The sequence below is a fragment of the Amborella trichopoda genome, chromosome 7 (genome assembly GCF_054954075.1).
Source record: "Amborella trichopoda isolate Santa Cruz 75 chromosome 7, AtrichopodaSantaCruz75HAP2 v2.0, whole genome shotgun sequence".
Lineage (NCBI taxonomy): Eukaryota > Viridiplantae > Streptophyta > Magnoliopsida > Amborellales > Amborellaceae > Amborella > Amborella trichopoda.
This window is the reverse complement of record NC_142342.1, coordinates 5594759-5666847: the sequence shown is the minus strand read 5'-3', so window position 1 is coordinate 5666847 and position 72089 is coordinate 5594759. Positions and strand designations below refer to the sequence as shown.

Here is a 72089-nt window from a genome sequence, read left to right as displayed (position 1 = left end):
TTCAGGATTCCTTAGAATACTGAGTATCCAGAACTAGTTTTAGAAAAGAAGTTTATATAAGGTTGTCAAGTTATATTGTAGAATTAAGATGCACCTTAAAATCCATCCAAAACGGTTGTTTTGGTGTTAGAAACCATCTATTTGATCATCTCAACATTGAGATGTACGGATATAAAAAACATTATAATAATTATAAGAAAGACTTTGTCTGAAAAAGTTCATCTTGCAACACATTAGCTGTTCATTTTCAAGATTTTTATCCGTTTAGAGATCTACTTTATTTGAACTATTTTTAAAGTTTAAAATTTTATAAATAAATATGCAAATAGATTTTCACGCCATCCTAAAAATATTTGATACTAAAATTGTATCTGAAGACAAAAATTTGAAAGTGCACCCTTACTTTTCGTTGTTTAAAATTGCAACCTTATGCAAATCACACCCATTGTTAAACTCTAAATATAAAATGAGACTTACTCAAATTTTTGAAGCGCTTCACTCAGTTCCCTCATAAACTCAATACAAATAATCTTCCAAAACCGAAAAATAAATAAAGCTCCTGACTTTTGTTTTCGTAACTCCTAAAGAGAAACCCTAATTGTAATGGAACTGTTCAAACAAATCACAAATTCTAAGTTCGTCCCAAAAAACTCAAATTTCAAAGTAAACTCAAGGAAAAGACAATCCTAGATTTGAAAATATAGCGATTTATGTATATTATTCTTTACAATATTTTGTTTTATTTTTGTATACATTTCATAAGAAGGCTTTTCTTCCTGCAAGTTTATTCGTAATAGTCTACACACGGCTTTGTAACTGTATGTACAAATTTTTTAATAAGTGAAATACAAAAATTATCCTCACATGGTATTAGAGCCCTATCTTATTTCATTAAATATGTTTGGTTTTTCTCTATTTTACTGGCTCATGAGCTAGGTGCAAATATCAAGTCCCTTATTTCTTTCGCTATCTAATATTTAGATCTTAGTTATGTTTGGTTTTTCTCTATTTTACTGGCGCATGAACTAGGTGCAAATATCAAGTCCCTTATTTCTTTCGCTATCTAATTTTTAGATCTTAGTTATGTTTGGTTTTTCTCTATTTTACTGGCGCATGAACTAGGTGCAAATATCAAGTCCCTTATTTCTTTCGCTATCTAATTTTTAGATCTTAGTTATGTTTGGTTTTTTTCTATTTTACTGGCGCATGAACTAGGTGCAAATATCAAGTCCCTTATTTCTTTCGCTATCTAATTTTTAGATCCTAGTTGTTTTTATTGCGTTTCCATTTTTTTACTCATCTGCATTCTTTTGATTTGTACATGTCTCTCTCTAGTTTTAGATCAATCATCTACCAAACCAAATCACATTTCTCTCTCTAGTTTTTGACCCCATTCCCATTCTTTCCATTATCACATACTTTTTACATATGTGAAGACAAATCACATATGTGGGTGTTTCATTTGACTTTTTTCTTTTTTATTTTGGGTCATTGGATTGCATCTAATCTAATGGTTGTGGTGTTGTAGGAACTTTAGTTATTTTAAAAGGATTAAAACTCTTTTGTTTAGAAAGAGAAATAGTGAGAAAAAGATTGAGAGATTGGGCTGCATAGGGTTTTCTCTTGAGGGCTGTTGTATGCTCTGTTTTAGAGAGAGAAAGTGAGCAAAAGCATGAGCCCATTGTAGGTTTGCTATGTGCCCTATTTTAGTGAGAGAAAGTGTCAAAGAGAATCCATTTTTGGATGTTCTTAGTGTCATGTTTTATGATCCTGTTTAGAGTGAGAAATGCCCAATGGAAATTGATCTTTTGAGTTCGATTTCACCTTGTAATCTTTCCAAATAAGTAGGTAAAGCCTCACGCCATTCTCCCATGGATGTAGGTCACGATTTGTAACAGAACCACGTTAAATTGTTGTGCTACGTAAGTACATGTTGCTCGATTTTTCATTCCATGTTCTTGCTTTGATATTGTGTATCATTGCTTGTTTATATTGATATGAATGTACAATAGCAATGAACGTTATAAACCATTGATGATTTTTCACTAATCGATCCCAACAATACTTGCATTTTGTCATTTTTTTGAAACTTATCGTGATCATGTTTCTCACTTCCCCTTGTTTGGCTTCGATGCTTGCTTGTTGATAGGGGTGTTACTGTTATTACTTCCATGTCACATTATTAGGATACTATGATTGTCCTCTAGATTTCAAAGAATCCAGAATTCTATAAACACACCAAGCATATTGAAGATATTTATCACTTTATATGACATGAATTTTTTGTAGGCACAATCTAGCTTCCATATGTTGACTCCTCTGAGTAGCAGATTGACTTATACAATAAAATACTGCAACTCAATTCTCTTCATATGAGCTGCTTCATGTACCATTTACCTCATTCCAAATTTTTAGTATGAACTTATCACAGTGGTCTCATGTAAGTCATACTAAAAAGAAAAAAAAAAAAAAAAAAAAAATATATATATATATATATAATGATGGGATTAGCCCATTGGCTTATATGAGCATATGAGCCTAACATCTCATATTGAATCTGGAGCGATCTGACAGCCATAACTTCATTTCGTATTTTAACTTTAATTTCTTTCAATAAATCTAAATAACTTGAAATTTTAGGCATGTATTATTCAAAAATAGGAGAATCCAATAAAAATATCAAAAAATAATTTGCAATAAATAAAATGATCAAAATACCCCTGAAATATTTTGGAAGTATTTTGGTCAATTTATTTTTTTCGAATTATGTTTTAAATATTTTTATTAGGTGTGCCTTGATGAGAAGAATGGACGCCTAAAATTTAAAGTTATTTAGATTTGTAGAAACACAATGAAAATTAAAGAAATGAGGTTGTGACCGTTAGATCGGTCCAAATTCAATCTAAGCAGTTGGGCTCATATGTTCATATGAGCTAGTGGGCTAATCCCAGCATTTTCCTATATATATATATATATGAAAACATTACGCGATGCCTATAGGCCATAATGAACAGTTATTTCGCCTATGCTCATCACCGTCTAAAGTTTAACGCACGGTCATAATTGTCTAGTAGTATTTCAATATTCATTTTTTTAAAAAACTTAGAATAATATGAAATTTGGAGTGTGTGCTTATAAAAACTATGAGAATCTAATAAAAATATATAAAAAAATAATTCGTAAAATATAAATAGATCAAAATACCCCTATAAATTTTCAGGGGTATTTTGATCAATATATATTTTTCAAAATATTTTTTTATATTTTTATTAGGTGCGCCTCACTAAGATGTACATGCACTCCAAATTTTAGATAATTTCGATTTATAGAAAAAAACATGAAAATTGAAATACTACCGGACAATCGTGACTGTGCGATGAACTTTTGATAGTGATGGGCATAAGCGAAATCATCGTTCATTTTTGCCTATAGGCAATGGTAAGGCTTTTCCATATATATACGAAAATGAATAGTGATTTCACCTACTCTCATCACCGTCCAAAGTTCATTGCACGGTCACTATTGTCCGGTAGTGTTTTATTTTTATTTTTTTTCTATAAATTAGTGAGGTGTATCTAATAAAAATAAAAATAAAATAATACAATAAAAATAAATTGACTAAAATAACCCTAAAAATTTTTGGGGCTATTTTGGTCAATTTATTTCATGTAAAATATTCTTTTAATATTTTTCGTAGATTCGCCTTTTTTTTATGAACATAAGCTCCATGTTTTAGGTCGTTCTGATTTGTAAACAAAACAAAAAAATGAAACACTAATGGACAGTTGTGACCGTGCGATGAACTTTGGACGGTGATGAGAGTAGGATAAATCACTGTTCATTTTCGCCTACAGTCCCTATACCTTTTTGCGACTCTTCCTGGCCTTTTCTGTAGTTCGGGTCACGACGAATTTTAGTTTCACTTCCTTATTATCTTAAATGGCAAATTTTAGAACAATACCTAAAATTACAGTTCACCACTGTAAACCTGTGGCTCTGATACCATTTCATTCCCGATTTGGCCAGCGGTAACCCCGGACCTGGCTCAGGCAGCCAACAGAAGGTATCTATCAAAACCAACAGGGTGCCAACACATAGGTAACCCTACACTAGTGGGCGGAGAGTCTTGCTTTGGCCAACCACACCCAAAGGTCACAAGCGAGAGTTCCCACAAGTGCTATGCCTGATCTGCTCAGGGCAATGGCTCCGATACCATGCTTTACCTAGATCTATTTTTACTATTTTAACAACAATTGTTATAAAATATTTTAAGACCTATTCTGACAACGATTAGTGAATTCTAATTTAAGGGTACACAAATTTCATCAGAAGATATATAACTAAGCAACCAACGCATAAAAAGGGTGATATATCAACTACAAACCAATTCACATAAGTAGTATCTCTAATTTTAATACAAAATATAAGCTTAACTTGCTTAATAAAAGAAACACTTATATATGGCACTTGCAAAAACTTGAAAATAATTTCCACTCTTCTAGACAGGAACTCGGTAGAGACTCCCAATTACAGTCACACATATACAATTACAGGTCCGGTGTGGTTAGATACACCACCCGATATACAGTAAATATTATTATAGAAAAGGGCAAGAAGTGCAGAGTACTAGAGAAAGATTGTAAGGAGAAAACAGAGAGATACTGCAGAGAAACCAGAGAGATACTACAGAGATTGTAGAGAAAACAAAGAGATACTGCAGAAGATTGCAAAGAGAAAACGGAGAGATACTGCAGAGAGAAAACATAAAGATACTGCAGAGAAAAAACAGAGACAGAACAGAGAGATGTTGTAGAGAGGACAAAAGAGAACACTTGGTATTCCACCTTCTGCCTCAATTGATCTCCTCTTCCCTCTTTTATAGATGGCAGACATGAAAATTTTCTTTTAAGTCCGCTGTCTTGTCAAGGCCAAAAGGTATCAATAAAAGATGTCAGTGGGAAGAGTAAAGAGTGTCGGCAAGAAGAGACAAACAGTAAAAGGTGTCGGCAAGAAGTGTCGGCAGGAAGAGACAAACAGTAAAAGGTGTTTGCAGGACGAGACAAAAATATCGGCAGGAAGAGACAAAAATATAAACAGTGGAGAGCATGATGCTGAAAAGACCAAACGTTGCTGGTGATGCGGTGGTCTGTCCTTGATTCAACTTTAGCATAGCCTGAATTCGCAGTCTTCATTTTCCTAGGCATAGTCTTCTTCATTCTGGGTTGATGTAGACATGGCCTCCTCTTCATCATCAAACATTTGAAGTAATTTCTTTTTGAGGCCTTCTTTTGTAGCTGTGGGATGTTGTTGACGCATTTTGTTTTTGTAGTCGGACATATTGATCCCTGCTTCTAGAGGCGTGATTGGCACCCTTTTCATTTTGATATTTTTCGGATCGAGGGCTTTATTTTCGTAGACGTCCCATCATTTTATATATACTTGTCTTCCTAATTCGAGAATGTATTCCCAATTATTTGTGTAGTCGTTTGATATTTGATAGGACCATTTCATGATCCAGGGTATTTGATATGGGGCCATAAAGTACATATTTAAGTCTATCCTTGTATCATTATTATTGTATTCAATGAATTTTCTTTGTGAGGCTTGAATATTTGGGGGTAATATTTCAGTTCCTGATCCCCATAACTGGAACAAGTTTTTGAACCAATTAGGGAATTCCCCTATAACCGGTATTTTTATTTGTATAAACCAAGTATGAGAATTATTATTATTTTGGAAGGCAAAAACTTTATGCCAAGCTTCCATGTATTCAGCATATCAAAAATATTTATTATTGAACCCCTCTGTTTGGAGTCTTCGGGGTTTTGATGGGTCCATACCCCATTCTTTGTATGATATTATTTTTCGTATCTGGAATTTTGAATATATTATTATATTAGTATTTTTTCTATAAAAAATGGACCATTGTGATTGATCCTGTTTCCAGGAGTATGGCTTCATACCATTCTCGGGTTTTATCATTATTGGATGGGTGTAGATGATTATTTAAATAAATCTTTGCTATTTCGTATGGATCGATATTTTTATGAATGTCTTCTATTATTATAGCTTATATAAAAGAGGTTTCTATATACCTGGTTTTCTCTCATCTTGAGGTATTGGTTATTAGTATTGGCTCGGGTGAGAGTATTATTTCTTGGGTCTGTTTCCTAATTAACTGATTTGGGGTTGTTGGTGAGATTGTCAGGGTTTTTCCCGATACCGAGACTATTTCCATCTTTCCTTTCCCATTGTTTGGTAATAATATTCTCCTGTCCCCCCTGCAAAAATTCACGAGTTAAAAAGTCGGGAAGATAGTTAGTTTTTCCTTTAATATGCTCTATTTCAAAGACGAAGGAAGTTAGTATCCCTTGCCAACGTGCAAAAATCTGTTTAGATACAAGGTTTTTGACATCTTTTTGCAGAATATCTTTTGCGGCTTTATAATCAGTTCGTATAAGGAATTTTTGGTTGAACAAATCGCTTTTAAATTTTGTTACACAGTGGACAATGGTCAAGAGTTCTTTTTTAACTGTAGAGTAATTTTGCTGTGTGGTTCCAAGCTCGAGAGGTAAAACGAACCAGTTGCTCATTATTTGAAATTCTTTGTTTTAATATTCCTCCTAATCCTATCTCTGAAGCATCGTATTCAATTATTTTGAAAGCAATAAGATTTGAGAGTGTGAGACAGGGCAATTCTTTGGCTTTTACTTTTATTTTTTTGACAGCCAAGGTATGCTCATTTGTCCATTTTGGTGGATTCTTTTTCAACCTCTGAAATAATGGTTTTGCATCAATAGCAAGGTCTTTATAAAAGTCAGCAATATAATTAAGACATCCCATAAATCTTTGAAGCTTAATTTTATTTAAAATAATATCTAAGAATTGATCAGAAAATTCGATTGCCCAATCAATTGGGATTATACTACCTTGAAAGACATTATGTCCCAGAAATCTTATCTTTGTTTGACAGAGTCTAATTTTTCTTGCTGAGACTACTAGCCCTGCTGCTTTTATTGCTTTGATAAAGATATTTAGATGTTTAAAATGTTGTTTAATACTTTATGAGAATACCAGGACATCATCAATATAAACAATCATAAATTTTGTATAAGGGTTAAAAATATCAATCATAATATTTTGAAATTTTGGAGGAGCATTTTTGAGTCCAAAGCGCATTACATTCCATTATATTGTCCAAAAGGGACATTAAAAGCAGTTTTGTATTTATCTTTCTCATCAATCTGAATCTGCCAATATCCAGATTTTAAGTCGATTTAGGAAAAAATGCAAGCATTGACAAGTCTATCTAGTAGGTCTTTTTTGTTTGGAAAAGGGTACCTTACCCATCTTAAAGCCTTATTTAGTGGTTTATAATTTATTACCAGGCGATGGCCCCCTCTCTCTTTTTTAGAAGCTTTTTCTACATAGAATGCTGAGCAACTCCAAGGGGAAGAACTTTTTCAGATAAGCTTTTTCTGTAATAAATCATTAATTTCTTTTTTGTAAATTTCTAATAACTGAGGGTTCATTTGTATTGGCCTAGCTTTAGTGGGTATATCCTTTTCATGAAAGTTTGCCTCATAAGGTAGTTTTACCATATGCTTTTTTCTATCCCAAAAGGCATTTGGTAATTCCGCACAAATTTCTTTTTCTATTTTGCTTTTAATATTTTCTATTAGGCTTTTGATTTCTGGGGACAAAAGCTTTTCTTCTATTATTTTATATTTTATCTCTTCTTTGAGATGGTATAAGAATCTCTCTTTATTAGAGTTTGTTTCTTTGACATTATTTACTTCTCGGATTTGAGGTTTCTCGATGAACTCAAATTTTACACAATGTCCTTCTATGTTAGCTTCTATTCCAGAGCTATCTATCTTTATTGGATATAACATGTTTAGAAATGGAGTCCTTAGTATTACAGACTTACTTAATCCTTTAACCATGATAAAAGGGAATTCAAAACAATTCCCATTATTGCAGACTACAGTATTTGAGAGTTTATAATTTATGATGAGTCTACTACCATATGCTGTATTCCGGATTTGAGTTGTTTTGCTAAAATATTTAATTGGAACTAATCTTTCATTTTTACAGTTTAGGTCAGCCTCTGAGACTATTAATGCTAGAGTTTGCAAACTGTATTCTTTATGGACTATTATTCTAACTAAAGTAAACTATTTTTGAGACACTACTTTATTGAGCAGGTTAACATAATTACCAGTTTGTATTGTCCTAGAGGATTCTGGTTCTTCATCCTTAAGAGGTAAAGGCTTGTTATAATATTTATCTACAATATCGTTAAATTCCAATTCATCATCAGTATTATCAAGACTATTTTCTTGAGGGTTAGAGGCTGGTTTTATGATTTGTATTCTATTTTTTAGGTTTATTAATTCATTTCGTACTTCATTTATTTCTTGCCTTAATTCTGAAATAGATGGTCCTCTTTGAACATTATTTTTATCCTCAACTCTTTTAAGGATCTTAGCAAAATTATAGACTTCTTGAGTACGGACAAGAGGGGGAGGCTTCCTATTTACTTTTGCTATATTGATATATTGTATTAAGGCTTCCTTTTTGGCTTCCGGGTCAGTTATTTTGTCTATTATTTCAATGATCAGATTTTCTTCTTTAGATAGTGTAATACAGAAACAATTAGTATCATTTTCTTTTGAATCTGTGCTACTGAGAATTAAATTTTCTTCTATTTCTCCAACAAGTTGTTATGTGTAGGAATCAGATGAATTATCAGAAGATTCTTCATCTACTTGCAATATGTGAAACAACTGGCTTTTAATATTTTTTTCTATCTGTAAGGCATTTATTTTCTTCTTTATTTGACATTTGTTCTTATAATGCCCTACCTTTCTACAATTATAACAGACATGTATCTTTCCGTTTCTCTTTGTTTTTTTAAAACTATTTTTGAGAGAGAACTTTTTTGCAAACTTTTCCTTGGTAGTTCTTATGGTATTTGGCCTGTATTTTTTATTCTTGTAGGTTTTCCTATCTGTATCTTTAACTGTAGGCAGAGTATTATATCCAAACTGTTCACAGAAATCTCCTAACTCTTTTCTGCTTGTCAGAGCGCAAGGCCTTCTGCAAAAATTTCTGCTGATAGTTCCCCTAATGTGTGTAAAGAATATGGAATTACTCCTCGATGCTTATTTTTTAATCTAGTTTTGACCTTCTCGGCAAAAAGATGAGGTAAGCCAGCAATAAATTTCTCTTTTCAATGGTCTGCTTTGCTAACTTCTCTAGAGAAAAGCCTAGAGAAGAATACATCTTTATACCACTTATAATGGGACAATGTCAGGCATCTAAGATTAGAACGAAGGTCTTCAGATCTGGCATCAAGTAATGCAGTACTCCCTACAAAGTGGAGAGTAATAGTGTATATTAGAGTGTTGATTGCATCACTTTCATTATTGACTATGTCTTGTCCAAATTCGTTTTTTACTGTCCACTATCTTGTAGCGGCCATCCTCTTTGCCATCCAGTAAAACCACAAATGATGGCTTTGGCTATTTCTTGATCATGATTTCCACTAATTTTGCATGCTGTTGTATACAAAGTCATATGTTTCATTGCATCGAGTATTTGATTATCAGATATTCCATCAATATTCCACTTTACTATTGTTCTGCCTGAATATGACACGGTACTAGTAATTAGATCTTCTTCAAACTGGATGTCCACAGGAGTTCGTCTTGGGTAATACATCTTGGTTTGGGAAGTTGGCTTTACTTTTCTTCCATAGTCTATTCTTCCTATTTCAAGCTCTTCTGTTTTAAAAGCCTCTTCTATTTGTCTTATTTCACTATTGGTTAGGGTTTCTTCTTGTAATACCATGGCCTCTTGCTCTGTGGCTATTCCTTTACCCTTTATACTCAGCTTGGCTAGTTTTTTAACTAATTCATCAATCAGCTCTTTATTATCCACTTTTTTCTATATTCCTTGAAGACTAAAATGTTCTTTAGAAAGTTCAGGAAGAGGTTTAAATAATAAGGCCTTCTTCTTATTTATTTCGATCTTCTTATCTTGTGGTATACTTTGGGGTTTTCCAATTATATTCTCTATTCTTGTTGTTTGTTTTTCAATAGTCTGTAGGCAAATATTAGTATAGTTATTTTGTTCAATTATATGAGGTATAACTTCTATTTTATGGGTATAATTTTCAGTTTCTTTTGGAATCATTTTGTAAGGAGAGGCTTTGGTCTCAGGTTTTTCTTTTAATGCTCCTTTTAACTGGAGACCTTTCTCAGGAGGGTGAATACTTTGTATTTCTTCTCCTTCATTGGTGTAAAAGGTCTGGTACTGGTTTTCTATAGAATTAAGACCAAAGTCTGGGATAGGTATATTTTTCTCTTTCAGGGTGGTTTTTAACTAGTCAAAAAATCCTATATTATGCTTATTTCTCTTTATGAATTTATTGAATCTTTTATAAAGGGCATCCAATAATTCTTGAGGAAATTCGGCTAGTTACCAATCTCGTATTTCTCTATTTTTTTCTGATGGAAAATCATTCTTGATTCCTTCTATATCTAGTCTGAACTTTTCCTCCTTTTGAAGAGTGAGGATACTAAAGTCCAAATCAGAAGGTGTAGGTTCATTATCAGATGAGCTAGATTCGTATACTCTGTATACTGGTCTAGGGATATTACTATTTGTTCTCGTTAATCCTTCTATTATAGGTTTCTGTGTTATGGAAGAGGTAGAGTGCCTTGAGGGTACAGAATGTCTAGATGGTGCTCGTAAGGGTTATTCTGAAAGATTTATTCTAGTACGTCTATTTGAATTGAATTGTATTTCTATATCTCCATCCGGATACTCAATAATTGGTTTGTTTTTCTATTAATTGGGACTCTGGACTGTTGGTTTTCACAGTGTAAAGACCAATTTTCTGGAAGGGTTATTTGAGACCAGCTTATGGACTTAGGTATTACTGTATTTGATTTCTCCACAGTGGTTTGAAAAAACATTGTTTGTCCTTTAGTGTCCATTTGAAGGGCATTTGGACATAAAGTGTTCAGTACTTTTTAACATATTCTATATACTAAAGAAATATTTTGTGATCCAGGGTTCATATCAAACCCTTGGTTTTATATTTAAGGTAAGGACTTTTAAGAGGTTAGGGTCTGCTAAGGAGACCGAAAAGTTCAGGAAGCAGTTAAAATATATAGGTCCATTGCAGAGACTAGATTATATTATTCCTAAAAAGGAGTTTTAGAATTTATTGGCGGTCATCCCTTAGGCACAATAGAACAAAATTATTTAACCTTAGTCTAGTCAGAGGGTTTTATGGCAATTTGGATAACACCTATATGTAAGTATTTATATTCTTTAGTTTTATGACTTCGGATCATTCTATTGGATAATAATTGGAAACTTTCTTGCTCATTATTAATTGATATACTATGTTCTACTGTTTTTATAGCAAAACTTGATCTAAATTCAAAGGTTCCCTTTTTATAAATATCCGTAATAGGTACCTTAGGAATATTCTAATTTTGTATCTATTTTTCGATATTGTCTGTGGTTATTTCTTCCTTATTTTTTACCCGTAGTGTACTATTCGACGAGGAAGCTGTTCTATTGGACATCCTAATAAAATTTGCCTTTTAAGATAATGGGTGAATACTGAGTCAATCGAAAACAGTCTCTGTACCTTTTCGAGGTTCTTCCTGGCCTTTTCGGTAGTTTGGGTCACGACGACTTTTAGTTTCACTTCCTTATTATCTTTATGGTAAATTTTATTAAGTTTTTAACCTTTAGAACAGTACCTAGAATTACAATTCACCACTGTAAACCTGTGGCTCTGATACCATTCTTTACCCAGATATATTTTAACTATTTTAACAACAATTATTATAATCTATTTTAAGACCTATTCTGACAACGATTAGTGTATTCTAATTTAAGGGTACACAAATTTTATCAGAAGATATATAACTAAGCAACCAATGCTTAAAGAGGATGATAGATCAACTACAAACCAATTCACATAAGTAGCATCTCTAATTTTAATACAAAATATAAGCTTAACTTGCATTAGAAAAGAAACACTTACATATGGCACTTGCAAAAACTTGAAAATAACTTCCACTCTTGTGGACAGGAACTCGGTAGAGATTCCCAATTACAATCACACATATACAATTACAGGTCTGGTGTGGTTAGATACACCACCCGATATACAGTAAAGATTATTATAGAAAAGGGCAAGAAGTGCAGAGTACCAGAGAAACAGTGATGGTTACACAGGTTGTAAGGAGAAAACAGAGAGATACTGCAGAGAAAACAAAGAGATACTACAGAGAGAAAACAGAGAGATACTGCAAAGATTGCAAAGAGAAAACGGAGAGATACTGCAGAGATTGCAGATAGAAAACAGAGAGATAGTGCAGAGAGAAAACAGAGAGATACTGTAGAGATTGCAGAGAGAAAACAGAGAGATACTGCTGAGATTGCAAAGAGAAAATGGAGAGAGAACAGAGAGATGTTGCTGAGAGGAGGAAAGAGAACACTTGGTATTCCACCCTCTGCCTCAATTGATCTCCTCTTCCCTCTTTTATAGATGGCGGACATGAAAATTTTCTTTTAAGTCCGCTGTCTTGTCAAGGCCAAAAGGTATCAATAAAAGATGTCCGTGGGAACAGTAAAGAGTGTCGGCAACAAGAGACAAATAGTAAAAGGTGTCGGTAAGAAGAGACAAACAGTAAAAGGTGTCGGCAGGAAGAGACAAACAGTAGAAGGTGTCAACAGGAAGAGACAAAAATATTGGCAGGAAGAGACAAAACTATAAACAGTGGAAAGCAGGATGTTAAAAAGACCAAACGTTGCTGGAGATGCGGTGGTTTGTCCTTGATTCAACTTTGGGATAGCCTGAATTCACAGTCTTCATTTTCCTGGGCATAGTCTTCTTCATTCTGGGTTGATGTAGACGTGGCCTCCTCTTCATCATCAAACATTTGAAGTAATTTCTTTTTGAGGTATTCTTTTGTAGCTGTGGGATGTTGTTGACGCATTTTGTTTATGTAGTCTGACGTATTGATCCCTGCTTCATGAGGCATGATTGGCACCCTTTTCATTTTGATATTTTCCGGATCGAGGGCTTTATTTTCGTAGACGTCCTACCATTTTATATATGCTCGTGTTACTAATTCGGGAATGTATTCCCAATTATTTGTATAGTCGTATGATATTTGATAGGACCATTTCATGATCCAGGGTATTTGATATATGGCCATAAAGTACATATGTAAATCTATCCTTGTATCATTATTATTGTAGTCAATGAATTTTCTTTGTGAGGCTTGAATAGTTGGGGGTAATATTTCAGTTCATGATCCCCATAACTGAAACCAGTTTTCGAATCAATTAGGGAATTCCCTTATTACAGGTATTTTTATTCGTACAAACCAAGTATGAGAATTATTATTATTGTGGAAGGTAAAAGCTTTATGCCAAGCTTCCATATATTCAGCATATCAAAAATATTTATTATTCAACCCCTCTGTTTGCAATCTTCGGGGTTTTGATGGGTCCATACCGCATTCTTTGTATGATATTATTTTTCGTATCTGGAATTTTGAATATGCTATTATATTAGTATTTTTTCTATAAAAATAGACCATTGTGATTGATCCTGTTTCCAGGAGTATGGCTTAATACCATTATCGGGTTTTATCATTATCGGATGGGTGTAGATGATTATTTAAATAAATATTTTCTATTTCGTATGGATCGATATTTTTATGAATATCTTCTATTATTATAGCTGATATAAAAGAGGTTTCTATATACCTGGTTTTCTCTCCTCTTGAGGTATTAGATATTGGTATTGGCTTTGACGGTGATGATGGTAGGCGAAATCACTGTTTTTTTTTCTCCTATAGGCATTAGGAAGACTTTTTCATATATATATATATATATATATATATATAATTTTATTTTTATTTTTATTTTTCTTTTATTTTATTTTATTTTTATGGATAAAAGATGTTACAATCACTGATAATTTATGAAATCTAACAACTTGGGATATGTCATAATATTTAAATAATTCCATTTTAAACTTTGTACTTGATCAATGAGACTCATCTAGATGTCCAATTTCACATTCAATAAGCAAGGTTGATTCTGACATAATTGTAGCAAATATAAATAGTTATATTTTATGAATTTACCAAAAATAATTGAGAGGAAATCTCATCTCCACCATCACATTGACAATTTCAATGCCCATAAGTAGACGCATTAAAGTTAGGGAAAGTCTTCAATTTGTAAAATATCCCATGGGAACTTGAGTGTTTAATGCACGTCAATCCCCTTAAATGCATCGGATAAGGGCGGTGGGTCGTTGCTGAACCATTGTTGCGTGTGAGGAGTCCTCTTAAATCGGTTTCAAAGAATTTGAGGCCCCACGTGTTAGAACCATAGTATCGGGAGCGTCCAACTAAGGTGGCGCTCCCACTTTGGAATCCAGTTTCGGTGTTTCGTAGCTGGGATCTTGTCCAAAACTCGTTCTCAATTTTTTGGGGGTTTGTTAATAATTTTTCGAAATCTTAATCCTAATCACAACAGAGCTCGTTCCCGCTACTGCACGGATCTCGCTCCCACTGTCCAACGGAATGCATTCCCGAACAAATTAGATCCCCGCTCCCAAAATTTTAGGATCGCGATCCTTATGTTCCCAGAACTCCATCCTTAGGGACAATCCCACCACGAACAAAAACAGAGCCACCCACCATTAAAACATTAAGGTTATCAGCTAAAAAACGGGTAGAAATTAGGCCTCCAGAACTCAAAGCAGATATTCTAGCCCTAATTTCAAATGGATAATGTTTGGATACTCCATTAAAATCATTAATTTACTTTTCCAATCCTTTACAAAGGCTTTTCATTTGAATTCCTATAGAAAACTAGTCAGTCCAATTCTTGAATTTGTCAAGGCCAACTTTTATAACGTACTTGAAATCCCCTTATATATCTAGGTTTTCATGGTTTGCCTGTAAAATTAGCAGCTTCCCATTTGATTTCTCTGCGTCTTGCTTGAGCTTTTCTAAAAAATAGAGGAGCTTGAGCTCTTCTCCTCCTCTATCAAGGATATCACCAAGCTTTACAACCATGGAGGTGCCTTCAATCCAGTGATAGTTTTCAACAAAGAATTTAGCCATTTTTAGAGCTTATTTTTCCTTTTGGAGATCGCCATGGAGGTCTCCATCTGTTAGCAAGCAAGGTTGAGATGGGTATGTAGATTTTTGTTGTTGCTATGCTTTCTGAGGAGAGAGAAAATATCCACTCGCTGTGAAGTCGATGAATGTGTTCACGAAGTTAGAGAGGAAGAGGGCGCATCTTGGCAGATGAGTCCATTGGATCAGGGGTACGGAGGTTGAAGAGGTGGTGAATGTGAAAAGGTGGTGAATGTCTGGTCGAGAGAGTGAGAGAGAGAGAGAGAGAGAGAGAGAGAGGACACGTGGAGATTGGCTCCAAGTTGAGTGGAATGCGACACAACCTTGAATGGAGCTCGATCCATTCCAAATAAAAACACATTTTTCTCAGATGGGGGTGCGACTTAACTTTAAATGGGATCTCATTCCTGTTGTCTATGGGAAAACGATCCTAATGAACATGGGAACATGATCCCATTTTACATGAAATGCTGTTATATAAGTACCTCGATCCCAATGTATTTGGAACGTGCTCCACTTTTATACGGGATCTCGATCCGCAACTTTTACCCTCATTAGAACTCGGTCCCTGAGCGTTAGAACCATAGGCAGCTCTTGATCCGACTCTCCCGCTCCCGCTCCTGGAACTGGAGCCGTTCCTGCTCTCGATAACTTCCTGGTATTTACATACTGTTCCATGGTAACTATTTTTCATAAACTTATTTTCGAATTTTCACAATGGAAATTTCATATGACACAAAATATTAGTAATTGAATCCATTGTGCTCACTGCAAACTATAAGCTTGATTTTTAGAATGCTGATTCAGATGCGATTGATTATAACTGAGGTGCTTGATATATTGGAGAATCGCATGAAGGTGACTTTTCATCTCTAGAACAACCTTTATTCTGAGCTTTAAAATGTAATGCCTTTGATTCTAAGCTGAAAGATAGCATTTTACTACACCGCATTGATTCAGGTTCCAATTCTTCGTTAACAAGTTTCATAATAAAGGCCAAAGTATTTCGCATGTTCATCATCATCATTATCAGAGCTTTTTTCCAAATATTTGGAGTCGGTTACATGAATACTGATATGCCATCCTCTCAACAAATTCAGAATTCGTGGAAAGTTTTGCCAAAACATTTCACATACTATGCTCAGTAAAGATGACTTGACTTCAGAGAATCGCCTTTCTGTTTTTAATGGAGAGTTCAGATATAGATTAGTGAAAGGGGCTCTGCTTGGCTCATCCATGATTTTGCTATTTCACTGCAAAAACATGGGCAACAATACGTATTCACGCTGTATGTTTCGCACTATAGCAATACCAAAAATGGTGAGAATAGCTTCCCTAATCGATGCATATGATTATCAGAACGCGTATAACATGCTCTTGTGGGATCTATAAAGCAGTTATTGCCTCGATCGAAAGAGGAATTTTTTCGATCGCCGAATTCAGGATCCAACTAAAAATTAGTACAATTTTTTTTTAAAAAAAGTACTTTCTTTTTGGTAAATCAGTGGAGAACATGGGCCCCTGCCCATTTTTTCAAATAAATTAGGAGTTTGCTTTCTTAAGGTGTCAGTGGGTGGAGTCGGGGAGATTGAAACCCACAATGTGGTAACTAGGCATGGGGCGCTACCACTACGACTCAACCCCTTTTTCGATCTTTGAATTCCGGATCCAACTAAAAATTAGCTGTCAATTGTTTTTAAAAAAGTAGTCAATTTTAAAAAATTTAGATTTTGAGTTATTAAAAATTTAAATTTGACTGTCCAAGGCTCAGGCAGTCAATGTTCAGGCATAAGAACCCTCCCAGATTTGGATTTACCGAAGGGAGTGAATAGAGGAATGCTCTGTAGGAGAATATAATCTTCTGACCATTCATACTGTACATTGGAAAAAAGCATCTCGGCTGGGAGGGGAAAAAGGAAGTGCAAAATGAGTTGTATACTGGTAGGAAGAGCCATGGCATTTATGGAGGTGACCACCATTTTAAATGCTCCACATGGATGAGATTGCATGGATCTATCAATACAGAATGGGTGGTGACATCCAGCATTTTTATATGTTCCCTAGAAAGAGGCAACGAACATTGAGCTATTAAGACATTGGCCCCTAGAAAAATACCGAAGAGAGAGAAACCGATAGAAGATAGTAGGCCAAAACCACTTAAGTTTCTTAGCCGTGAGAGGGTTATGGCCACCCATATTTAAGTATGGGTATGGTTTGGGTAAGGTTGCAACTTTGAATAGTCAAAGGAAGGTGTACCTCGAAATTTTATCATAAGATGCAATTTTGGTGTCGAAATTTCTTAGAATGACATGAGAATCTATTATGATATTTAATTATAAAATATGAAACTCCAAAAATAGTTCAAATCAAGCAAATCTGTAAAAGAAAAAATTTATATAAGGTTGCAACCTTAAAATGTAGAAATAAAGATGCACATAAAAAATCCATCGAAAAATATTGTTTTAATCCATCGGAAAATACTGCAACCTTAAAATGTAGAAATAAAGGTTGTACTTCTGTAATCTCTCTCTTTTAGGGTTTTGTCTCTCTGTAATCCGTCCATCTCTCTAGTTTTAGGGTTTTTTCTCCGTCTAAAATCCGTCCAGCTTGGTTAGGGTTTGATTTGTGTGCAACTTCTACCATTCAGGTCTTCTATGAGTCGATCAGTGTTCTTTCTCTCTAACCCTAGGTTCTTGCTTGTACCCCTTGCTCAGAATCTGCTGCATTTCTTTTAAAGCTCTTCGATTTTATAAGTCCTCCAATCCTCTCTCTCTTTAAAACCTGCATCTTATGTTTCTCTGGTTTTCATATGGCAATAATCATATGGCAATATGGCAATAACTGCTGCACTGGCCATTGATGTTGAAATTGTCCATGCCATTGGATATTCTTACATCTTTGACGATTGTATCTATATATATTTATGAGGCCATGTTTAAGATAAAAGGGCGAGAGGTATGGACATGAAGTAGTAAAGAGATTGTGAATATCTAATGGAGACTTTGTGTGTATGGTAGTCGATAGTAATTTTGTGGAGGATTCGAGTTTTAGAATAAGTTTAGTGATTGTGGGCTCCTTTTCACCTCCTTCTAATGATGTTTTTGGTTTGGGAGACTGGGCTAGACGGAGATGGGGTTTGTTTTACTTGCCTGAAGTATGTCCTTTGTCCTCTAATAAGGTGGTATTCTTCCTTAAATCTGCTGAAGAGGTTAAATTTGTGCTTTCTCTTTCTAGATTTGTCAGAGTGCGTAGTAAATTATTGTCTTTGGATCTTTGGAGTCCTTCTATTCATGGATCTCTGACTGAAAGGGAAAGGGTTTGGGTTTTTTTTCGAGTCATTCCATTATATGCTCGTAAGTTGCTTTGTTTTCCAAAAATTGGCAAATGTATGTGGTTCGTATTATGATATTGATTGGAAACTTTTGAAGGTGGGCCCTATTGATTATGTGCATGTCAATATGTGGCGTTTGATTAAGGATGCCTTTCTGTTCAAGATTCATTTGCAAGTGGGCCTGGAGAGTTTTTTAATTGATGTTGCTATTGAGGGGAGTAAATTTTTAGATGTTAAGTCAGCAGTGTCCCCTAAGGATGATAGGTCTTTAGATGATGTTGATTGGACAGTGGTTAGCCGAAAGAAGAATAAGAAGCATTTCCATGGTGTGGGGTCGCCGTTTTAGAAGCTCAGAGGGAATTTCAGATCCCGCTTTTTAGGGTTGAAGAACACACGTGGCGATTTTTCGGATTCCAATTTTTTGAATTTCAAAAAGAGTTGGGCTCAGGTGGGCCACTTTCCTAGTGATGCGTTTGACTATCTTTTACTTACTAAATCTTTTGTTAGTAAGGGCAAGAGGCCTATTATTGCTGTCGATACTCCCTCTAGTACACCCTAGCAGGCCCCTTCAAAAATCCATACGAAGTCGGCGGATCATCATTTTATTGGTAAGGTCCGCGTTTCTATGCCATGTGTCGTTCTGGTGGCATTGATAGAGGAAGATCTTCATTTACCGAGGACTGATAGTGACGATGAGGCGACTTTAGGGGATTCTTCTAATTTCCTTTTGAGTAAAATTTCCTATTCTATTTTTTTGCCTTCATCATCTCTTGAGCTTGGTTTTAGCTGGAGTTATCTTCCAATGTCGGTTAAACAGTTTTTGCTGGTGGTGCTTTTTTGGTGGTGTGCTGTTTCTAGGATGAGGTTCCTTCCCTTTCGTCGAGCTGCTAGAACGAAGAAGAGTTTGCAAACTGTGGCTAGGGAGCCCATTGATCCCTTGGCTCTGATTTTTCTTGACGTGGTGCAGGATGAACAAATGGGTGATATTCTTATTGAGGAAGAGGTTCCTGGTGTTGAAGCTGATGCTCCTGTTCTGTTGGAGGTGAATAACTTGGCTATGGTGGAGGTTGATGAGGAGCAGCAGCTTAATGCGATTCCCCTATTTGCAGATGGGGAAAATGATGCAATGATGGAAAATGTTGCGATGATGGAAGGGAATGTCGCTTCTTATTCACTTGCAATGGTTGATCATGCGTATGATTCTGATGGACTGTCTCATGGTTCCTGTGAGGATGCAATGGAGGTTGGAGATGGGTGTATCAATGATGATGAGGCGATTACTGCGATGGTGGGGCATATTGGTTTCTCTTATGATGTCCTGTTAGTGGTGGTTGTGAAAACTATTAAGGATCAGATGGAGTTAGCTACAGTGGCCTGTAGTACTCCTGTGAAAATGCCCTGCCTGTTAAGCCTACGAAAAAGACCAAGGTGCAAGCAAAGTCAGTGAAGGAGAATCGTCTTGTCAGGTGGTCTTCTCGGTTGGCAGCAATGAGGCCCAAGCCGAAGCCAGTGGGGGGAATCAGTTTCAATGATGATGCTGTGGTGGAGATCAGTAGTGATTCTGCAGGGCACGAGTGACAACCATGGAGTGGTTTTTGAAGATGGTCGTGATGTTGGTTCTTTCTTCGAGGGGCGAGGTGGTTCTTCTCACCCTTAATGTTGATTCTCTCATTGAATGTTAGAGGTCTGGGTGTGACTAGAAGTAGGAATAATTTCGATATTTTAATTCAGAAGTATAGACCAGAAGTAGTTATTTTGTAAGAAACTAAATCTTCTTGTCCTAATTATGTTGTAGTTAAGCATATTGGGGTCATGGGGCTGTAAGTTTTTAGGGTGTTGATGTTATAGGGGGTATTTGAGTCTTGTGGGATTCTCTTGCTCTTGTTTATGTGGAGGTTGTTAGGGGAGACAGGTTTTTGGCCCTTATTTTTCAGGGGTCTGCTTTTGGGTGTTCTTGGGGACTTATAAATGTCTATGGTCTTGTTTTATCTGCTTTCAAAGAAGCCTTTTTAAATGTTGTGGGTAATGTTTTACTTTCTCATAATCTGCCTTTTTGTTTGGGCGGATTTTAATTTCATTCGTTGGCCTGATGAAACTTCTTCAAATATTTCCATCAATCCTACGATGAGACTTTTTAATTCTTTTATTGAGAGGTTCTGGTTACTTGATTTGTCTATGGCGGGGGCTAATTATACATGGTCCAATAATAGTGTATCTAATTTGGTTGTCTAAATTAGATCAGTTTTTAGTCTCTCAAGAGTGGATGGAGGCCTTTCCATTAGCTTTGGTAAAAGCCTTGCCCAGGCTTTCATCTGATCACATCACTTTATGGCTTAATTCGAAGGTAGTCACTTTATGGCTTAATTAGGATGGATTTGGGGTGGTTAGCTGAATCTAGTGTGGTTGATTTAATTAAGTCTACTTGGTTAAATTCAATCACTGTTGGTTTAGTGGATTTTCGGATTCATAAAAAACTTATTTTGGTTAAGCATAGACTGTTATCTTGGAAAGCTGAGAATTGGATGTCTCTTAAATCCAAAATCGATCAGACTCTTAGTGATATCCAGAGTTGGGAGCAGGAAGTTCAACTGGCAGGCCTTATGACTGAGAGCGATTTGGCCGTTCTTAGTAGGTTGTTGTCATCTTTGGATGAATTTTATTGTTTCGAAGAAATCTATTGGAAGCAAAGGTCTAGAGTTAAATGACTTAAAGAAGGGGATCGTAATACTAAGTTTTTTCATACAATTGCTACGGAGACAAAATGATATTTCGGGCCTAGAGATTCCTGGGGTTGATAGTGATGACAATAATGCTTTGAAAACTAGTATTATTTCTCACTTTCAAAAGGCATTCTCTTCTGAAATACCTTTTAAACCCACCATGGAGCGCATTCCTTTGGCTTCTATTTCCTCAGAGGTTGCGGATAGTCTTGAAGTAGAAGTGTCAATGGAAGAATTACAGCAAGATGTGTTTAAACTTCCAGGTTGGTCGGTGGTAAGAATAGATTTGTTGGAGATGGTTAGGGAGTTCATGGTGACTACAGATCTCTTTAAAGGGTCAATGCTAGCTCTATAGCTTTGATCCCAAAGAGATATGTCATTTCCTCTCTTTCAGACATTAGGCCCATTAGCCTCCTTACCAGTCTATACAAGATTATTGCCAAAATTTTAGCGGAAAGACTTAAAACTGTTCGTCCTTTTTTAGTCTCAGATACTCAATCTGCTTTTATTCAAAATAGGATGATCCAAGATAGTGTGCTGACTGCTCATGAATGTATTCATTTGAGGTCCCTAAGTTGGGACCGGGAGTTGTGATGAAGTTGGATATGGAGAAAGCCTATGATAGGGTAGAGTGGAGTATTTTGTTAGAGTTTCTAAAAAATATGGGTTTTGGTTCTAAATGGAGGAGTTGGATTTTTGGCTACCTCTCGACGACTCATTTTTCAATTCTAAATAATGGAAGCCCAAAAGGTTTTTTTAGGGCTTCTAGGGGTCCTAGACAGGGTGACCCTCTTTCCCCTTTGGTTTTCACTCTATATGTGGAATGTTTTAGCAAGATGGTTGACAATATTATTGATAATGGTTACTTTACTAGCTTTGAGGTTGCTCAGAATGACATTCGAATTTCCTTTCTTCAATATATTGATGATACTTTACTTTTTTGTGATGCGAATAGTGCTCAGGTTAATAATATTAAGTTATTTTTGATTTGTTGTGAGGTGCTCATGGGTTTGAAGGTTAATTTTGAAAAAACAACATTGATTGGGGTGAACTGTGCTGATGATTTTTTTCATGTTCTTGCTGCAAATTTTGGTTGTAGGGTGGATGTTTTTCCCTTAAAATATTTGGGCTTGCCTCTTTCAATTGGGAATCTGCCTGTTGCGGTCTGGGATAATGTGATCCAATGAGTTTAATTTAAGTTGGACCTCTTGAAGCTTAAGTATCTTTCTCTTGGGGGAAGGGTAACTTTGTTGTGTTCCTGTTTAGCAAACCTTCCGATATATTAGATGTCGTTGATGCATATGCCTAGGGGTGTGATTAGACGGATTGAACTTATGATGCGCAACTTTTTGTGGGGCTCTTTTAGTGAAGAAAAAAAGAATCATCTTATTAGGTGGGATAAGGTATGCACACCAAAGTGTGAAGGGGGTCTTGGATTGTGACGTTTGCCACTTATGAATGATGCACTGTTATGCAAATGGTGGTGGTGAAGTATTTATTCTAAAGATCAGCTATGGTGTAAAGTGCAGGTGTCTAAATATGGAGTCGATAATGTTGGGATGTGGATCAATAAGGGAAGTGGAAGAGAAAATATTCCATCTCTGTGGAGAGATATTTATGTGTTAAAACAAGTGGTTGATCGCAATGTCAGATGGTTGCTTAGGTCTGGGGCTTCGATTTCATTATGGAACTATAAGTGGTTGGGGGATATGCTGTTAAAATATGTTTTTCTTGTTATTTATGAGAAGGTTACTACTCACAATGTTTCTACAGCAGAACTAGCGGAAGTAAGAGGAGATAATGTTAGTTGGAATATCTCTTTCCCTTATGATAGAATCCCTAGCTATCTTTATCAACTGTTTATCAATTTGTCAGAGGATCTCAATCTGGTGGTAATCCGTTGTCATCTTGAGGATGTATTAGTTTGGGAGTTCGATAATGATGGCCATTTTTCTATTAGATCTATTTACAGACTTCTCTTTTTTGATAGAGTAAGATGGAGATTACCAAAGATTTCTCAGATTTGGAAATGGATGGTCCCTCATAAAGAGCAAGTCTTTTTATGGTTAGCAGTGCAAGATAAAATCCTTATAGTGGATAATCTCATTAAGAAGGGGAAGATAATTACGAACATATGCTTAATTTGTAAGGCGGATGGAGAAACGGGTGCGCATCTTTTTATACATTGTTCGTTTGTTCCGAAAATTTGGTGGTGTAAATGTTGTGGATTTGATTGTCCAAATGGATGTGCCTCTTCCCAAGTGTGGGGGATATATTTGGAAAGTTTTATGGGGAGCTATTCTAGGGGAAGTATGGCTGGAGAGGAATCAGAGAACATTTAAAAGAAAGGTGAAAAGTTTGAAAAAGTGATTAGTAACATCAAGTTATCTCTCTGGTATTGGATCTCCAGTACTAAAGAAGGGAGGGGTATTTCTAAAACTGATTGTAATAATCCGTAAAAAATAAAAAATAAAATAAAAAATTAAAAAAATAAAACTAAAAATAAAAATAATATCAATCAATAATAATAATAATAATAATAATAATAATAATAATAATAATAATAATAATAATAATAATAATAATAATAATAATAATAATAATAATAATAATAATAATAATAATAATAATAATAATAATAATAATAATAATAATAATAATAATAATAATATATTAAATATATATATCCAGAAATAATTTTGAGTAAAGTTCTTCGTGATAATAATACACCGTAGAGACCATTCATTTAGCCTTTCTTAAAATACTTTAAAAGCCAAAATATTATTAAATATGTGAACAAACCATTTCTATTTGGGTGGACCTTGGGTCCACCATCTTTTCCTTTCTTAAGTTTTCGAAAGGATAAGTTTAACCTTTTACGTGCCTTAATATGTGCGCCATGCCATTCTCCATTGACACCTCTTTTGATAAGGTGTTATAAAAAAAAAAAAGACAATTCTCCCTGATATCCCTTATATACGTACGAGTTTCGAGGATAACAGGAAAGCACGCTTTGATGTTTTTCTTAGAGTAGTCCTTCTCCGACCGTCCCTTTTTAACAACCTAGTATTGAGGTCTTCCTTCGCTTATATAATTTTTACTTCTACCATGTAGTTGGCAATTTCAAGGGGCTTGACCATCCGACAAGAGTTAGTTCCTCCAAAGAAACTAAAAAGGCGAGAGCAGTAACTGTACAAAGTAAAGCTTAGGGACTCTAAACCTTGAATCTCTTAGTCCATTTTGAAGGTCCAGACCTATATATGGTTCCGATGAATCAAATCTGATGAGCAACAATAAGTGACATCATCTTCCTGAAAAATAGTCTGTTTGAATAAATAGTGATATTTCCATCCAGGATCTTTTATTTTATAAGTTTTATGTGCAAATGATTGCCTTATTATTTGAAAACTGATATTTTTGCATTTGATTATTGCATTGTCTATGAAATGTTTATTTGTGAATTGACATTTCATAAATTGTGATAATTCCTTATTCTTGGTTTTCTATAAGAGTTTTGCTATACATATTAGATTGGCAATTTTGCTAGAATGTCTTTACGAACTGCTACCTTTCTGAATTTGAGCCAATAATATTTGACTGGTTATTTTTGAAATGTTATTGAAAGTGATTGTTATTAATGGTTTCAGTGAAATTCGTATTAATAATTTAAGTGATATGTTGAGTACATGATATTGCTGCTTTCGAATGTTTAAATAAATTTAGAAATACTTTAAGTATGCAAGTGGACTCATTCGGTTCGTCGGTGAGGTATAAGTCGACCTATCCGGTACACCTGTAGGGATTAAGTGGACTCATCCGGTACGCTAGTGAGGTATAAGTGGACCCGCAGGGATTAAGTGGACCTATCTAGGATGCCGATAGGGATTAAGTGGACCCATCAAGACGATGATGGGGTATATAGGTGACCTACTTGGGACGTCAGTAGGGTATTTTGTGAAATCCTTTGAATTATGCATTGCCGTTAAAATGTTATATACATTTCAATTATTCGGATTATACTTAATTATGCATTTTTTAAAGTGAAACTGTTGATGCATTTCTGTTGATAGATCTCCTTTTTGAAAATATTGATATCTTTCAACCATGATTATTTTGATGATTATGATGATCACTTACTGAGAGCCAAACTCATCAAACTATGGTAAACATTTTTTTCAGGATAACTGTGGTTTCATATTGAGTGCTTGTGAGAATCAACTTTGTAAGATATTATAGTTGTGCTTAAAGTTTCTTTTGTTACTTTGTAAGAATTCACCATTGTAAATTTGTCCTGTCAAGAGATGTATATATGTTTAGACCTTTATTTTAATATTAGTTATGAACAAAGTTTATATAGATTTGAAAAAAAGAAAAGAAAAAACAAAAAGGGGGGTTTTGATTTTGATTCAATGCATGGTAGATATCTAAAATTGCTTTGTTTGACTGTCACATCTCAGGAATATCAGTATTTTAAATTCTTTGGGTAAGACAATTATGGTATCAGAGCAATAGGTTTAAGATTCTTAGGAAATTTGAAAAGAATGTACTTAAAATCACATTTATTTGTGTACAGACCGGGACGAAGTCAAGATCCAGAATAGCTGAAGCTAATATGAAAGGAATTCACAAAGCCTTGGAAAATATGGTTGCTCTAATGCAACATCAGATGGAAAACAACAATCCACCCAAGCAGTCAGTTACGGGAAATGGTTGGAGTAATATCGAACAATTTAAAAAATTGAACCCACCTTCTTTTAAGGGTGCTGTAAACCCACTGGAAGCCGAGGGATGGATTATGCAATTGGAGCAAATATTCGAGGTAATGGAATGTCCTGATGACAGGAAGGTGGCCTCAACAGTTTTGATGTTAAAAGGTGAAGCACAACATTGGTGGCGAACGGTAAAAGGAGTATTGGTCAAAGAAAATAAACCTTTGACTTGAGAAGTATTTCTACAGGCATTTAATGAAAAATATTTCCCAGATTTTATTCGAAACCAAAAAGAAATGGAATTTTTGGAATTAATCTAAGGAAACCGGACAGTAGCACAGTACGAGGCCAAGTTTACTGAATTGGTCAGGTTTGCACCACATATGATTAACAATGAGGCAAGAAGGTGAAAATTTTGAAAGGGGTCTCAGACCAGCTATTAGAAGCAAAATATCAGTCTTAAAATTGAGAACTTATGCTGAAATAGTGGATCGACGCCAAATTGTTGAAAAAGATTGCGAAGATTACCAAAAGATAAAAAATCAGAAAAGTCAAGTTAGACCAACACCATCTAATTGACAACAGTTGAAAGAGCAAACAAAATGCCAAGGTCGTGGGAAAAAGTATGGATCGAGCTCTTGTTATTAGAATATTGGAGCCTGTTTTAAATGTGGAAAATTGGGGCACCAGACTAGAGAATGTCCTAGCTTACAGATGCAACAACTTCCAAAGCAGGGAGAGATAGCTCAAAAGCCTCAGATGAACGGAAGAGCATTTGCGATCACCCAGCAAGACGCTCAGGCCTCAAATCAGTGATTCAAATTGCTCTTATTATCTTCCAAAAAGTAGCTCATGTTTTGATTGATCCTGGATCTACTCATTCATTTGTGTCACCACACTTTGCATGCCACTTAAAGGTAGAACCAGAACAATTAGAATACATCCTAGAGGTAGCCACACCGATAGGAAATTCAATTGACACCAATATAGCGTACAAATCCTGTGTAATAAAGATAAAAGAAAAGGAACTGTTGGTTGATTTAATACTCCTAGAAATTCAAGATTTTGATGTAATCTTAGGCATGAATTGACTTTCTGCATCGCATGCAAGTATTGATTGTTACAAGAAAATGGTTAGTTTTAGTATTCCGGAGCAACCAGTATTTTACTTCAATGGTATTAAAGAAGACTCCCCATCATATTTACTCTCCTGTATGCGAGCTAATCTCCTCCTTCGAAAAGGGTGTCAAGGCTTTCTTGCCTAAATCAAAGAAGATAGGAAGGAAGAGATAAATTTGGATAACACTCCGGTTATCCGAGAATTTCTCGACGTTGTCCTTGAAGCATTGCTACTATTACCGCCTGACAGAGAAATTGAATTCTCTATTGAATTATTGTCAGGGGTAGCCCCAATTTCTAAGGCACCTTACAGAATGACACTTGCAGAATTTAAGGAACTTAAACAACAATTGGAAGAATTATTAGATAAAGGTTTTATCAGGCCCAGTGTGCCGCCTTGGGGTGCTCCGGTATTGTTTGTTAAAAAGAAAGACGGGACCATGAGATTGTGTATCGATTATAGACAGTTGAACCAAGTGACATTGAAAAATAAGTATCCATTATTTAGAATTGATGATTTATTTGATCAATTACAAGGATCACAAATGTTTGCAAAAATTGATCTTGGATTTGGATACCATCAGCTTAAAATTAAAAGTGAAGATGTTCCCAAGACAGCTTTCAGAACAAGGTATGACTATTATGAATTTTTAGTCATGTCTTTTGGATTAACCAATGCACCGGCTGCATTTATGGATTTGATGAATCGAGTCTGTAAGCCCTTTTTAGATAAATTTATTGTGGTATTCATCGATGATATTTTAATTTATTCCAAGAATCAGAAGGAACATGAGTAGCATGTAAGAATGGTATTGCAAATATTAAGAGAAAAGAAATTGTATGCCAAACTTAGTAAATGTGAATTTTGGCTTGAACAAGTGACATTTTTAGGACATATCATATCAAAAGAAGGTCTATCAGTTGATCCTTCAAAGATTGAAGCTGTTGTTAATTGGAAACAACCAAGTAATGTGACTGAAGTTCGAAGCTTTTTGGGATTGGCAGGATATTATAGAAAATTTGTAGAAGAATTTTCTTGAATCGCAACCCCATTGACTCGATTGACACAGAAAAATGTCAAATTTGAGTGGATAAGTGAATGTGAGGAGAGTTTTCAAGGATTAAAAGTTCGATTAACTTCAACACCTATTTTAACTATTCCTGAGGGGAGTGGGGGATTTATGATTTATAATGATGCTTCACATAAAGGCTTGGGCTGTGCATTAATGCAATATGGGAAGGTAGTGGTATATGCATCTAGACAGTCAAAAGAACATGGGAAAAAATATCCAATTCATGACTTGGAGCTGGCTGCATTAGTATTCGCTTTGAAAATGTGGAGGCATTATCTATATGGTGAGCAATTCGAAATATACACAGATCATAAAAGCTTGAAATACCTCTTCTCTCAGAAGGATTTAAATATGCGGCAGATAAGATGGATGGATTTCTTAAAAGATTATGATTGTACAATATTCAGGAAGCTAATGTTGTGGCCGACGCTCTAAGTAGAAAATCTGTGGGAGTCTTAGTTCATCTAATGATCCAAGAAATGAGATTGTTAGAGGAAATAGTGGATTGACATTCGTCTCCATCCATTAATGGTGTGGTAAGTACGATTGCCAATATTAAGGCAGAACCCCAATTAATCCAACAGATTTGATCGACATAAAAGAAATACCCTCAACTTATAATAATTGTAGAAGAGGTGAAGCTGGGAAAGAGAGACGGATTCTCTATATGTAGTGAGGCTTTGCTAAGATTCAAAGGTCGGGTTTGTGTCCCGAATGATGAGAGTGTGAAGAAAGCTATCTTGGAAGAAGCACATCACTCTCGTTATACAATACATCTCGAAAGTATTAAAATGTATTAGGACCTGAAGAAAACCTTTTGGTGGAATCATATGAAAAAAGAGGTAGCAATATTTGTGTCTAAGTGCCTAACATACCAGCAAGTAAAAGCTAAGCATCAAAGGCCCGCTGGGTTGTTGCAGCTTTTACCCGTGCCAGAGTGGAAGTGGGAGCACATCTCTATGGGTTTTGTCACTGGCTTGCCTAGAACAAAATCAGGGCATAATAGCATTTGGGTCATTGTGGACCGGCTGACCAAAGCTGCCCACTTGCAGCCGATTCGCACGACGTACACTTTGGATTGACTGCCCCAATTGTATATTAAAGAAATAGTACGGTGGCATGGAGTTTCGGTCAGTATTGTATCGGACTGGGATACTTGGTTTACTTTTAAATTTTGGGCTATGCTACAGTCAGCCATGGGGATGAGACTCACTTTTAGCACTGCCTTACACCCTCAAACTGATGGACAATCGGAGAGGACCATCAAAACCTTGGAGGATATGTTGAGGGCCTGTGTCATTAACTTTACAGGAAGCTGGGATGACCATTTACCCCTGATTGAGTTTGCTTATAATAATAGCTTCCAAGCCAGTATTCAGATGGCACCATATGAAGCCCTGTATGGAAGGAAATGTAGGTCACCCATCTATTAGGACGATGTTGGTGAAAGAAAGCTTTTTGGGCCAGAAATTGTCTAGATAACCACAGATAAGATAACATTAATTCGAGAAAGGCTCAGGACAGCTCAAAGTCAGCAAAAGAGTTATACTGATAACCGACAGAGAGATCTTGAATTTGAGGAAGGTGATCGAGTTTTCTGAAAGATTTCACCAATGAAAGGCATTATGAGATTCGACAAGAAAAGAAAGCTGAGCCCACGCTACATCGGACCATTTGAAATCATGGAAAGAATTAGAGGTGTTGCTTATAGACTTGCCTTACCACCCGAATTGATAAATGTCCATAATGTCCTCCATATATCATCACTACGAAAATATCAGCCTGACCCATCCCATATCTTGAAATATGAACCTTTACTGATCATGAAGGACCTATCCTTTATTGAGCAACCAATTTTGATACTGGATAGGAGGGTACAATTGTTGCGCAATAAGAAGATTCCTTTGGTCCGTATATTATGGCAGTACCATTCAAGCGAGGAGTCTACTTGGGAACGAGAAGACGATATCAGATAAAAGTATCCCATTCTTTTTCAGCTATCAGGTACACAAATTTAAAGGACTAAATTTTTTTAAGGGGGGAAAAAAATAATAATCTGTAAAAAAAAATAAAAAAAAATAAAAATAAATTAAAAAAATAATAATAATATCAATCAATAATAATAATAATAAGAATAATAATAATAAGAATAATAATAATAATAATAATAATAATAATAATAATAATAGTAATAATAATAATAATAATAATAATAATAATAATAAAAAAATAATATTAAAATAATAATAATAATAGTAATAATAATAATAATAATAATAATAATAATAATAATAATAATAATAATAATAATAATAATAATAATAATAATAATAATATATTGAATATATATATCCAGAAATAATTTTTCGTTAAAGTTCTTTGTGATAATAATACACCATAGAGACTATTCTTTTAGCCTTTCTTAAAATATTTCAAAAGCCAAAATATTATTCAATATGCGAACAAACCATTTCTATTTGGGGGGACCTTGGGTCCACCATCTTTTCCTTTCTTAACTTTTCGAAAGGATAAGTTGACACCTCTTTTGATGAGGTGTTATAAAAGAAAAAAAAAAGTTCTCCCTCATATCCCTTATACGTATGAGTTATGAGGATAACAGGAAAGCACACTTTGATGTTTCTCTTGGAGTTGTCCTTCTTCGACCATCCCTTTTTAATAGCCTAGTAATGAGGTCTTCCTTCGCTTATATAATTTTCACTTCTACCATTTAGTCGACAATTTCATGGGGCTTGACCATCCGACAAGGGCTAGTTCCTCCAAAGAAAATAAAAATGCGAGAGCAGTAACCGTACAAAGTAAAGCTTAGGGACTCTAAACCTTGAATCTCTTAGTCCATTTTGAAGGTCCAGACCTATATATGGTTCCGATGAATCAAATCTGATGAGCAACAGTAAGTGACATCATCTTCCTAAAAAATAGTCTGTTTGAATAAATAGTGATATTTTCGTCCAGGATCTTTATTTTATAAGTTTTATGTGCAAATGATTGCCTTATTATTTGAAAACTGATATTTTTACATTTGATTATAGCATTGTCTGTGAAATGTTTATTTGCGAATTGATATCCCATAAATTGTGATAATTCCATATTCTTGGATTTCTATAAGAGTTTTTCTATACATACTAGATTGGCATTTATGCTATAATGTCTTTACGAACTACTACCTTTCTAAATTTGACCTCAAAATATTTGACTGGTTATTCTTGAAATCTTATTGAAAGTGACTGTTATTAATGGTTTCAGTGAAATTCATATTAATAATTTCAGTGATATGTTGAGTACATGATATTGCTGCTTTCGAATGTTTAAAGAGATTTAGAAATACTTTAAATATGAAAGTGGACTGATCCGATTCGCCGGTGTGGTATAAGTAGACCTATCCGGTACGCCAGTAGGGATTAAGTGGATTCATTCGGTACGCCGATGATGTATAAGTGGACCTACAGGGATTAAGTGGACCTATCTGGGACACCGGTAGGGATTAAGTGGACCCATCAGGACGCTGATGGGGTATATAGGACCTACTTGGGATGCCAGTAGGGTATTTTGTGAAATCCTTTGAATTATACATTGTCGTTAAAATGTTATATGCATTTCAATTATTCGGATTATACTTAATTATGTATTTTTGAAATTGAAACTGTTGATGCATTTATGTTAATAGATCTCCTTTTTGAAAATATTGATATCTTTCAACCGTGATAATTTTTAGGATTATGATGATCACTTACTGACTAGCCAAACTCATCAAACTATGGTAAATATTTTTTTCAGGATAACTGCGGTTTCATATTGAGTGTTCATCAGGATCAACTTTGGAAGATATTGTAGTTGTGCTTAAACTTTCTTTTGTTACTTTGTAAGAATTCGCCATTGTAAATTTGTCCTGTCAAGAGATGTATGTATGTTTAGACCTTTATGTTAATATTAGTTATGAACAGAGTTTATATAGATTTGAAAAACAGAAAAAAAAAAACAAAAAGGGGGGTTTTGATTTTGATTTAATGCATGGTAGATATCTAAAATTGCTTTGTTTGACTATCACATCTTAGGAATATCAGTATTTTAAATTCTTGGGGTGTGACACTAATGTTCTGATTAATCTTTCGAATCGATTTCAGTTGGATATGCCTCGAAATAGATATTGTGCTAGATGGAAGCCACCTTATCAGGGAGTCTTAAAGTTGAATTTTGATGGCAGTTCTCTAGAGAATCCAGGCTTAACGGGTTTTGGGGGTGTGATTCATGATTGGCAAGATAATGTGTTACTTGCTTATGCAGGTCCATATGGCTCAACTATTGCTAACAATGCTGAATTATTGGGACTCCTACAGGGATTGAAAATTTTGTTGGCAAGGTTATCTGGTTATGGCTTTATTATTGAAGGAGATTCGATGAATGTTATTAATTGGCACAAGAAAGAACAACGTTTCCATTGGCAAGTTAAATTGATAGGCCTGCAGATTTTTTATTTGCTGGTGGGGCTATCTTTATTCTTTGCACATATGTATAGGGAGGCAAATTCAATGGCTGATTCGTTGCCCAAGAGAGGAGTACTTCTAGACTCTGTGGAGGTTGCTGATTCTGTTGTTTCTTTGATGTAATTGTGAGCTTCTTATAAATAAAGTCTATAAAAAAAAAGAGTAATCCAATGAATTGGGTGGATTACAAAAATGACGGATGACTGGACTAGCCTTCTTTTATATCTCTGCAGACAAGATGACAACGCTTGGCTCTGATATGAAAGTCTCCGTGACTTAAAGAACCCTAGTTTTCTTTTTTCCTTTGAGTAATTGCACTGGCAACTGGGAAAATAAACTACAAGCTAGTTTTACATGGCTTATGCTTCAACATGGGTATATCCACCCTCCAAGTCTAATATGGATGGTACAAAATTTGAAGGGCTTATACACCCTTATTTCGTTACCGATAAATTCACCTTTCACAACCAGTGATGCCATACTCAAATAGGAATCGTGCTCGGGCTTGAGTGGCTAGTTGATCACGATTGAAATACTACACTATAAACTTGATTCGAATGCTTCAACTCCCCCAAATAAGAACCGTGCTTGGGCTTATACGCCATTATTCATTACCGATAAATGCACCCTTCATGACTAGTGATGCCATACTCAAGTAGGAATCGTGCTCGGGCTCGAGTGGCTAGTTGATCACGATTGTAATACCACATTATAAACTTGATTACCATGCTTCATCTCCCCAGAATAAGAACCTTGCTCGGGCTTATACGCCATTTTTCGTTGCCGATAAATGCACACTTCACAACCAGTGATGCCATATTCGAATAAGAATCGTGCTCGGGCTTGAGCGGTTTGTTGATCACGATTGAAATACTATATTATAAATTAGATTCGAACGCTTCAACTACCCCAAGAAAAAAAAGTAGTGCCAATCTCAAATACTTGCCCAGACACCCCCTTTGAAAGTCTTCCTAGTAGAATCACATTGTAATTTTCTCGTAGTCCCTAGGGTGCTTACACAAGTTTTCGGGAGCACTGTAGATCAATAGTGTAATTTTGTACAATACATTAGAGCTAGGCTGCTAGCAGTGATCTTATAAATAGTAGATGACAAAAGTGTGGGAACTGCCTTCTCTTGTGATTATCACGTTTTTCACAATATGTTGCCCCTATTGGGGACAACATTGAATTCTATGATAAAGAGCAGCACCATCTAAATAATATAAGGGAAAGTATGTAATGAGATCATTACATTTGGTACAAGGTGGTCAAAATTAATCTTGACTATTGGATGCGAAATTGGGTGGCTAAATTTGTTTTATTGACCGAGATCAAAGTTCAAAAGAATTTTTTTCGAATTTTGTGACACACCCAAGCCATCAGATTTCACATCGGATGTTGCAAATAATTGTGACCTCATTGTACCAAAGGTAAATGGACTCGTTGTATATAATCCCATAATATAATACGGTTTGAGATTTAATAGTTATGGACTTTATGATGGTGTGGTCCATAGCCAAATTCTAGAGGCTCGAAAACTTTAATCTCTATAATTGCAATCGTAGTAACGTTGAAATTGTTTTTCGTTATTTATGAATCCGTTGGAGATCAACTTCTCCCTTGGGCACAACTGAGGTTCAGGGATTTGTTTATGAATCACTCGAAAAGGAATTTTAATTAAAAAATAATCGATTTTGAGTTCTTAAGAAGGTGGATCTGAAAATTTCGACAATTCTATTTTAATCCTAGGAAACGATTCAATGAGGTATACAAGATGCATATTCAAATTCCTTTTTCTTTAGAAGTTGGTCGATTTGTTGAGTATCCAATATGTATATTTAGTTCGATAAATCCAAGATGTATCCTCGACTCCATCCTTTAAGAGAGTTTTGCATCTCCAGTGAGGTACATAATATGAATAGCAACATGATCCTCCTCACAACTATGAGCAGTTTTGTAGTATAAATCTATGTCCTCTAAGAAGTTCTCCAACACCTTGGGGATGCCTAGCCCTCGAACACCTTAGGCTCTATTACGGAATGCCCTCTTGACATGAGCTATGTCTTCTTAAAGGGTGGTAAAGAGATTTATGAAGAGTCTTAATATTTTTGGATTTCTTTTTTCTTTAGGAAACTTGCCAATATCAATCTGAATCCTACATAATATGGGATTTTCTTGTGCGGTGATTTTGGATATCACCGTATCTAACAATCTCCACCTTGATATTTCAAAATCACCTGCTCATCATGCCAACATCCATTAGATAGCTTCATAAATTCTTCATCTTTTGCCACATAAATTTCTTTTGCCACTACTAAAAAAATAATGTTTGCCATAAAATTTCAACCTTACATTCGAAATCTTTACTACTATACCGACAACCCTAAACCAGGCTTTGATACCACTTGTCGTTCTGATGTAGGGCAAAAATGGCAATAAAAGAAGTAGACCAAAAAAGTGATATGTGCATAGTATTTAAAAATGGGATGGTTTCTATAAGGTTTCAACCTTAAACAATCCTGTTAAGGCGCACCTCCAAATTTTATCATAACATGTAATTTTGGTGTAAAAAAACTTACGATTATCTGAAAATCTATTTTCATATCTAATTATAAAATTTAAAATTCCAAAAGTGATTAAAATCAAGCAAATCTATAAACGTATGAAAATCTTGAAAATGGACGGTCTAGATATTGTGTTGCAAGATATAATATTTTCGAGATTCAAATTTTCTTTTTCATATTCATCATCTCGATGCCGAGACGATTAATTAGAGAGTTTTTCAACATTAAATAACCTATTTCGATGGACTTTTGATGTGCATCTTTAATTCTACATTTTAAAGCTACAACCTTATATAAACTTTTTCCTTTAAAAATTGATAAGTAATTTACGACTTTTGGTAATTATAGTGGAAAGCTGGGTAATTTTCTCTAATAATATTTGAATTATTAAAAATACGTTTTGGTCATAGATCCACCTGCTTGCAGCTTCCAAAATAGTTATTATCAGATGTTGGAACATGAAATAACATGAACTGTGAAAAATTATTCCAATGAGCTACTTCCAAAGTAATAAGATTTGATCGGTGAAATTTCGAATTGTGGTGGTGGAAATTTTTGTTGAGGAAAATTTTGAATTGTGGTGGATTTATGAATAGAGGACCTCATATGAACAACTGCATTGGAGAGCATGCTCAAACCTAGCTCAATTAAATGCATGTATTGAACAACCTCACACGCATTAATTTAAAGTTTGGGATTGTATATAATGAGACCATTTACTTTTAGTACATGGAGGTCACAATTATTTACAACCATCCAATGTGAAATCTGATAGCTTGGGTGTATCATAAAGTTCGAAAAAATATCTTTTGAAATTTGAGCTTGATCAATGAAATAAAAAGATACGTTTGTAAGACTAAAAGAGAAAGAGAGATTGGAAAGAGAGAAGTAGAGAGAGGAACTTGGGTATGTGGAACAAGCTTATAAAAAAAGAGTGAGGGAGAACACATGTGAAAAAAATGAGCAATGTCCCCTCACTATGATGTTCTTTGTGTTATATACACATCAATTACAAGAGGCAATCCAAATAAACTATTATATCGATGTCTACATGCTAAAAGAAAAAATGAGGGAGGACACATGTTCAAAAAAATTAGTCCCCTCACTGTAATGTTGATTGTGTTATATACTCGTTAATTACCAGAGGCAATCCAAATAAACTATTATATCGATGTATAAAGACTAAATGGCGTACATGTCAAGATGGGAAGTACAATCTTTCAATGGTGTGATAACTATACAGCAGAAGTCAACTATTTGCCAAATTTGAGATGCTGAAATGCACCACAGTAGAATCACCCACACAAATCACAGGAACAAAGCCTAAAAATTTCGGAACCAATGCCAATACGACAATCTGGCCTTGTTGACTTGGGGCAGTTGAGACATATTTTGTATTTCATGTCTTAATGTTCTTATTGTTGTACTCATCTTTCTCATTTTCATAATTATATTGTTCAAGAACATCTTTTGAACCTATAAAACCTTGTTTTTGATACTTATTTTGGGTTGTGGTTGACTGTCTAGAGGCTATTTGAATTTTGAAGGACAATGAAGTATATCATACAACATCTGCTTGAATTGTTATACGCATCTTTTTCAATTTGGGGCATTTTCATCACCTCTCACCGTTACTAAATCTCTCTTTGGAACGCATTGTCCAACAGCCAAAATCCAAGGCTTCTCTCTCTCTCCCGAATTTATTGGGAAAAGAGGGAGAATAGAGAAAGGGGGAGGGAGAATTTCATTCATCAAATGACGCACAAAAAATACAATAGGCATTCTGTATGCACATCAATTTTTTTTATCAAAACTCGTGTGTATATTACATCAATTTTTTTAATCAAAACTCGTGTGTATATTAGCTATGCATATTTAAATACAAAGTAGTTAGGTTTACTTTATATTTTATCCCAAAGAAAGGTAAAATTAAATATTATAAATATTTTTTTTTGCTATAGGTCTCTCTAGTTAATCAAGCATAAATACCTAGAACTTCTTCAACATTCCAACAACTAATCAAACACGGAAACCTAAAACTTCCTAATATTCCAGCACATTGTCAAACACGGGTACATAAACTTCTTTAACATTCCAGTAGGTTATCAAATATAGACATGGAGAACTTTTTTACCATAACTTGCTTCCTAGCAAAGATGAACTTCTAATTTCTAGAGAACGTTTCCCTTCTAGCAATCAAACACGCTCTAAATGGAACAATTTCATGGTTTACAAGCCTATTAAAAAAATTACCTTTGCTCATTACAATAATGAAAAACTTTCTATGTATTTGGAACGAAAACAATGACAAGAGGCACCGCAAGACAAGTTCTACTAATATAATTTTTTTTAAAAGGAAAGGAAAGAAAAGAAAATAAAGTGTAGAAAAATCAATCCCATAAGAAACATTTGCTAACCAATAAGGAATAAAAAATAAAACGAGCAATGTAATGCTCACTAATTGCTTCTCATATTATACCTAAGTTTTGAGGTCCTTTCCATTATTATAGAATAGATATGAAGAATATTATAAGAGAACAACCTAATTTATGGCACTAAGGGCCCCTATTACGGTTGTGAATTATGGTCATGGACAAATGGGAGGAAACCTCTTTTCCGTGCAGAACTCCAAACTTTTTCTAGGTCAAGCATTGTGTCCCCACATTCATGTGTCTCCCATCCTTCCAAAGCATGCAAAATTCCACCAACTCGCCATGCACTCATCACCCTCCTTCGAAGCCAATTCTGCACTACATTTACACAAAGTCACAAACCCTAAGCTAAGATATGGCAAGGAAATTTCACTAATGTGAAAACTTCGAAAAGGAGTATACATTGATGTACTCAAATAGAAGATCCAAATGATCTAGAATACCAAATTAAATGCAATTTGTGCTACAAATGTATGATGATAGGTTGGCAATTTACCAAAACTTTACTATGTTTAAATGCAAATTTGCATCCATAAACCCCAAGGCTTTTTGTTGGAGTGGGGTGGGGGTGGGGGGATTGTAAGGAACTGAGATGTGAATTTGTAAATGATGCTCAGCCCTCAAAGAGGGTGGTTCGAGAAGTACGGCTCAGTCAAAATTAGTCAAGTGATATAGATCTAGATAACTTGCTCTGAAGTCATCAACGAGGTACTGATCTACTATCTCTTTCAAAACTAAGAGCATTGATGCTTGCTTGGTTTCTTGTGACCTCCTTATACTAAAAGTATACAGTCTTTGTTGAATGTATTTGCTTTGTATAATGAAATCAAATGGAGAATTTTTGAAAGATATAAAAGCGTTGAAATTGCATATCTCAACAAATGAGAAAGATTAATCATTACTGGGTGTTTTTTGTTTTTGACCAAAACATTATAGGTTTCTCTTTTTTAATAATATTTTGGCCCATATCTTTCGAACGTTGTGTCAGATTTGAGTTTTCTTGGAGCATGCATATTCTTACTGTCTAATTTAAGATGGTCAGGATCTTGGGATGATTTGGTTAAGGGGTTGGTAGGATAATCTAAGGTGTAAGTCTAGGTCTCTTAGGCAAGATTCTCCAAGGGTATGGGTTGGAACTTTAGATTGTTCTAAAAAGCGGATGAAGAAAGGAGTTAATTGATAATGGTATTAAGGTTGAAAACTACCTGATCATAGATAAAATTTGAGAGAAAAGTTGAATAGTTACCTCAAAATTCGAGAGAAAATTTAAATGGTTACCTCACAAGAGGGCATGTTTTCCAAGTTGGATGGTATTGTCATGACAGGGGTGGATAAATAAATGCAGTCCTTGTGCATCATCTTGAGAGGGAACTGTGAAAAAGGAATAATGATTGTACCCTTGAGAGCATTTTTCTCATCATTCATTCCATCTCCCACTAACCATACCTGCAAAAACATTAATCTTCTCAAGCGGTGCTCAATTTGGCTCTTTACTTAAGAAGAGTTGCTATTGAAGCTTTTGTTAGTGTACTTCTATACATAGAGTATTTTTTTAATATAATTAATATTTTTTTACACTTAATACCCTTACCTCTTAATGTAGTACATTTTTTATCTAATTGGTCTATTAGGTAATTAATCAAGAGTGAAATAATTTTGTTTTAGAAAAAAAATATTTATTAATTATAGTGGAGAATGACATCATGTATATGAGATGTGAAATCACCTAGATAGAGTAATTAATAATTTTGAACAACAAATAGAATGCTATCATTTTTACAGAAATATCTATTTCTATGCCTCTTAATGAAGTAAAATCCGCTTGTCAAAAAATTTTATAGTCCAAAGCAATGCTAATAGCTGTCCAAAAATATTAAGTACATTAACAAAATACTCTTAGAAATACCAACAAAACCCTTCTATTATGAAACATATTTTTTCTCTATAATTTGGCGAAGTTACAAAAATATGGGTGTTGAGAGATGTTCGAGTTTGCAGTACCCTCTTAGGTGTAAATATACTAGTGTTATTCTATCATATGGTAAGAACAAGTTCACTTGTGCTAGTGCTAGTTGTGTTTGTGTCCTATTTCGCCACATTTTCCAGACAAGCAAGCTCACAATTGGATAGACACAAACATGTTGCAAAAGAATTCATAGAAAAGTGGGATGAAAGAAGCAATAGAATTTCCATTTGGTGCCCTATCATTTGAATTTGATCAAATTCGAGTTAAATTTGGGTTTAACCAAACCATCTAGACAACAGCCCAACCATCTAGTTGACATCCAACCAGGGAGGAATATCAACCCAATAAGTTTAGGTGACAAGTTTTTGCAACTGCAACTCATTTTAATAGTTGCTTCATTTAATATTGGAACATAATTTTTGTCTCCATTTCCGGACTGTGGAAAATAAAATAAATAAATTTTTAGAGGGAAGGAAGTGAACCCTTGACAGCTGCTTCCCTAACCACTCAAGACAAGGGCTCAGTCATGCGTAAATAAATAAATTTAACTAAATAAAATAAGAAATTCTTTTCTTGATTTTTTATGGAACCAAAATCATGCACCAAGATTTCTCATCTCCCGAATGGAGGAGCACGATAGAGCAAGAATTCATTCACTAGAAAAGATAAAATAATAAAAAATTAATAATAATAATGACAACAATAACAACAAAAATAATAATAGATGGACTTGTCATAGATTAGCAGGCAATGTTTTTGTTGTTACGTTGAAATAAATTCCAGGAGCATGAATAAGGTTAGCTTGATGTTGTAGGGAGGTTCGCATCCTCAAATTTTCAAGCTGATCTGGGCACTCAGTAATGACCTATTTTCCATCATTATAAGCAAATTCTTATTAGTTTGTAAATTATAAGAAAAAAAATAAGAAAGAAGTAAGACTGCATTTTCCTTAGAAAAACAACAAAGAAATTTTATGACAGAGAAAAATTCAATCAATTTACTGAAAATTAAAAAGGAAAGGAAAACAACCAATGCAAAAGAATTTATGGGAGAGAGGAAAAATTGACTTACACAAGAGATTTAATTAGATTAGAGAGAAAATCTGGAAGCTATGAATTTAGATACACAGGATTAAAGATTGAGGGAGAAAGATTGAAACCTTTGTGCCTCTCTTGCACAAGGCGCTGGCAACGGCATAACCCGTTTTTGAAAGGTGACCTTGGATTAAGACCTCATTTGTGTCTCGAGGAATTGAGTTTAGTACGCATGCAGCAGCAAGCATGCATCCATCCACTACCTTCATTTTTCGACCTTTGAGCCTCACAAGATAGAGCTCCCCATTTCCATTGAGAATTTCATCCTATGTCAATCGATGACATAAGAGAGAGAGAGACTTCTCTTCTTCCTCCTTACAAGCCAAAATCATTATTTTTATGGTTTCCTCCGAAAGAGAGACGATCGCTAGAAGGGTTTCGGGATTTATTCACTCCTCTCGGTTGGTCTCAAGGTTATTTTTTATAAAGCAGTGTGACAATGTGAAAGAGGAGAACTGATTAACCGATGATTAGTGAGAGGGAAATCCCTTGGAGCCCAGGAGAAAGTCGATTTCGACTTGCCAAGTCTTTGGATCTAGCCCACTTTTGGTGAATGACAATTATCTTTTATTTTTTTTTGGTTTTCTCTTGCATTGCTTTAGTTTGTGTTTGTGGTTGTATTTAACATCGAGCTGACTATGGAAATGTTCTAGAGTAGGATCCTGGTATTTGAGGTTCCAAGATCATGAACGAAGGGTTCCTGTGTTGACTACAAATTTTTTATTTATTTTTAAATATTTCGCAAATGTTTCAGTGACATTTAAAAAGAATCCTCATTCTTTTGTAAATTCTAACTCATGTATATACTTCATTCCTTGCTTTCAAATTTTTCTAATTTTTTCCCATAATTCCTCTTTTTGGATATTGTTATTAGTAAAAGGGGACGAAATTATATGTTATGGGAATTAGGCTTAGATTGGTCATCGTGTTGAGGTTATGAAAACTTCTTCCAATTTTGAATATAAACTAACCTAAGTAAATAAAAATGAAATATAGTCTAGTATATGTAATTAGTTGGGAACATGTAATTAGGTGGGATAATGTTTGTATAAGGTGTCAACTTTACACTATTGAAGTAAGGTGCACCTCAAAACTATGCTGAAAATGCAATTTCAGTACCAAATATATTGTGGCCCCTAATTATAAAATTTTAAAGTTTAAGAAAGAGTGACAATCAAGCAGATCTATAAACACTTGAAAATTTTGAAAATAGACGCTCCAAATAATGTGTTAGAAGATGAACTAGTTTTAGGACCAGAAATCTCTTTTTTCATTTCTATGGATCTCAAGGTTGAGATCATTGATTTGAGGGTTTGCCAGCATAAGAACAACCTTTTCTAATGGGTTTTTAAGTGCACTTTACTCGTACCGTATAAGGTAGACACCTTGTATAAACCTTTTCCAATTAGGTGGGGCCACCTACAAATTTTTTTATTTTAATATTTTCCCATCATCTTTGATTGACGTTGTGAGCAATTCTAGCAAACAAAAAAATCTTTTACACATGAATCCTAAGATCAAGCATCCCTCAAATACATGGTCCAGAGTCGTCGGATTTTTTATTTGGACAATTTTTTATCTCTATATCATTTATTCTTTAAAGTAATTCTAGGGATGAGGAATGATATCAAGAAACTTTTAAGTCTTAACTATGATTAAGAAGCAACTGGTTATGGGCCTATAGAAAAAAAAAGATATTACGAATATTCTCCCTTGTAAGGTGTCTGATTTTATATGTTAGAACGCTCATACACCATATGTTTTTTTTTTATGGAAAAGTATAGAATGAGACTATTTATTTCATTGACCCAGCTTAAAGTTCATAAATTTTTTTTTCGAATTTTATGACACACACGAACTATCAGATTTCACATTGGATGGTTGCAAGTAATTGTAACCTTCCTATTCTAAAAATGGTCCCAATGTGTAGAATCCCTTTTTCTATTACCATATTCATTGTGGATGAATGAGAAGGAACTCACCTGATTTAGAAGCCCTAGACTTAGTACTTTAGCACCTCTTTTTTCTACCTCAATTATAGCATCCTCTATCAATTTGTTGATTGCTGCGTGTTGCGATTTCAAGGAATACTGGTAGTCAAAAGACAAAGAAAGTTAACAGCCTGTGAAAAATATAATTTACAGTTCCATTACTAGAGATTATGTTTTATAGTAATATCACCTTTCATTATGTGAAATCGTGGTGGTAGCACCCCAAACCCTAGTTCACCACAGTGTGGTTTTTATTCCTACCACTAACACTATCCAATTAATACCTCGAAAATGCTAACTCTTAATTTACTTGAAAAAAAATGGATAAGGGACTGTCTTCCCCACTGAATAACCAAAAAAAAATTTAAAAAAAGAAAAGAAAAAAAAACAAGACAGTAAATACTTTTGCAATGCTCAAACAAATATGGGAATAAATATTCAAATGGATTACGATGGAAAAACTTTCTCAATCAATAGTTCGGTTTACATTGACTTGCAATTGTCTAATATTAAATAGGTATACGATTATATAACCCCTAGGTCTTATAAAGAAAGGAAAAAGTTTATATGGAGCCGAGCCGAGGTTTTAAATGATCAAATTAGAGCCCACCTCAAAAGTTTCACAAGAAGAGATTGTTTTGATGCCCAAATATTTTCAAATTGATAATCTCAACAACAAGATGCATGGACATGGAAAAAAAATTAATTTCAAGTTTTAGATATAGTGCATCTTGCAATGTATTTTTGGACAAGCAATTTTCAAGATTTTCAGGTTTTCATAGATCTACTTGATCTACACCATTTTTGAAGCATGAAATTTTATAATTAAATATGAAAATATATTTTAAGGTGATTAGAAAGATTTCTCAAATATAGGAATCACATTTCTCGATATTATTTGAAGGTGCGCTTTACTTTGATTGTTTGTAGCATTGGCTCTACACAAACTGCACTCTATAAAAAATAGTAAAGCCGCATTTCAATATCCTGCCTAAAAACACTCTTATGATGATAGAAACCCCTCAAAATGATCATTTTGCATTCAATAACAATCGATATGAAAAAAATAAATTTTATGTTGCAAGAATAGTGCATCTTGTAACATATTATCTAGATGGATAATTTTCATGTATTCATGAATCAATCATATCTGCACCACTTTTGAGCTTCAAGTTGCATATTCAGGAGCAGAAAAAGATTTTTGGCCCATCATATTACAATAGGTTTCTTAGATTACAAAGAAATTCAATTTTTTGTTTGAAACATAACTTTTATCATTATATTCTTAGCATAAAAGAACTTATAAACAAGATGCATCACCTGGAAAGAAAACCGGGGAATTGCCCATGTTTGAATGTTGAGTTTCTCCAATCTGTTCTTCTCCACAGTAAATGTACGATCGAAAATCCACATTAGCGACATTTATCCAATGGTGATTGGGCAAAGTAACCACAGATACCATTTGCGATCTTGGGGCCAAACAGGCAAAACCCAGGCGCATTAGGTAGATAGAGTGAAGAATAGTTGGATGAGTGAGATGGACAACATCTATGGCCTCCTCTCTCCCCTCTATAGCACTCTCATATACAGCATCTGTAGACATGTCAGCTGTATTGTATATGTAATCATATACTGGCATGAAGAGAGAAAAGTTGGTGTGGACTCTTGAGTGATGAAGTGAATGGAACCTGTTACATGAGAATAAAGAGAGCTCTTCTTGTTACTAAAAGACCTAATGGAGACATTACTATTTTGTAATGGCATTCAAATAAGGTTTGAGTAGAAAGTATATCATTACTAGGGGTGGCAATGAGCTGGGTGGAGTGGTCCGGCCCAGTTAGCCCGGCCTTAAAAAAACTAGGGCCTGGGCGACATAGTGTGGCCAGAGGACTAGGCCAAAGCCACATAGGCCCGCCCCATTGCCAACCTTGGGCCAGGATCCCTTTGGCCTGGTGAGGGTTGGGGTGGCCCGGCCCAAGCCCGCCTCGATGCCAACCCTAATCTTCTTTATAGTTTTCCAATCAATTGAACATTTCCTAAGCATACTACTCATATTGTTTCTAGAGATTGTATGTTATAGGGTTGTTCACTTTTGCTAGAAAGTCACAATCACCTACAACTGTTATAAGTGAAATTCAGCTAAGTGTGTGCTACAAAACTCGTGATTTTTTTTTTCTAGACTTTAAGTCTATCAATTGCACACCCCCAGCCTCTTGATTCCAGATCTAATGAGTATGGATGATAGTGATCTTCTTTCGGCAAGAATAAACAATCTTATTGTATCCTTTTTCAAGGATTTACTAAGCATCAACTTGAAGTGGAATTTTTTTATCCTTTTTCAAAGAATTTTGGAGCACAAAATGTTGCAATTTTTTTTGGGAGTACAACACTTCATCATTTCCCAAGAGCAATAACAAAAAGTGGATCACAAAGTGAGGATTACGCCACTTCATTACAAAAAAAAAAATGAACCAAAAAAAGAAAAAAATCCTTTTGAGCCAAATATATTTCAGAAAGTAAAACTATTAACAATCTAAAAATTTTCCCTGGAAGTATTAATGTATCATTAGAACCTTTTTAGGGTCGGTAGTATACTACCCCTGGCCCGTGCTCGACCCTGTTCCCCTAAGGGCTAGACTAGGGCCTGCCCAGGCCAATAAGGCCTTGGCCCTCTCATGCAGGGCAGGACCAAAAAAAAAAAAAAAAAAAGAAAGGAAAACAAAGAAAAGAAGTCCACCGGTTCTTTTAAGAAAATGACCTGTCTAACATTTATTTGAACACCATTACCTCAAACTCATAAATTTGTTTTAAGAAGTATAGAACTTACGATGGAGTATACATGATGTAGTTGAGGAAGGGAAAGCATTGAAAGAGGCACTTTGGGATGAACTCGTAGTTGCAATGCCCCATATTATTCATGAAATCGATATATGTAACATAGGCAGCCAAGGAAATAATAGAGGCGGTCCTTGTGTAAAGCGTTGTTAAAAGTGCTATTGCAAACAGCAAGGAGTATAAGATACGTTCTGCGAAGGGATGCACCACCGCTGCTCAAACAAACCAAGCAAAACATCAAGCATTAGTCTATATGCATTCATGCAAGTGCCAAATTCATGCTCCTAAGGGAGCGCACTATACGAGTGTTACATAACTTGCCGGAGTCTTTTCGGACATACGGTTATTATTGTTTTGGCACATACCGGCTTTTTCTTTCGTTGTCGCAAGGTAGTGGAAGTCGAAGGGCTCTCTACCAAATTGAGTGAGTTGATTTTGCAGAGAGAGAGAGAGAGAGAGAAAGAGAGAGAGAACTTACATGTGATGGGCTCGGTGACCACGGAGGAATGGTGATGGGAGTGATAACGAGAATAAAGGAAGTGTTGGTGAAGTGCCCTGTGTGCCCAATAATATAAGAACTCAACAGGCCCAATGTGGCAAATAATGGTTGTGATCACTCCTTTGATGTTCCACAGGGGTAGGTTGGATCCCCCTGGAAAATATAAGTTCCCCAAATAGAACAATATGCCATTGAATATAACCTGGTCATCCCTGCCAAATTCCAAAACAAATAAATTAGTAGCCCTCAACAGATTTAGAGTCTTGCAAAATGGAATTGTTTTATTTGGTGTTCCCGTGGGACCACAACTTATATATTTGGTCCTGCACACAGAACACCATGAGAGAGTGTTTGATTGACCCAAAACTCAAAAAACATCTTTAATGTCATTTTTTTAATATAAAATTGATATCATGAAATTTCTATAAATCAAATGCCACTCCACGTTTGACCATGGAATGTGCATTTGGAGAAGTATCCCCTTCACAAAGCTATATCTAATGACCAATAATAATTGATTGAATATTTGATTTTTTATTAAAAAAATATTTATTTGAATTTTAAGGCATAGGTTTATTTTTTAAAAAATTACTAAAAAAAGATGCTAAATAAAAATAACTAAAATACTCCTAAATTTATTTTGATCAATATTTTTTATTCAAAATATGTTTGATTATTTTTATTTAATTTAAAATGAGGCTATATCCCAAATTTCAGATCAACAACATTTTTGAATAAAAAATTAAAAATAAAAAATAAAAATGAAATTTATTTTAAACTTTGGATGGGGATGGTTTAAACTGAATCACTGTGCTTGTGCACCTTTTGAGAACCCACAGCTTGTGGATGTAGTACCAGCCGTATCAATTTTATGCGCGCTCATATTGGAGGTTTTACGTGCTCAAAATCAGTTTTCTTAACTTTTTTGTATATATACAATGAGATCATTTACCAGCCGTATCCATTGCATGCAATGAGAACATTTTATGTTTGGTACAGAAAAGGTTACAATTACTTATAACCATCCAATATAAAATTTGATAGTTTCGGTGTGTCACAAAGTTTGAAAAAATCTCTTTTGAGCTTTTAGCTTGGTCAATGAAATAAATGATTCCACTTAATTTCACATCCAATAGTCAATGTTAATTGTGATTACCTTATACCAAAGCAAATGTTCTCATCATATATTTTCCTATAAAATCACTGCCTATATATATATATATATATATATGTGTGTGTGTGTGTGTGTGACTGTAACGTCAAAGCCTTACCAGATTATTACCCAGACGAGTGGAAACTATTATGCAGTTACTGTATCTGCACTCTGTAAGTTTTGTTATGTGAGTCTGTAAGTTTTGTTTTGTTTTATGAGCCTGTAAGTTTTGTTTTATGAGTCGCTTTGATTTTTGTTATTTTCAAGTTTGCTTAGTTAAGTTTGAGTCTGTAACAAGTTTGCTTTCAGTTTGCTTTAAGTTTGTAACAGTTTACAGTTGTTATGATAATACGTGTTGTATGTAGCATAAAGATATATCAAACTACTTATAATACATGGATTACTATTGATATTACTCATGTATCTCTCATTATTATCATAGTATTAAGTCTCTATTTCGGTTATCTAAGACTGATAGTATAGAATCTTTATTAAATTTAGTCTCTATTATGTTAGAAATGTGGTAGGATAGAATTGTGGTAGATCTTGGTTAGAATTGGTATCAAAGCCACACCATAGTCTTCTTTAAAAAGTATCCAAAAAATATTACTACTAAGAGTAATACTTTAGGAGAAAGAAACCTAAGTAAATTCCTCCATTAAAGAAAGTTGGCCCGAGAGTTGAGGTTAGAGACGCTCAGACACTCAGTCTAAAGACCGTTAAGGCCATGAGAGCCGCTGAGGTCGGAACAGACATAAGAGGTAGTCAAGGAGGACTGCCCAGATAACACTCATCCGCAACCTAATAATGAAGAATTTCATTAGGAATCTATCAAATAAAGCATTACCCCAAACTAGTAATATTCTAAGGATAAAAAATAAAGAAGAGATAGTAATAGATAGTATTGAAAACTAAATACAGAACTGGAATATACCTAAAGTCCCTATAAGTGATATATATAAGAAAGGATCTTTTAACTTCAAAGTAGGTTATGCTATAAAAACCGTAGAACAAACTTTATCAGTAACAAGTACCCAGGAAGACTTTCAGTTATTAAGTAATAAAATAATACAATCCCATAATGATAAAAGTTACAATTACCTTCATATAGGTTTAATACAAGTAGCCATTAAACCATTAACTAGGTTAGGACTTAATAATTCAATATTAGTATGTTTAAGAGATACTAGACATAATAAGTTTAATGATTCCTTATTAGGTATGGTAGAATCTAGTTTATGTAATGGTCCAGTTTACTTTAATTGCTTCCCAAATTATTCTATATCATTAAAAGATCCAAATATCCTTAAGGTATTAACCCTAAACCTGAAAACCCAAGGGTTCGATATGATCCCAGGATCTCAGAATTTAGCCATAGTATATAGAATATGTTACAAAGTTATGACCACATTATGCCCTAATGTTTTACAACATGATACAAAAGGAAAAACAATACTTTTCCAAACCAATATTGAAAATCTAATACTATTATACAAAAAACCATAGAATGGTCAGAAATTATTCTACTCGAATCATGGTCAATCTACAATGAAAATCATCAGTACCAAGCCCCAAGAATAAATAATATTCCAGAAAGAATATTAGAAAATCCTAATGGTAAAGTAAAAATCCAATTTACCAACAATAGAAGAAATAACAGTAAAGATGATTCTGAAATAAAATCATCTACAAAACCTATAATAGAATTACCAAGAAGTTCTACTTCTTCTATAAATCCAAACTTAGAAAGTCTATATAGAACAAGAGAAAATATTATCATCCCACAATATAGGTCCATACAAAAATCTGAACCAGAAATAACTGACTCAGAAATGGATTTTCAAGTCTTAACTCTTACAGAAGAAAAAAGACTTAGCAAACAATTTATAGAACATGATTACTTATCTGAAGAAAATAAGGAGATAAGAACTTGGTATAAAAAACATTTTCAACCTAGATTAGTAGAATTATTTCAGATAAAGTACAACAAGGCACGAAAAAGAGAAGGATGTAACACATGATTTTTTGTCTGGTTAAAAGAAATATGTAGGGAACGAAAAATACATATTCCTAATTTTGAAATAAATACAATACAAAGTCAATATGCTTCATATGAAACAACTAAAGGAAATACAATGACAAGTATTCACCCTCCTGAAAAAAGTATTATTATAAAATGATCAAAACCAGAATTAAAATTAGAAACAAAGGCTACACTATATAAAATGACTACAGGAGAAATAATACATAAAGCTGAATTAATTCCACATGTAATAGAACAAAATAACTATACAAATTTATATATGCAATCTTTAGGAAGGCAAGCATCCAGAATTGAAAATATGTTAAGACCTGTACCAATAAAAGAAACCAAAAATGTTTTATTTAAACCACCTCCATCACTTGATGAAGAAAAATTTAATTTTGGAGAAGATAATAAAACCCTAATGGATCAATTAATATCAAAATTATCTAAATTAGAAATTAAATAAAAAACTTTAAATATTCAGGACAAAGGAAAAGAGAAAATTGCTACAGAAATCCCTGAATCATCTACATTAACCTTACAAGAAGAGACACTTATAATTGCCAACACAATAGAAAATATGGAAGAAGCCTTTACGAAAAATAGTCATGAACAAGATAATAATAATATTCAAAGAATAGTATATGGAAAATCATGGAAACCTTTAACAGCTAGGCCTTATCATCATAGACCTACCCCTGTTGACATACAATTCGAAGAAGATTTGGTAGCCCATAATATTTCCTATTCTGGAAGATCGATAGTAAATTGGAATATAGATGGATTATCTGAACAACAAATATTAGACACTATGAAACATATGACCATGTATGCCTCTGCGTGCAAAATGGTAGGCAACCATGATCAAGAGGTCGCTAAAGCCATTGTTTATGGGTTCACAGGATGGCTTCGAGGTTGGTGGGATTTTCACTTACCTGAAAATACAAAACAACAAATTTTGAATAATACTCGCCAATGGACTGTTAAAAATGAAAATAATCAAGACGTCCTATATTCCGAAAGTGATGCTGTTAATACTCTCATTTACACCATCACACTTCATTTTGTGGGGAGTACAGCCTTACTTGAAGCCCGATCTGAAGATTTGTTATCTAATTTAAGATGTCCAACCCTATCCCATTATACAGCCTTACTTGAAGCCCGATCTGAAGATTTGTTATCTAATTTAAGATGTCCAACCCTATCCCATTATAAATGGTACAAAGATGTTTTCTTTTCCAGACTATTAAGCAGAGAAGATAGCCAGCAGGATCATTGGAAAGAAAAATTTATTGCTGGACTACCATATTTATTTGCAGAAAAAGTAAAAACTAGATTAAAAAATAAAAATGGAGGAATCATACCATATTCTGTTTATATATTAGGAGAATTATCTGCAGAGATATGTGCAGAAGGATCAGCCCTATGTACTGACATGAAATTAAAGAAACAATTAGATAAACAAAAAATGATTGGTAAAAAAGAATTAGGAGACTTCTGTGAACAATTCGGATATCATATAGAAAAATCTAGAGATAAATTTCATAAAAAGAAAAAATATAAGACAGAAAGAAAAGAAAAGAAATCTTATAAAAAACACAAGAAAAATAAATTTATAAAAAGATTCTCTCCAAAATACAAATACCATAAGGGTAAAAGGAAATTACCTGTATGTTATAAATGTGGAAAAGTTGGTCATTATAAAAGCCAATGTAAAATAAAAAAGAAAATAGATACTATAATCTTAGAAGAATCCATTAGAAATAAACTATATGATATAATACAAATATATGATGATGATTCTTCTGAATCTTCCACTGATACTACAATGGTAGGACAAATAAAAGGTGAAGATTAATTCATGTCCTCAACAGAACAATCTGGATCTGAACAGAATATAGAAGAATGTTCCTGTAATATGCTATCCAAAGAAGATACATTAATATTAGACCTTATAGAAAAAATAAATGATCCAGGGAAAAAAGAGAAATTATTACCCAATTTATCACATTAACAAAAGCAAAAAATAAACCAATTCCATTACTCAAACCACCAGAGGATTACAATTTTGCTGAAATACTCAAACGAATTAATAAAAAAGATATACTTCAAAGAGAACCCACAATATCTGAATTAAAAAAAGAAGTAAATGAAATAAAAACAAAAATAGGACAATTAAAAACTAGAATAAAAATATTAGAATTACAGAATGACATATCAGGAGCTGTAACTGATACAGACGAAATTGAATTCGATCAACTAGCAGATCCTAGTGATAAAGAGCCAGAAACCTTCAAAACCAAAGAAGTTGAAGAAAATACATCGGTAAACTTAGTAAATAAAATTATTTCTCAAAAATCGTTTATATTAGTAAAAGTTGTCATCGAAGAGGAATATAATTTTCAGACATTAGCTTTAGTAGATTCAGGTGCAGATTTAAATTGTATTAATGAAGGTTTAGTTCCATCAAAATATTTTGATGAAACTACTCAAATACTTAATACTGCGGATGGTAGTAGATTATTTATTAAATATAAATTATCAAATGCCATGGTATGTAATAATGGACACTGTTTTCCAACACTTTTTATTATGGTAAAAAACTTAAGTCAGGCAGTCATACTTGGAATTCCATTCCTAACCTTACTATATCCCATAACAATTAATAATACAGGAATATAAACATCTAGAGTATGACAAACAATTAAGTTTGAATTTTTAGAAAAACTAAAACTTAAAGAAATCAATAGAGTCAAAGACAAAATGGATAATAAAGAAAAGTTTCTATGTTCCCTTAAAATAGAAATAAAATATAAACAAATAAAAGAAGACTTAGAAAACCCTGAGATAATAACAAAAATTAATAATCTTCGAACTCAAATAGAAACAGAAATTTGTAGTAACCTTCCTAATGCCTTTTGGGCAAGAAAGAAACATATAGTAGGATTACCTTACGAAAGGGATTTGATGAATCAAAAATTCCTACCAGGGCTAGACCAGTACAAATGAATACAACCTTATTGGAATTTTGTAAAATAGAAATTGATGAATTACAAAGTAAAAATATAATAAGAATAAGTGCATCTCCTTGGATCTGTGCTGCTTTTTATGTCAATAAAAAATGCGGAAAAAGAAAGAGGCGTACCAAGATTAGTAATTTTGGAGCAGATAATAAAACCCTAATGGATCAATTAATATCAAAATTATCTAAATTAGAAATTAAAGATAAAACTTTAAACATTTAGGTCAAAGGAAAAGAGAAAATTGCTACAAAAATCCCTGAATCATCTACATTAACCTTACAAGAAGAGACACCTATATATATATATATATATATATATCGTCCCAAAGCTTATAGGTGAAAATGAACAGTGATTTCTCTTACCGTCATCACCGTCCAAAGTTCATCGTACAGTCACAATTGTTTGATAGTGTTTTATTTTTCATTTTTTTTATACAAATCGGAATGGCTTGAAATTTGGATCGTGTGTACATCTTAGTGGAACGCACCTAATAAAAATATAAAAAGAATTAATTTGTAAAAATTAATTGATCAAAATACCCCTGAAAATTTACGGGGGTATTTTGATCAATTCATATTTTGTGAAATATTTGTTTCATATTTTTATTAGGTGCGCATCACTAAGATGTACTCAAGTGCTAAATTTCAGATCAATCTGATTTACAAAAAAAAATAAAAATTAAAATATTACCAAACAATCGTGAACAAACGATGAACTTTGGACGGTGTGTGTTCTTCTCATCAAGACGTACCTAATAAAATAAAATAAAATATTTGTGAAAAAAATGACTAAAATAGCCCCGAAAGTTTTTGGGGCTATTTTGGTCATTTTATTTCATGTAAAATATTTTTTTGATATTTTTCGAAGATTCACCTATTTTTTATAAACATACGCCTAAAATTTCAAATGATTTGGATTTGTAGAAAAAAAATAAATTTCAAACACTACCAGACATCCGTGATCGTCAAATCGGTCTGGATTCAATCTGTGTCATTGGGCTCATATGTTTTTATGAGCTAGTGAGCTAATCTCAACTTTTTCCTATATATATATATATATATATATATATATATATATATATATATATATATATATATATCGGGTGCAGTTTCCATATGGTTGCAGCCTTAAACAATCCATTTAAGGCACACCTTCAAATTTTGTCATAACATATAATTTTGATGTAAAATATCTTAAGATCATCTCAAAATCTATTTTCAAATCTAATATAAAATTTTAAACTTAAAAAATGATTAAAATCAAGTAGATTTATAAACAAATGAAAATCTTGAAAATGGACGGTGTAGATAATGTGTTGTAAGATGCACCATTTCTAGGGCTCAAAATCCTTTTTTTCGTGCATAGTCATACATATCGATGTCGAGATGATCAATTAGATGATTTTTCAACATTAAAACAACATTTACCAATAGATTTTTGTGGGGCATCCATTGCTCTACATTTTAAGGTTGCAGCCTTATATAAATTTTTCCCATATATATATATATATATATATATATATATATATATATATATATATATATATATATATATATATATATATATATATATATATATATATATATATAGGGTTAGGAATCCATACTAAATACTAAACTTCTTGTAGATATTACTTATATATAAAAAACCATGAGATATATCTAAGAGTCCTAAGCTTTTTAAATTTATATTTCTTTTAAGAAACTTATCAATATGAAATCTCAATCAATCCCATAAAATATGAGATTTATTATGTGGATGATTTTGGGTAGCACTAAATCCTACATATCAATATATAGGATTTCCTTACGTGGATGATTTTATGTAGCATCAAATCAAACAGTTATATCCTAAAAATTTTGGATCCCGAGAATACTCTCTCAAAATGAATGTATTTTCAATACGCTCTTGTCGAAAAATAAATATAGTCCATTAGGACATTGTTACACAAGGCTAATATGGTTTTGCGTTCTCGTGCAAAGTTCATATCAAAACCCTAACAAACCATCCTCTATAAATAAAAACATACCTACTATACTATGTACTAAACTTACCATAGTCTTATCATTGAAATGTTAAAGCAATCAAGGAGGGATATGTATCTCAATATTTTGATATGCATATACCAGTGTCAAAAATATTAATATTAAAATTAATTTTTTAACTACGACATGTCCTTTCACCATTTAAAAGGAAATTGAGTAGGGATTTAGGGCAGCATTAATTACTTTCAAGGTGAGATTTCAAGACGAAATGTTAAGAAGAAATTTCCAGGTTCTGATACCATGTCCTTGGTGTGCCGACACACAAATCATATGGTAATTGTATCTATATTACACTTAAAAGAACGAGTTGAAAAATGGGGGAAAAAGAAAAGCACATGGCTAGTCCCCTGATAAACAGTTACTTAAGCCCTGACATCGAGTATGAAATGTTTGCTTGCCAGTTTCTTTCTCTGTCAACCTGCTGAAACTCAAGGTCCTTGCTAAGTATTATATGTTTGCTGCTGGCAGTTTGGAAGCGGGAGAGAGAGATCCATAGCTGGTCATGAGCCCGGCTGGATAAAATGAGTGGAAGTATGAGGAAATTGGACAAATCCCTCTACTTCTCTCCTCCTAAGAAGAAGCTATAGGAGCTTCGCAGCACCCACGGAGCCAGAACCATGTACTTTGCACAAAAAAAAACAAAAAACATCGACATATCAGCCTTCTCTGAACCTTTTAGTGTAATAATTAAATGATATAAGCTCTTGAATAATTTTTTTTTTGTAGAGTCTCCCTACTCGGCCTTGAGTGGACTGGCCTGGGTACTGTAGAGGCCAAGATGCTCTTGAAAAATTAAAAGAATTAAAATAAAATAAAAATAATAATGGTCAGGAAAAATACATAAAAGACCAAAAGGATCCAAATAAGCTTAAAAATATATATATAATGCGTATTAAAAAATTGATTTATTGTTGTTGACATTTTTAAGAAAATCTAAAGACAAGAAAATACAAAAGTAAGGCATATGATAAGAAAAACTCACCAATACTACATATAAAAATTTTACATATCGATTTCATTTTTTATATAGTTTGTAAAAAATTATTTTTATTTTTCTTATATATCCCTGTTTTATATAGGTGTACTCGGACTAGCTCTATTTGCCAAGGGGGTGAGTATGTGTATGTGTGGACTCGAGTCTAAAAACATTACATTTAAAAGCCACTTTAGACATCTCTTTTATATCAGTTGTGGGAAAATTAGATCATACTTATACCTGATTTGCAGTAGTGAAAATGATGGTTAGTGATGCAGTTTAAAATTTGGTGGCTATAAATTTTTATTTTATTTTTGTTAATTTTAATTTTAAAATTTAATTACAATTTGGATTTTTATTTATTAGGATTAATTATTAAAATTAGGATTTTTAGGTTTAGTTCGATAAGCTTATTAATTTTAGAGTCCATCTTTAATTTGAAATAATCTCTTTGTTTTATAGATAAGTATCTTAGAAAAAGGTTCCCTTCGGAATTGGTAATACATGTTTAGAATTGTTACTTTAGATAACATTTACGGTGCAGTTATCTATTAGGGTTAGGAGTGTTAATTTAGATAAGGTTTTGCGATAGGAGTTACGTTTTGATTTGGGAGACCTAATGGGTTATCTTTCGAGACGAGTTATTGGTTGGTAGTTTCCTTTTAAAAAAAAAGGAGGTTATTTACTTTGTTGATAGGAGTAAATTAGGTTCTTAATAAAAAGATAAAGGAAGTTTAGGAAAGTTTATCTCTTGTATTAGTTTGGGATACAAGTCTCTTTAGTTTTTAAGAAATATTTTTTTTTTCTATTTTAATGGGAGTGTTATCTTTTTGGGTTGGAAATATTTTTTTTTTCTATTTTAATGGGAGTGTTATCTTTTTGGGTTGGGTTGAAAGATAATAAGTCACGTAGGAGTAAAGGATGAAGTAGGGAGTTGAATTTTATGAAATAAAAAAAGTTTTCTTTGGAGAGAGAGAGACCTTTTGTGGGTGTTTTTTTTTCTCTTGAGTTTGTGGTTCACGTTGGAATACTCGTATCCGGATATTTTGTTATTTCTTCTTGTAATTCTTTTATATTTTTATTTCTGTCTCTAAAATGCGGTTAATATTTGTCGGTGTTGTTTGCCGGTAAATTTTGTACTGCGTCAATTAGGCAATTTTATCAAAGATATTTGTGATAATTATGGACACTTTAATATATTAAATTAGTGTATTATTTATCATGGAATACATTTTTTGCAACTGGTAAATATATTGACAACGAAAGACATAAATATGTTAAATTTTTATGAGTCACAATGTTGACAATCATTTCTAATATATATAAAATTTAGAATAACAAAATATTATTATCAACTTAATGGTGCTATGTTACATATCTATTGCCAATTCGTTAACAATTGCCAATCATTTTACTTACTAAGGTTGGAGCTATTTTTAGGTAAATTACATATTTTTTTGTCAAATATGTGAATATATATTTGTGCCGAGTAGAGCTAGAAGGAAATTGAGCTCTACTCGGCACAAATCTTATAATATGGCATTTTGAAATAAAAAACTGTCATTGTATTTTTTAGGGCATATATAGATGTATGCACTACAACTAATAATTTACTATTTAAATACAATTTTCTATAATGAATCGTTTGTTGTTTGGCATTGTCCATAATAAAGTTATTTGAGATAAACTTATAGGAAATTTTATATGACTTTACCTTTTTGAAAATTATTTTAAATTTATTCAAAATAATTTGCTAAAACTCACATAGATTAAGCCATAATAGCTAAAACAATAAAAATTGCTCAAAAAATGTTAAATGATTAAATAAGGGAGACATTTATATAGAGTAGAGGCTCTAAACAATCAAATTTGAGCCTACCTCAAAATTTTCACCGGAAGAGGTTGTTTTGATGCCCTAATATCTTCAAATTGATCATCGTGACATCAAGATACATGGACCTAAGAAAAAAATGGATTTCAAGTTTTGGAAATAGTGTATTTTGTAATACATTTTTAGACCGTCAATTTTAAGTTTTCATAGATATGTTGATCTATACTATTTTTTAAGCGTTAAACTGTATACATAAATATGAAAATATATTTTAAAGTTATCACAAAGATTTCCAGTAGTGAAACCACATTTCTCGACACTATTTGAAGGTAGGCTTTAATTTGATCGTTTAGACCCTAGGCTCTATACAAACCGCATCCTTAACTAATATTGTATATAATAATAGTTAACAAAATAATATTATCTAGAGTGGATTAGCTGCAAATAAAATAATCTATTCCAGATAAAATCATCCATGCCTTTTTAGTTTTAATCTGGTGTTCATTAACTCTACACTCTCCTTGCTCTTGTGATGTCCTTAGCGCACCTCTCTCTCTCAAGTTTGAACTATATACGTCTTGGGAAAAAGGTTATATAAGGTTGCAACCTTAAACTATAAAACAAAGCACACTTAAAAAATTTATAAAAATAGGATTTTTTGATGCTGAAGAATATCTAATTGATCATCTCGACATTAAACATACATTTGGAAAAAAAAAACCCATTAAAGTTCCAAAAATGCTATGTCTTGTAATACATGATCTAAAACGTCCATTCTCAAGATTTTCATGTATGAGTAGATCTAGAATATTTGAGTTTCAAATTTCATAATTAGATGTAAAGTACTTTTTTAAGTCATCTTTAAAATTTTTGACACTAAAATTACATTTTTTGATGAGCTTTGGAGGTGCGCCTTACTTGGATTGTTTAAGAATGATACCTTATATAAACCAGACCAGATTTATCATCCCTACACTCTCTTTACTCTTGTGACTCACTTGGAAAAAGGATTATTTATGTCTTATGTTGAACAAATCCATCCAACGAGGGGTTGTTTTTCCATAAGAAACCATTTCACTTTATGGTGCTCTACACACAGATGAAGCATGAACTTTGTGAAACGTAGAACGTTCAAGCTACCAGCATGTGTACAAGAGAGAGAGTTGTAGCGGATGAAGCATCAACTCAAAGTATGGTGCATTGTGTATTAGAGGGAAGAGAGAAGAGAGAGGAGAGAGAGACAGAGGAGAATACCTTGAAGTTTCCGAGCTTTTCATTTCCATCACTAATACCATCCTACTAATATTTTAAAAAAACTAACTCTTAAATAATTTGAAAAATCGAGTAGATGCCTGTCTTCCCTACTTAATTAACCCAAAAAAGATAATCATGGATATATTGCATTAACAGACAAAACGAAAGTGTGACAAATAAAACCAAAAACGTTATTGACATATGATTTTTGTCGTTCACCAATAAAAGGGTAGGTCTCTAGAAATGAGATGTGAAATCTATTGATTTTTAATATAAGGAAATCATAATTATTTTTAGCAATTACATGTAAAATCTAATAAGTAAAAGTAGGTCACAACTTTCGAAAAAAAAAAATTTTAACTTTATGTCCAAATAATGACACATCCTGAATCACCCAATTTCAAATCTAATGGTTAATTATCATTGTGACCTCCTTATCATTGGATATATTTTCTTTTTCTACTATTGAACTAATAATTTTATGTATTTTCATAGTAAACTATTAAATAATAAATTTCTGTTGCAATTATGGCTTAGGACCTCTAAAGGGTGATGCCATATGTGAAGTTCAATGTGAACACGTGTGCCCACACAGCCTCCGGCATTTACACATACTTTTTAAATGGAAAATTCCCTATTTCTTCTTTATATTTGATTATTTCTAACCTTATGGTACAAGTATCACCATCAATTTTGTCAAAAGATTGCATGGTCGTTCAAGGGAGCGTTTCCTCCATTCCTTGCTAGGGGTAAATTCTATATAAAGAGTATTCGAAGGTGAAATACCATTTTGGGATGTAATCGCTTCAACCAAGCCACTAACCTTAGAAAATAATAAAGATGAAAGAAAAGATTATGTGTGTCTAAGAAAATGTTAAAACTATCAAATTTTTTGGATGGTTTAATCTATGTTTTTAAGAACTCGAGCTCTTCATTTTTTTTATATATTATATACAATTAGGATCATTCAATGCATTACATTTTTTATGAGGCTCAAAATTTGAAAGAAAATTTGACGAACTGTCATACAGTTGAAACTGTTTGACAATTAAGAATGATCGATATTTTTAAACTATTTGGCAGCTAAATGTGATATCTTATGGCATATAAGGTATGTGTGAAATTCTTTTTTTAAAGTACTTTCACATGAAAGAACTCCCTAAGTTATTAAGTGTAGAAGTTTTTCACACCTACGAGTCCCAACTCCAATTGACAACTAATCGATGTGGAAGAACTCTCACACTTAATCCCATGAGGTAGTACTTTAATGTGAAAATACTTTCACAAAATAAGTTTACACGTACAAAACATGCCCTTATTGAATCCCTAGGGAAGAGCATGATCTATGCGCATTTAATAAAAGGGATGGCATTGTGTCCACAAGCTATGGACGCTTAAAAGGTGCATAAGCTTTTAAATTTAAAAATAATATTAAGTTGAAATTTGGGTTCTAGCTTATGTATATATATATATATATATAGTGGAACTGAATTAAAATAATAAAAAATATTTTGAATAAAAAATATCAATCAAAATAAATTTAAGGATATTTTAATTAATTTTTTATCTAAAATATTGCCATCAGAAATTGATATTTTCAAAATTCATTTTATCACAACTTTTTTAATCTCATTTAGGTGTGGTTTGTATAATTTAACTTTAAACATATTTTTTTTACTTTTGGGATTTTGGTTTTTTTAGTTATTAATACGTTTTGGCTTGGCCAATACCCTGCCCAACTACGAACCCAAGTTCATCGTGTTGAGGATTGATGTCTTCTATCAGTACATGGGGTATTTTGGTAATTTGTATCATCAGCTTGGGACTATATATATTGTTGTGATGGGGGTTCTTTTAGGGTTAAGGAAAAATTGAAATTTCTTTGTAACACGAAAGAGAGAGAGGTGTGAGGAAAAGAGTCATGGTAACCCTATTCTCTATTGCCATTAAAGAAGCTCTCATCTCCTCGTGGACATAGGCACATTGCCGAACCAAATATATCTTTGCGTTGCGGTTGGTTGTCTCTTTCTTTTGTATTTGTTTCTTCTTTCTTGTTTCGTGGATTACTTTTTGTTTCAACACATCGACCCTGGCATGAGTTGAGTCCCATCCTAGATTCATGGTTTTGATCACTAGTTCGAACCATAGTTAGTAAGTTTCTGCTTAAAATATGAGTTTTTCAAAAAAATTTACAATTTTTGAGATACGTAAAGGACTTCGAGTTCATCAAAAAATCGATTTTTTTAATGGAGTTGATATAAATCCATATGTTTTACTTTTTGAAAAACTTTTCAAAAAGTCTTCTTCCATGTAACTGTTTTGAAATAGTTTCTTAAAAAAAAGTGTACTTAAAAAACATGAGCAATATATTCCTAAAAAACAATCTTTTATCTTAAAATATGGGAGAATTTGGGGAAGAGTAACCTAATGAAAAATCTTCGTTTTCTCTAATTCAAAGCATCAATATAAAGAGCAAGAGAGATTAGTGACAACTAAAAGTTTAGGTAGCTAGGAATTCAAGGTGAGATTCAAATATTTAGATCTCCCAAAGTATGTTGTCGGCTTCTTTCTGAATACAGAAGTTTAATTGATTTCACCTTTAGAGATTTTCTTTTTGCTTCATTGGTGTAAAACAAAGCATTTTGGATGGACCACTATTTTACATCTTCGATATTTGTATTTTAGTTAAATTCCATCCTATAGTAAAGGTTTTTTGTGCTCTTTGTTTTCTTCTAACAATGATACTAAACATTGGGTTGGAGTTGTTGTTATTTGCTAATGTAGTTCTTATGCTTAGTATCGTTGTTTCTTCATATGCTCACAATAGGTCTATTATATTTTTTATGTCACGACATTAGATTAAGCATGTTGTACTTATTGAAAGTTTTGACAAAAGTTTTTCAATTATTGGCCTCATGATATTAGGTGAAAAAATAAAATTATTGTTCAATAGCTGTAATATAACCATAGAACAACAACAAATCATAATCTTATCATGTGTCGCCTTTACATATCTAATTTTTTCACTCTGTCTTTTTCAATTAAATCAGAAATATTCACTATACTTTAACTTAATTTTTTATGATTCATGTTCTTTACTTGATTTCTTGCCTCTGACTTTTTTATACAAAATAGATTTTTTATTGATTTTTTTTCTTTCTCTGTCTTCTTGAAGCAAATCCAAAATATTCACAATACTTTAAGTTACCTAATTTTTAACAATTCGTATTTTTAACTTATTTTTTTGCCTTCGACTTTTTGGAACAGAATAGATTTATTACTGATATTTTAATTTGTTGATATATATTGTTCCCCATCTTGCTGAATATGATTTGAACACAGTCGCTCATAAAAAAAACATGTTCTCGTGTGCTACTTTGGACAAACATGGAAAGAGACCCCACACTAACCATTTAGTTTGATTTTGAGTGAGAGAGATGTATCTTTACAAGACAGAGAGGTATCATTACGAGAGAGAGATATAGATAGAGAGAGAGATGTATCTTTATATATTATCTTTAGGAAATTCGTTTGATGAGTCAAGCGGGCGCGAGAGCCCACTGACTTGCAAATGTCTATCTCTATAGACATGAGGGTGTATCCTTAGTGTGAGGGAACACCCAAGTCAACCATGCTCCTTTCATGTTTGAACACCCAAGTCAACCATGCTCCTTTCATGTTTGACTTACAACATGAAGGGAGGTGGAGAAAGGTCACACCTCTTCATGAGGTTACACCTCTTCATGAGGGGGTTACACCTATTCATAAGGTGACACCTCTTCATAAGATGACACTTTATCTCATTATAAAAGGGGGAGGGGTGGAGGTCTCCATATACACTACAACACAACCAAGAAAGGTATGAGAGCTCCTCTTGAGAGATAGAGAAAAAATGCAAGAGAGAATACAATCCCCCTCCCATTTGAGTTCTAAGTAGAGATCCGGCCCTGAGTGATAAAGAGTTGTGCTTGAGAGTCGAGTTTGGACTGCTCTTATCGCATTTGTTGAAGTATTCGTGAGTTTCCACCTCGCTTGGGATTTGTGGCGTGGAATTGATTTCAGCAACTCTAGCAGTTGTTGAACGTGTCTACGTGAGTTGATCATTCCTCTTCACATTTGTTCACCAAAATTGTTGTGCGAGCACTCAGATATGATACCCGATTTCTGGTTATTTCATTTTACTTCCACTTCGTCTGTTGGACCATATTTTTCCCAACATTGTTATCAAAGCCATCATGAAGCCAGGTTCTCGATTGTGCTCGCATAACCATTCCCTCCTTACTTGTGAAGGCTTGGTTGTGGTTGCCCTATGATGTTGCAAAGTGCACATAATCATCATATTAAAACCATAGGCATATGCATTATGCAATTTTCATAGTTGTATTGGCCTTATGCATGGGTTATGCATGTTGAGGCATCCTAGATCATGAGGATCATGACTAACTAATCATGATAGGCCTCATATGCTAAGCCGTGCAAGGTGGGCATTACTTTTTTTTTTTGTTATGCAAGGCCGCATAAAAAGGGCAATTTTTTTAAATGGGAGTGCATCTAGAAAGGTGTACCGCTTGCAAATTGTGAGGTATTTGAGATACTAGATCCAAGAAAAAACCTTAATATTAATTACCAGCAAGAGTTCAATGTGGCCACGCGAAATTTTCATATCAAGACTTTTAAAGGTCAAGTTTTAGCTAGACAATTAGCAAGCGTAAAAATTATAATCTCAGCATACAATTTTGTTGTTTTGACTTAGAATGGCTTCTAAAAATGTGATTACGAATCTCACTAAAGGTGAGAAGTTGAATGGGAGCAATTTTCCTATGTGGTATAGGAAAATGCAATACCTTCTAAATGAGCAATGTACACTTGAACACCAAACTACCATTAAGCAAAACCCTGAACAAGGTGCCATTAAAGAACTTGACCATGAATATGAGGCATGGGACAATGCTGATCATAGCACTCGCTTTACTTTGCTAAGTGTTATGGTTGATGACCTCATTCGTGATTTCGATGGATTCACCACTGTAAAGGCCATGTGGGATGCGCTTCAGCAAAAGTATGCTGGCACTTTCGCTGCTCTGTTACAAGCCTTATCTATGGCTTTTGAGACATACAAAATGCCTCCAAATGTGTTGATGGCGGACAAAATGCCTCCAAATGTGTTGATGGCGGACTATGTCCGAAAAATATCTTAAATGATACATGACCTAGAGGCAGCTGGAAACAAACTCATTCACAAGCAACAGATGCTAGGATTGCTTAGGTCTCTTCCAGAATTTTGAGAAAAGAAAAAGTTATTGTTGCTGCATAATAAAGTTGTAACAACATTCTCTTAACTTTCTCATCACCTTGAGATAGAGGCTGAGTTCCGCTCATCTTCTAGTGTTGGAACCACCCTAATTACCCAATACAGCAGGTCTCAAGGCCATAAAGCTCGAGGTAAGATTAGGAATGGGGCACCTCAAAGGAAGGAGAACCTAAGCAAAAAGCTGAGAAAAAGAAAAAGGCCAGGCATAGATGGGGGAGGCGTATAAGGAAAAATTTGAAATAACTTGCTACAATTGCGAGAAGAAGGGCCACTATGCACACAAATGTCCTGAACCTAGAAAGATACAAATTGATTTCCCTAACTATGCAAATATTTGTACTCAGGTGCTTGTTGCTCATTCACAATTTATTGAGTGGATTATGGATTCAGGAACGACAAGGCATATAGCAAGGGATCAAGAAGGGTCCGTTGCGCTCCAAACTTTGGCAGTTGGAAGTCAAAAAATCTTCATGGGGAATTGTGCATCAGAGGATGTGCTAAGGGTTGGAACTTACTAACTCCGATTCCAAAGTGGACGGACCCTTCTTCTCCATGACATCCTCTATGCTCTAGGAATGAGAAAAAAGTTGCTTTCAGTTTTACGTCTAGTTAGAGACGGTTCCTTAATCAGTTTAATGCTTAATTATGTTACCTTTACATTTTCAGATGGTTTTCACTGTTATGACCAGATATTTAATAACTTATTTATTTTGGATAATAATGATATTAATTATTTCCTTCCTTCTACCTATATGATATCGTCATCCTTTTCCACCTTTTCTATTACACACAACTCCATAATGTGGCATGTTAGGCTTGCTCATATAAGAAAAGATAAGATGATTCAGTTACCCAAAAAAGGATTGTTGCCTTTATCCAAAATAGATCTACCTATCTATAGCTGGAAAATCAACTAGAAAACCATTTCTTAAAGCAAAAAGAGCAATCGGTCTTCTAGGCATAATACATTCTGACATTTGCAGTCCATTTAAATGGATGGCATGTGACGGTTCCCGTTATTTTATTCTATTTATCGATGATTATTCTCGTTGTGGATATGTATACCTAATCTCGCATAAATCCCAAGCAATAGATTGCTTTCACTATTTTATGCTAGAGGTTGAAAATTAATTGAACTAAAGAATTAAGGTTCTTCGTACTGATTGAGGACAAGAATACTTATCTGATCAATTTAAGAAGCTTTGTGAGAATATGGGAATCCGAAGATAATAGATGATGTCCTACACTCCGCAACAAAATGGTGTTGCAGAAAGAAGGAATCATACACTGTTGGACATGGTGAGGTCTATGATAGGGAAACTAGACTAACGGTCTCTCAAATGCATTTTTATAAGATATTATGAGCGCTCGAAGGGATATGTGTCTGTCAAGAACATGATGGTGGTGGGATGAAAGAAATAGAATCTCGCGATGTAAATTTTATAGAGACAAAATTTCCTAACAAGAAGCTGTCGTGTATGTCTGAAGAGCTCTATGAAGAGCCTGAATCTCATACAGACGTTGAGATAGTTCCTTCACTTGAGGGTAATAGTGAGAGTCTTCTCATGATTGACAATGATAGTAGGAGTGAGCCACTAGTTGAGAATGAGCATATGACCCATATTGAGTCACTGACCATGCTAAAGAAAAATATTGAGTGTGGATCGCGGGTTGAACTTCGAAAAAGTCAACGAGGGAAAGTTCCTCGTAGACACTTCGAAGTAGAGGGTCTCACATGCATTTTACTTGATGCTGATGAGCCTAGCTCATTCCAAGAGGCCTTGAATTCTCTTGTTGTTGACCAGTGGATGTCTGCTATGAAAGATGAGCTTAGTTTTATGGAGCAGAATCAAGTTTGGGAACTTGTGGATCTGCAGCCTAATAGAAGATTAATTGGAAACAAGTGGGTCTTGAACATCAAGAGGAAGAATGATATAACTATAGATAAGTATAAAACCATTTTAGTGGCGAAAGGGTTCACCCAACTTGAGGGAGTGGACTACAATGAGACATTCTCCCCGGTGGTGAGAATGACCTCGATTCGCCTAATCCTAGCAATCGTCACACATATGGACTTGGAACTCTTCCAAATGGATGTAAAGACTGCTTTTCTAAATAGTGACTTGATGGAAGAGATCTATATAGAGCAACCTAAGGGTTTTGTAGCCCCTGACCTTGAGCGCAAAGTGTGCAAGCTTAAGAAATCCATATATGGTCTCAAACAGTCATCAAGACAGTGGTATATCAAATTCCACAGGGTTATAATGACTTATGGTTTTGAAACATTTCAAGAAGATCATTGTGTATATATTAAGAAGTATAAGAAAAGCATCCATATATTATCGTTGTATGTTGACGATATTTTATTAGCTGAGAATGATTTGGAGCAACTTGTTACTACGAAGGAGTGGTTGTCCTCCAAATTTGAGATGAAGGACATGGGTGAGGCGAGTTACATACTCGGTGTTAAGATACATCGAAATCGATGTCAAAGGTTTCTTTTTATGTCACAAGAAACATATATCAAAAGGATTCTTGAGCGATTTTGTATGCAAGACTCGAAACCCATAGATACCCCAGTTCAGAAAGGGCATACTATAAGTCTTGACATGTATCCGTAGATAGAAGCTGAAAGGAGCAAAATGTCTCGTGTTTCATATGCAAGTGCAATTGGTAGTTTGATGTAAGCGATGCTCTGCACGCTTCCAGATGTTGCCTATGTAGTGGGTCTTGCTAGCCGATACCAAAGTAACTTAGGACAAGGTCATTGGCAAGCAGTGAAGAGGATTTTTTGATACCTTCGAGGAACCTCAAGTCAGATGCTATGTTTTCAAGGAACCGATTTGGGTTTACGGGGATATAGTGACGTTGATTGGGTAGCAGACCTAGATGACTGTAAATCAACTTCAGGTTATGTCTTCTTATTAGGAGGCGGTTCAGTCTCATGGTGTAGCAAGAAGCAGTCATATGTCCTTCTCTCCACTGTGCAGTCTGAATACATTGCTTGTAGTGGAGCAGTACAAGAAGCCGTATGGTTGAGAAGATTCCTAAAGAACTTGGGTGTTGTCGCGACTGGTAATGAGCCTGTCACTGTATATTGTGATAATATAGCAACACTTTCTTGTGCAAAGGCCCACAGTACCATGGAAAGTCAAAACATATTGATGTTATATATCACTATATTCGAGACATTATTGCACATAAATAAGTGGTGTTAACTCATATTCCTACAATTAAAATGGTGGCAGATCCTATGAGTAAGGCAATTGTCAGGACTACACATCAGACTCATGTAAGAACTATGAGACTCAGGACCCTATGAGTTTATATTACACTTAGTACCCTATTATAATTGAATATGGATATTATTTTATGGATGGTTTGTGTACTTTAATATACAAGAGAGCACAATAGTGCGAGATTATCATTTAATTTGTCGGCAGGCCAAAGCTCACTACTCGCATGAGCTACCCTCAATTTCTGAGATATTGGAGGATGAGATATACACGTGGTGTATTTATCGCCTCAACCAATGCTTTGAGATGAGATTCCATAAGGGAATTGACATGATAAGTTCAAATTGACATCCCAATGATCATGTAGCATGTAAGTAGCCAGGGATGAACATTAAGGATGTTCAAGTTGACACATGGATGTGACTGTGGGGCGCTAAGTGGTGACCAATTGCATGGCTGTGAAAAGACTATAACCAGCATGGTGTTGATCTAACACACATTTGATGTGATCCACCATGACGTGTGATTCATACCACATGTATTATATAAGTGACCAAAACACCTACTCGTGTGGAAAAAGAAGATCATGTTTCTTTTTTTTGCTACTGTGCGAGGCTAATAAGTAGGTGACCTGTGATACCCTTATGGACCTTAAACTGCATTAGGAAACTTTATTTTGATCATTCACTTTGGCATATACTCCTTAGGGTCAAGTATGAGACTCGTCTGGGATACTGCTGAGACAATAGTCAGGATCATAGTAGAATAATATATGTAATAAGGGAAGACCATTTGATATCACACTTTGTTTTGGTACCACAAGAAAATAGTACACATTACGTGCGCATTGACAATGATTGTGTATGAATGGGCTAAGTAATCTTTTGAGCTGGGCTCAAGAGGGATTAGTTGATGAGGGATTAGTTGATAACTTAGTCCGGTGTGGTCAAATTGGGTCTAGGGCAAGTGAAGCAGTTTTTTGTTTTGCAGGTATTGGAGAGATGAGGTGTTCCATGCCAGTTGGTTGGAAACTTGGAATGGTTCTCTCTAACTGAATGTTCGCTCAAGTAGGTCGTACACCGCAGTTTTCCCTTTGTATGAAAGAATACTCATGATGCGATAATGACTGACAACTCTTGTTTAGGCATATAACCCTCCCATATAAGGGATGAGTGGGAGATGTAGACATGAAGGTGCATCCCTAGTGTTAGGGAACACCCAAGTGGACTACACTCCCTTCATGTTTTACTTACAACATGAAAAGAGGTGGTGAAATGTTACACCTCTTCATGAGGGGGTTACACCTATTCATGAGGCTACACCTCTTCATGAAATGACACTTTCTCACATTATAAAAGGGGGAGGGGTGGAGGTCTCCATATACAATACAATACACATAAGAAATGTGTGAGAGCTCCTCTTGAGAGATAGAGAAAAAGTGTGAGAGAGAGTACAATCTCCCTCCCATTTGAGATCTAAGTAGACCTCTAGCCTTGAGTAATAAAGAGTTGTACCTGAGAGTCGAGTTTGAACTGCTCCTATCGTATCTGTTGAAGTGTTCATGAGTTTTCACCTCACTCGGGATTTGCAGTGTGCAATTAATTTCGGCAACTCTAGTAGTTGTCGTACATGCCTGCGTGAGTTGATCATTCCTCACCACATTTGTTCACCAAAATTGTTATGTGAGTATTCAAGTATGATACTCGATTTTTGGCTATTTTATTTTGCTTCTGCTTCGGCCGTTGGACTGTATTTTTTCCAACAATCCCAAAGATAGATGTTATCTAAAGTGTATTGTTCATAAATAAGATATGGATGATGTATAAAAAAATATTAAAAAAATGATATTTTTTATTTTAAAAGTTTATTTTTCTTTTCATATTTATGATCATTTTGGCCTAGATAATGTATCTATAGAAAGAACTAGACAAAAAAAAATCATCTAAAATGAAATTTTATGGGGAGCCGCAAATATACATATGAGTCGGCTGACTCATAGAAACCCATCCTTATCTTTATTGTAGTGAAACTAAAGATGAAAGAAGAGTCAACTTATGGGTTTCATGTTGTGCCTAACCTCATATATTTTGGGAACATGTTGGGAAACAAATGGCAGGTCACATCGGTGTGAGAGAAGCATATTTATTTATCACACCAAATGAAATCCATAGGTGAGGGCGACATCTTTGACATTGTTTTTCTTAATTTTAGAAAGGGTGCGGTTTGTATAGAGCCTTGGCTCTAAACAATCAAATTAGAGCCTACTTTCAAATAGTGTCAGAAAACTGTCCATGTTTCCTGTATTTATCACACTAAATGAAAACTATCAAAGCTTCAGCATTTCTCTCATGGTGATGCTGAAAGAATGCGCAAACTAAAAATAAACCTAAATAGGGCCGTAACACAACATTGGCGCCTCATAACACATACATCGATAACTCACACAGCGCAAATCTCATTAAATTAAAAAGATTTATGTCATAATTAAATTCCAATCTTTGCAAGGAAATTTATTCGGATGATTTGTAGTTTCAATATTGATAAAATTAGTTGGTAATCTGTCTAAACATAGTATCCTTTTGTAATTTTGTTTTATCACATTTTACTTTATTTAAACATTTATAATATAGTTGCCATAAGATTAATGAAAGTTTGGCTGATTGTTCTTATGAACTAATTGCCGAATATTTATATTCCAACCCAATAATAGTTTGTAGCCACACTCAAATTTTGATTGGCTCAGTAGAAATGCACAAGCCTCCTTGTACTCCCAAACAAAAGAAATACGCATTCCATATACAATTTATTGTTATACCCTTTAGAACAACTTAAAAAATTCCAACCCAACCCCAAGGAGACCACCTTAGGGCACGTTTGGTTCCTTGAATTCAGATTTCTATTTTGGAAAAGGGCGGGCAACCATGTTTGGTTTGCTTACAATTGACATTTATGTTAGAATTGAGATTTCCAACCCCAAGGAGACCACCTTAGGTCACGTTTGGTTCCTCGAATCTATTTGGGAAAAGGGCGGGCAACCATGTTTGGTTTGCTTACAATTGACATTTATGTTAGAATTGAGATTTCCGTGGGATTTTTGAATGCTCATTTTAAGCCTAAATTTTCGAATCAAACCTGTCATTTCATTTGAAAATTAGGCCGCAACAATTTTAAAAAATTCTTTCAATGATTAACATTTCTCATGTTGTTGGATATACGATTTCAACACTTCTTCTTTTTCTAAAAAAAAAGAATTGTCTATTTGATTCCAATAAAAAAAAAAAAGGGTGTGGTTTGTATATGGTTGCAAACTTAAACAATCAAAGTAAGGTGTCCACCTAAACTTTGTTATAAGACGTAATTATTGTGTCGAAGAGTCTTAAGATGGTATGGGAATCTATTTTATCTTTAATTATAAAATTTTAAACTCCATAAATAGTTCATATCAAATAGATCTATAAATCTATAAAAATCTTGAAAATAGACGGTACAAATAATATGTTGCAAGTTGCAATATTTGTGAGACTCAAAATCTAATTTTTTTCATACTCATACATCTCAATGTTGATATGATCAATTAGAGGGTTTTCCAACTTCAAAACAGACTTTTATGATGGATGTTTAAGTGCACCTTAATTCTACATTTTAAGGTCGCACCTTTATAAAAAAAAATTTCAAAAATAAAATATATAAAAGAAAACTATTTACTTTTAGTATAAGGAAGCCACAAGAAACCAAAATCATTACTCTTATTTTTTAGCAAAAATAGTAGATCCATGCCTAGCTGACAATGTTGTGTGTGGAAGCTCTAGACCCAATTTGTTGATATTTGGTAAATAAAGAACAATAAGTAAAGCATGAAACACATACCACAAAAATACAAATATTTACGTGGTTCACCCGAAAAGGGTTACATCCATGGGCATGGTAAACAGAAATCCACTATAACAATGAAAGTTACATCAAAGATTTTAGAATATAGAGTTACATCTCTAACTTCGACAAAAACTCAAGTCGAGCAAACTGTCACAACCCTCCTCTTGCCCCCTTGTAGTACTTGCCGGAGGGCAACAGGGTGCGAGACCGCAACCAAATGTAACGAATGCCACTCAGGTGGGAGTGCACTCAACACTTTGGAAAAGAAGAAATCAAAGTAAACTACGAAACTCCAAATACAACCATCAAGATCTGGGCAAACTAAAACTGAAATATATAAATGAGCTCCAAAATTATTACAATTATGTCCAAAGCACTAAAGACCCAACAACAATTACATAACACCAAAACCAAACAACTATATGGCCAAACTTTCATCTAAACCTACAATAAAAAAGAAGCTTCCTTGTCAAGTTTGGAGCTCCAACCATCAGCCGCGATCACCCAACTGTCCATCCCCAAACCGTGAGTTATCACTCTATATTAACGAAAGTCAAAGGAATGAGTTATGAAGCCCAGCAAGTAGATTAAAGTGTCATGCATTCCTGCCTATACAAGGTTATTCATAATCATCCCCAAGATTCATGCAGGTTTCACAATATGGAGTCATGTATCACAGTTCTTTTTATTAGCAATGCGTTGTGAGTAATTTCTTTCATGGTGGAACAAACACAAATCAGATATAAGATATCTCATGAGCTAGCGGTTTATCAAATCTTTCCATTGAAATAACAGATCAATAATTCAGGCAAATTTATAATAACTACAGGTAATCCTAATATCACAAATTCCGGTAGTAGAAGTCCTATCAATCAGGTCAAGCCAATCTCATTGCTTAAGACTTCTACCGTTACTCAAGAGGGAAGATAATGAAAAAACGATGTCTCATTTCGTAATGTCTTCACCCACATACATAATCCCCAACGCGCTTTGGGGCTTTTGATATGTTGTGGCCTTGCATGATACTCATTTGCTCTCTAGCTGGAGGGCGTTACACGACCAATGAATGACCCATTGCGTAGTACCACTTATACATATATTGGGGGCACACGACCCACCCATATGACTCTATCCTAACTCCTTTCCTATCATTAAGAGTCAGGGAAAGATCTCAACTGTTGGCACAACATTCCTATCATATCATATTACATTCTTATCATACCATAACATATTACCAATGGATAACCCATTGCATAGTGCTTCATATCACATATGTGGCATGTCTTATTACAACCATACACATTCTACATTTCATAGGCATACCTTATT

General features: G+C 34.1%; 1 pseudogene across 1 annotated transcript; it reads right to left on the bottom strand.

The window, feature by feature from the left end:
* Positions 1–37783: 37783 nt before the first annotated feature.
* Positions 37784–58945, bottom strand: LOC18447315 (very-long-chain aldehyde decarbonylase GL1-5-like; annotated as a pseudogene). The gene is made up of 10 exons (XR_016059803.1): positions 58922–58945; positions 58341–58382; positions 54678–54901; positions 46012–46244; positions 45526–45745; positions 44019–44386; positions 42690–42797; positions 40773–40973; positions 38926–39093; positions 37784–37960 (listed from the first exon to the last, which is right to left on the bottom strand). The product of XR_016059803.1 is annotated as a very-long-chain aldehyde decarbonylase GL1-5-like (transcript).
* Positions 58946–72089: the final 13144 nt, after the last annotated feature.